The sequence below is a fragment of the Salvelinus fontinalis genome, unplaced genomic scaffold, assembly GCF_029448725.1.
Source record: "Salvelinus fontinalis isolate EN_2023a unplaced genomic scaffold, ASM2944872v1 scaffold_0123, whole genome shotgun sequence".
NCBI classification, from domain to species: Eukaryota; Metazoa; Chordata; class Actinopteri; order Salmoniformes; family Salmonidae; genus Salvelinus; species Salvelinus fontinalis.
In genome coordinates this window covers 306,082-378,170 of record NW_026600332.1, presented here as the reverse complement: position 1 = coordinate 378,170, position 72,089 = coordinate 306,082, and the positions used below count along the sequence as shown (strand labels likewise).

Below are 72,089 nucleotides of genomic sequence, written 5' to 3'. Positions count from 1 at the left end.
CCAGTTAACCAATAGCCTCTCTCTCCTCTCAGATGGAGACATATCCCAGTTAACCAATAGCCTCTCTCTCCTCAGATGGAGACATATCCCAGTTAACCAATAGACTCTCTCACCTCTCTCTCTCTCCTCAGATGGAGACATATCCCAGTTAACCAATAGCCTCTCTCACCTCTCTCTCTCTCCTCAGATGGAGACATACCCCAGTTAACCAATAGCCTCTCTCTCCTCTCAGATGGAGACATATCCCAGTTAACCAATAGCCTCTCACCCCTCAGATGGAGACATATCCCAGTTAACCAATAGCCTCTCTCTCCTCTCAGATGGAGACATATCCCAGTTAACCAATAGCCTCACTCCCCTCAGATGGAGACATATCCCAGTTAACCAATAGCCTCTCTCTCACCTCAGATGGAGACATATCCCAGTTAACCAATAGCCTCTCTCTCCTCTCAGATGGAGACATATCCCAGTTAACCAATAGCCTCTCTCTCCTCTCTCTCTCCCCTCAGATGGAGACATATCCCAGTTAACCAATAGCCTCTCTCTCCTCTCTCTCTCTCCTCAGATGGAGACATACCCCAGTTAACCAATAGCCTCTCTCTCACCTCAGATGGAGACATATCCCAGTTAACCAATAGCCTCACTCCCCTCAGATGGGGACATATCCCTGTTAACCAATAGCCTCTCTCACCTCTCAGATGGAGACATATCCCAGTTAACCAATAGCCTCTCTCTCCTCTCAGATGGAGACATATCCCAGTTAACCAATAGCCTCTCTCTCCCCTCAGATGGAGACATATCCCAGTTAACCAATAGCCTCTCTCTCCTCTCAGATGGAGACATATCCCAGTTAACCAATAGCCTCTCTCTCACCCCTCAGATGGAGACATATCCCAGTTAACCAATAGCGTCTCTCACCTCTCAGATGGAGACATATCCCAGTTAACCAATAGCCTCTCTCTCCTCTCAGATGGAGACATATCCCAGTTAACCAATAGCCTCTCACCTCTCAGATGGAGACATATCCCAGTTAACCAATAGCCTCTCTCTCCCCTCAGATGGAGACATATCCCAGTTAACCAATAGCCTCTCTCACCTCTCTCTCTCTCCTCAGATGGAGACATATCCCAGTTAACCAATAGCCTCTCTCTCCTCTCAGATGGAGACATATCCCAGTTAACCAATAGCCTCTCTCACCTCTCAGATGGAGACATATCCCAGTTAACCAATAGCCTCTCTCTCCTCTCAGATGGAGACATATCCCAGTTAACCAATAGCCTCTCTCTCCTCTCAGATGGAGACATATCCCAGTTAACCAATAGCCTCTCTCACCTCAGATGGAGACATATCCCAGTTAACCAATAGCCTCTCTCTCCCCTCAGATGGAGACATATCCCAGTTAACCAATAGCCTCTCTCTCCTCTCAGATGGAGACATATCCCAGTTAACCAATAGCCTCTCTCTCTTCTCTCTCTCCCCTCAGATGGAGACATATCCCAGTTAACCAATAGCCTCTCTCTCCCCTCAGATGGAGACATATCCCAGTTAACCAAAAGCCTCTCTCTCCTCTCAGATGGAGACATATCCCAGTTAACCAATAGCCTCTCTCTCACCCCTCAGATGGAGACATATCCCAGTTAACCAATAGCGTCTCTCACCTCTCAGATGGAGACATATCCCAGTTAACCAATAGCCTCTCTCCTCTCAGATGGAGACATATCCCAGTTAACCAATAGCCTCTCTCCTCTCAGATGGAGACATGTCCCAGTTAACCAATAGCCTCTCTCTCCTCTCTCTCTCTTCTCAGATGGAGACATATCCCAGTTAACCAATAGCATCTCTCCTCTCAGATGGAGACATATCCCAGTTAACCAATAGCCTCTCTCCTCTCAGATGGAGACATATCCCAGTTAACCAATAGCCTCTCTCTCCTCTCAGATGGAGACATATCCCAGTTAACCAATAGCCTCTCTCACCTCAGATGGAGACATATCCCAGTTAACCAATAGCCTCTCTCTCCCCTCAGATGGAGACATATCCCAGTTAACCAATAGCCTCTCTCTCCTCTCAGATGGAGACATATCCCAGTTAACCAATAGCCTCTCTCTCTTCTCTCTCTCCCCTCAGATGGAGACATATCCCAGTTAACCAATAGCCTCTCTCTCCCCTCAGATGGAGACATATCCCAGTTAACCAAAAGCCTCTCTCTCCTCTCAGATGGAGACATATCCCAGTTAACCAATAGCCTCTCTCTCACCCCTCAGATGGAGACATATCCCAGTTAACCAATAGCGTCTCTCACCTCTCAGATGGAGACATATCCCAGTTAACCAATAGCCTCTCTCCTCTCAGATGGAGACATATCCCAGTTAACCAATAGCCTCTCTCCTCTCAGATGGAGACATGTCCCAGTTAACCAATAGCCTCTCTCTCCTCTCTCTCTCCTCTCAGATGGAGACATATCCCAGTTAACCAATAGCATCTCTCCTCTCAGATGGAGACATATCCCAGTTAACCAATAGCCTCTCTCTCCTCTCAGATGGAGACATATCCCAGTTAACCAATAGCCTCTCTCTCCCCTCAGATGGAGACATATCCCAGTTAACCAATAGCCTCTCACCTCTCAGATGGAGACATATCCCAGTTAACCAATAGCCTCTCTCTCCTCTCTCTCTCCTCTCAGATGGAGACATGTCCCAGTTAACCAATAGCCTCTCTCTCCTCTCTCTCTCCTCTCAGATGGAGACATGTCCCAGTTAACCAATAGCCTCTCTCTCCTCTCTCTCTCCTCTCTCTCTCCTCTCAGATGGAGACATGTCCAAGTTAACCAATAGCCTCTCTCTCCTCTCTCTCTCCTCTCAGATGGAGACATATCCCAGTTAACCAATAGCCTCTCTCTCCCCTCAGATGGAGATATATCCCAGTTAACCAATAGCCTCTCACCTCTCAGATGGAGACATATCCCAGTTAACCAATAGCCTCTCTCTCCCCTCAGATGGAGACATATCCCAGTTAACCAATAGCCTCTCACCTCTCAGATGGAGACATATCCCAGTTAACCAATAGCCGCTCTCTCTCCTCAGATGGAGACATATCCCAGTTAACCAATAGCCTCTCTCCTCTCAGATGGAGACAGATGGAGAATCTCTTCCATCGCCATTAATTATGTCAATACATTTTTTTAAATTCTAGAAGCAATGAATCATGACAATATGACAGCGAAGTTGATCAGAGGCCCACGCCCCAAAAAATAACTCTGACAAGTCTTGACACAGATATAATGTTATTACTGTAATAAAGAATGTGTTCTCCGTGACTTTCCATGTTAAATCAACTTCCTGAATGATGTCACTCTTCACAGGTTCCAGTCTACCTCCCACCAAGATTAGCCTCCTTGTCAACATGTTTGGGGTGAGTGTTGTGAAGGTACACAGGAAATGATGAGGAGATTCATCAGGGTAACACAAAGGACTTGTGTAACAAAGTTGTACTTCCTGTAAACTGAATGAATGACACAGTTGTTGATGTCGCTTTTCTTCCTCCATCCTGAGCAACAATAACCCTCTTCAAAGTTATTGATGTAGGTTTTACATGATGATACCATTCCCATGATCCTCTCTCACTTCTCAGATGGAGACATATCCCAGTTAACCAATAGCCTCTCTCTCCTCTCAGATGGAGACATATCCCAGTTAACCAATAGCCTCTCTCTCCTCTCAGATGGGGACATATCCCAGTTAACCAATAGCCTCTCTCTCCCCTCAGATGGAGACATATCCCAGTTAACCAATAGCCTCTCTCTCCCCTCAGATGGAGACATATCCCAGTTAACCAATAGCCTCTCTCACCTCTCAGATGGAGACATATCCCAGTTAACCAATAGCCTCTCTCACCTCTCTCTCTGCTCTCAGATGGAGACATATCCCAGTTAACCAATAGCCTCTCTCACCTCTCAGATGGAGACATGTCCCAGTTATCCAATAGCCTCTCTCTCCTCTCAGATGGAGATATATCCCAGTTAACCAATAGCCTCTCTCTCCTCTCAGATGGAGACATATCCCAGTTAACCAATAGCCTCTCTCTCCTCTCAGATGGAGACATATCCCAGTTAACCAATAGCCTCTCTCTCACCTCTCAGATGGAGACATATCCCAGTTAACCAATAGCCTCTTTCACCTCTCTTGCCTCTATTATAATAGACCTGGCCTGTATTATAATAGACCTGGCCTGTATTATAATATACCTGCCTGTATTATAATAGACCTGGTCTGTATTATAATAGACCTGGTCTGTATTATAATAGACCTGACCTGTATAATAATAGACCTGGTCTGTATTCAAAGATACATGTTCTTTATTATAATATACCTGGACTGTATTACACTAGACCTGGCCTGTATTATAATAGACCTGGTCTGTATTATAATATACCTGCCTGTATAATACCAGACCTGGCCTGTAGACATGGCCTGTATTATAATAGACCTGGCCTGTATTATAATCGACCTTGTGTGTCTTATACTAGACCTGGCCTGTAGACATAGCCTGTATTATAATAGACCTGGTCTGTACTATACTAGACCCGATCTGTAGACCTAGCCTGTATTATACTAGACCTGGCCTGTATTATAATAGACCTGACCTTTATTATAATATACCTGGTCTGTATTATAATAGACCTGACCTGTATTATAGTAGACCTGGTCTGTAATTTAAAAGACCTGGTCTGTACTATAGTAGACCTGGACTTTAGACCTGTCCTGTATTAAAATAGACCTGGCCTCTATTATAATATACAAGACCTGTAATATAATAGAACTGGCCTGTGTTAAAATAGACCTGTAATGAACTATAATAGACCTGGCCAGTATTCAAATATACATGACCTGTAATTTAATAGAACCGGTCTGCATTAAAATAGACCTGGTCTGTATTATAATAGACCTGGCCTGTATTATAATTGACCTGGCCTGTATTATAATAGATCTTGTCTGTATTATAATAGACCTGGTCTGTATTATAGACCTGGCCTATATAATAATAGACCTGGTCTGTATTATAGACCTGGCCTGTATTATAATAGACCTGGCCTGTATTATAATTGACCTGGCCTGTATTATAATAGATCTTGTCTGTATTATAATAGACCTGGTCTGTAATATAATAGACCTGGTCTGTATTATAGACCTGGCCTATATAATAATAGACCTGGTCTGTATTATAGACCTGGCCTGTATTATAATAGACCTGGTCTGTATTATAATAGACCTGGCCTGTATTATAATAGATCTTGTCTGTATTATAATAGACCTGGTCTGTATTATAGACCTGGCCTATATAATAATAGACCTGGTCTGTATTATAGACCTGGCCTGTATTATAATAGACCTGGTCTGTATTATAGACCTGGCCTGTATTATAATAGACCTGGTCTGTATTATAATAGACCTGGTCTGTATTATAATAGACCTGACCTGTATAATAATAGACCTGGTCTGTATTCAAAAATACATGTTCTTTATTATAATATACCTGGACTGTATTACACTAGACCTGGCCTGTATTATAATAGACCTGGTCTGTATTATAATATACCTGCCTGTATAATACCAGACCTGGCCTGTAGACATGGCCTGTATTATAATAGACCTGGCCTGTATTATAATCGACCTTGTGTGTCTTATACTAGACCTGGCCTGTAGACATAGCCTGTATTATAATAGACCTGGTCTGTACTATACTAGACCCGATCTGTAGACCTAGCCTGTATTATACTAGACCTGGCCTGTATTATAATAGACCTGACCTTTATTATAATATACCTGGTCTGTATTATAATAGACCTGACCTGTATTATAGTAGACCTGGTCTGTAATTTAAAAGACCTGGTCTGTACTATAGTAGACCTGGACTTTAGACCTGTCCTGTATTAAAATAGACCTGGCCTCTATTATAATATACAAGACCTGTAATATAATAGACCTGGCCTGTGTTAAAATAGACCTGTAATGAACTATAATAGACCTGGCCAGTATTAAAATATACATGACCTGTAATTTAATAGAACCGGTCTGCATTAAAATAGACCTGGCCTGTATTATAATAGACCTGGCCTGTATTATAATTGACCTGGCCTGTATTATAATAGATCTTGTCTGTATTATAATAGACCTGGTCTGTATTATAGACCTGGCCTATATAATAATAGACCTGGTCTGTATTATAGACCTGGCCTGTATTATAATAGACCTGGCCTGTATTATAATTGACCTGGCCTGTATTATAATAGATCTTGTCTGTATTATAATAGACCTGGTCTGTAATATAATAGACCTGGTCTGTATTATAGACCTGGCCTATATAATAATAGACCTGGTCTGTATTATAGACCTGGCCTGTATTATAATAGACCTGGTCTGTATTATAATAGACCTGGCCTGTATTATAATAGATCTTGTCTGTATTATAATAGACCTGGTCTGTATTATAGACCTGGCCTATATAATAATAGACCTGGTCTGTATTATAGACCTGGCCTGTATTATAATAGACCTGGTCTGTATTATAGACCTGGCCTGTATTATAATAGACCTGGTCTGTATTATAATAGACCTGGCCTGATGACCTGGCCTGTATTATACTAGACCTGACCTGTATTATAATATACCTGGTCTGTAGACTTGTCCTGTACTGAAATAGACCTGGTCTGTATTATAATAGACCTGGCCTGTAGAAATGGCCTGTATTTTACTAGACCTGGCCTGTAGACCTGGCCTTTATTATAATAGACCTGGTTTGAATTATAATAGACCTGGTCTGTATTATAATAGACCTGGCCTGTATTATAATTGTAACGGTGGTCCTCCTCCTCTTCAACCGAAAAGGAGGAGTAGTGATGGAACCAATGCGCAGCGGATTGTGAAGACATGATATTTATTAAAGAAAAGACGGAAAACACGAAAACGAAATACACTTGACTAATTAACAAAATAACAAAACGGAGTAGACAAACCTGGACATACGAACTTACAATAAAACACGAGAACGCACGAACAGGGAAAATAGCCTACACATAAATGACGATGAACAAACAAACCGAACAGTCCCGTATGGTGCGACAAACACTGACACAGGAGACAACCACCCACAACGAACACTGTGAAACAACCTACCTAAATATGACTCTCAATTAGAGGAATGCCAAACACCTGCCTCTAATTAAGAGCCATACCAGGCAACCCTAAACCAACATAGAAACAGAAAAAATAGAATGCCCACCCAAACTCACGTCCTGACCAACTAACACATACAACAAACTAACATAAATAGGTCAGGAACGTGACATAACCCCCCCCATAAGGTGCGAACTCCGGGCGCACCAGCACAAAGTCTAGGGGAGGGTCTGGGTGGGCATCTGACCACGGTGGTGGCTCAGGCTCCGGGCGAGGTCCCCACCCCACCATAGTCAATCCCAGCTTCCATTTCCCCTATGAATGCCCACCCTCATCTTACCCCCACTAAATCCTTTTGGTAACATCGACACCAGGGGCAGCACCGGGACAGAGGGATAGCTCAGGACAGAGGGATAGCTCAGGACAGAGGGATAGATCAGGATTGTAAGGTAACTCAGGATAGAGAGGTAGCTCAGGATAGAGGGATAGCTCAGGACAGAGGGATAGCTCAGGATAGCGAGGTAGCTCAGGATAGAGGGGCAACTCCGGACTGAAAGGCAGCTCCGGACAGAGAGACAGCTCTGGACTGAGGGGCAGTTCTGAATAAATAGCCGCTCTGGGTTGAGGGACAGCTCATGACTGGCTGACGGCTCTGGACGCTCATGGCTGGCTGACGGCTCTGGACGCTCATGGCTGGCTGACGGCTCTGGACGCTCATGGCTGGCTGACGGCTCTGGACGCTCATGGCTGGCTGACGGCTCTGGACGCTCATGGCTGGCTGACGGCTCTGGACGCTCATGGCTCGCTGACGGCTCTGGCAGATCCTGTCTGGTTGGCGGCTCTGGCAGATCCTGTCTGGTTGGCGGCTCTGGCAGATCCTGTCTGGTTGGCGGCTCTGGCAGATCCTGTCTGGTTGGCGGCTCTGGCAGATCCTGACTGACGACTGGCTCTAGCGGCTCCTGACTGACTATCGGCTCTGACGGCTCGGGACAGACGGGCGGCTCTAATGGCTCGGGACAGACGGATGGCTCAGACGGCGCTGGGGAGACGGATGGCTCAGACGGCGCTGGGGAGACGGATGGCTCAGATGGCGCTGCGGAGACGGATGGCTCAGATGGCGCGGCGGAGACGGATGGCACAGACTGCTCCTGTCTGGCAGAAGGCTTTGGCTGCTCCTGTCTGGCGGAAGGCTCTGTAGGCTCATGGCAGACGGGCAGCTTTGCAGGCTCATGGCAGACAGGCAGTTCATGCGCCGTTGGGCAGACGGCAGACTCTGGCCGGCTGAGACGCACTGTAGGCTTGGTGCGTGGTGCCGGAACTGGAGGCACCTGACTGAGGACACGCACTTCAAGCCTAGTGCGGGGAGCAGGGACAGGGCACACTGGACTCTCAAACGTGCTATATTCCTGGTGCGTGGTACCGGCACTGGTGGCACCGGGCTGAGTGCATGCACATCAGGACGAGTACGGGGAGAAGGAACAGTGTGTACAGGGCTCTGGAGACGCACAGGTGGCTTAGTGCGTGGTGCCGGAACTGGAGGCACTGGGCTGGAGACACGCACCATAGAGAGAGTGTGTGGAGGAGGAACAGGGCTCTGGAAACGCACTGGAAGCCTGGTGCGTGGTGTAGGCACTGGTGGTACTGGGCTGGGGCGGGGAGGTAGTGCCGGAAATACCGGACCGTGCAGGCGTACTGGCTCCCTTGAGCACCGAGCCTGCCCAACCTTACCTGGTTGAATGCTCCCCGTCGCCCGACCAGTGCGGGGAGGTGGAATAACCCGCACCGGGCTATGTAGGCGAACCGGGGACACCATGCGTAAGGCTGGTGCCATGTAAGCGGCCCGAGGAGACGCACTGGAGACCAGACGCGTTGAGCCGGCCTCATGACACCTGGCTCAATGCCCAATCTACCCCTACCAGTGCGGGGAGGTGGAATAACCCGCACTGGGCTATGCACCCGTACAGGAGACACCGTGCGCTCTACTGCGTAACACGGCGTCTGCCCGTACTCCCGCTCTCCACGGTAAGCCTGAGAAGTGGGCGCAGGTCTCCTACCTGCCCTCGGCCCACTACCTCTTAGCCCCCCCCCAAGAAATTTTTGGGGTCTCCTCTCGGGCTTCCAGCCACGTCTCCTTGCTGCCTCCTCATATCACCGCTCTTGGGCTCTCGCTGCCTCCATCTCCTCACGAGCGCGGCGATATTCCCCAATGTGAGCCCAGTGTCCTTTACCCTCCAATACTTCCTCCCAAGTTCATGATTCCTGTGTAGCAGGCCACTGCTCAACTTCACGCCGCTTGGTTCTGGATCGGTGGGTGGTTCTGTAACGGTGGTCCTCCTCCTCTTCAACCGAAAAGGAGGAGTAGTGATGGAACCAATGCGCAGCGGATTGTGAAGACATGATATTTATTAAAGAAAAGACGGAAAACACGAAAACGAAATACACTTGACTAATTAACAAAATAACAAAACGGAGTAGACAAACCTGGACATACGAACTTACAATAAAACACGAGAACGCACGAACAGGGAAAATAGCCTACACATAAATGACGATGAACAAACAAACCGAACAGTCCCGTATGGTGCGACAAACACTGACACAGGAGACAACCACCCACAATGAACACTGTGAAACAACCTACCTATATATGACTCTCAATTAGAGGAACGCCAAACACCTGCCTCTAATTAAGAGCCATACCAGGCAACCCATAAACCAACATAGAAACAGAAAACATAGAATGCCCACCCAAACTCACGTCCTGACCAACTAACACATACAACAAACTAACATAAATAGGTCAGGAACGTGACAATAATAGACCTGGCCTGTATTATAATAGACCTGGCCTGTATTATAATAGACCTGGTCTTTATTATAATAGACCTGGCCTGTATTATAATAGACCTGGTCTGTATAATAATAGACCTGGTCTTTATTATAATAGACCAGGCCTGTATTATAATAGACCAGGCCTGTATACCTGTTCTTTATTATAATAGACCTGGCCTGTACTATAATAGACCTGGCCTGTATTATAATAGACCTGGTCTGTATAATAATAGACCTGGTCTTTATTATAATAGACCTGGCCTGTATTATAATAGACCAGGCCTGTATACCTGTTCTTTATTATAATAGACCTGGCCTGTACTATAATAGACCTGGCCTGTATTATATTAGACCTGACCTGTAGACATTTTCTGGTTTACAATAGACCTGGTCAGTATTATAATATACCTGCCTGTATAATAATATTCCTGACCTGTAGACCTGGCCTGTATTATAATAGACCTGGCCTGTATGTTAATATACCTTGCCAGTAATAAAAAAGACCTGGCCTGTATTATAATAGACCTGGCCTGTATTATAATAGACATTTAACTAGGCGAGTCAGTTAAGCTAGGGGGTGCTGTTGTCACTATTTATGGAAATCGTGTAATTTTTGAAACGGCTTCCTACAAAGTTATTGATCGTACAATATGCATATTATTATTATTATTATTGGATAGAAAACAGTCTATAGTTTCTATAGGCGTTGAAATTTTGTCTCTAAGTGGAACAGAACTCATTCTACAGCAATTTCCCTGACATGGAGTCAGATTTCACACATTTTGGCCCCTGTTCTGGAGTCAGTTTTAAGGCCACTGTTATTCCTATGAGTATACGGACACTGCTTATGTCTTCCCCTGGATGCCTTTACGTAATGACGCTTTGAATGGTATCGATTGCCCAATCACAGCCACTATAAATGAAAAAACCCTGTAGGTAGGAACTCTTTTCTTGGTGCGTCATGCACGCGGAGGATATCGACCTACTGTTTTTCCAAGCATTAGTGTAGCCAGTTATATTTCTCCGGTCATATTTTTACTCGTTATAGGAGTTAAAAACACCATAAGGTAGTTAATTTAAAGCGTTTTATAGCAATTTATATCCGTTTAGTGCGATTATGGGACATTTATTTCTGAGCCACTGTGAATCTCTGGGCACCGTTCCAGTTCATGCCGAAAGCAATGTGCATTTCTACATGGCAAGAGGACAGCTTTCGACCAAAAGACGATTAGACCCAAGAAAGGATTCTTTGACCAAGATTCTGATGGAAGAACAGCTCAAAGTAGGAACAATTTATTATGATAAATCGTGTTTCTGTCGAAAAATGTTAGTGGCTTAGGACGCCATTTTTTTTGACTTAGCTTCGCTTGGCGCAAACTGTATTGAAGAGTAAGGATAATTTAAAAAATGTAATTCCGCGATTGTATTAAGAATTAAATTGTCTATCAATCGCTGTCCACCCTATATTTTTTAGTCACGTTTATGAGTATTTATGTATTAGACTAGATCACTGTCTAATATGGCGCAGGATATTTTCTGACCAGCAGGGCTACTTTTCTCATTGTCTAACCATGATTTTGGTGGCTAAATATGCACATTTTCGAACAAACTCTATATGTATGTTGTAATGTGATGTTACAGGAGTGTCATCTGAAGAATTCTGAGAAGGTTAGTGAAAAAATTAATATATTTTGGCGATGTTTACGTTATCGCTCTCTTTGGCTAGAATCAATGCTGGGGTAATGTTTGCACATGTGCTATGCTAATATAACGATTTATTGTGTTTTCGCTGTAAGACACTTAGAAAATCTGAAATATTGTCTGTATTCACAGGATCTGTGTCTTTCGATTAGTGTATGCTGTGTATTTTTACGAAATGTTTGATGATTAGTAGTTAGGTAAACACATTGCTCTATGTATTTATTCTAGTCCATTTGTGACGGTGGGTGCAATTGTAAACTATGACACCTACCTGAAATATGCAAATCTTTCTAACAAAACCTATCCTATACCATAAATATGTTATCAGACTGTCATCTGAGGAGGTTTTTTCTTGGTTGGTGGCTATCAATATCTTAGTTTAGCCGAATTGGTAATAGCTACTGGTGTTGGTGGACAAAGAAAAAATGGTGGATTATGCAAATGTGTTTAGCTAATAGATTTACATCTTTACATATTGTGTCTTCCCTGTAAAACATTTTAAAAATCGGACATATTGGCTGGATTCATAAGATCTGTGTCTTTCATTAGCTGTATTGGACTTTAATGTGTGAAAGTTAAATATTAAAAAAAAAAAAAAAAAATGAATTTCACGGCTCTGCCTTTTCAGTGGGGGTGGGGGTGGGGGGTGCCGCTAGACAGGTTAAGAACAAATTCTTATTTACAATGACAGCCTAGGAACACTGTCTCTATAGGTCTGGTCTCTATTGGTCTGGTCTCTATAGGTCTCTATAGGTCTGGTCTCTATAGGTCTCTATAGGTCTGGTCTCTATAGGTCTCTATAGGTCTGGTCTCTATAGGTCTCTATAGGTCTGGTCTCTATAGGTCTCTATAGGTCTGGTCTCTATAGGTCTCTATAGGTCTGGTCTCTATAGGTCTGGTCTCTATAGGTCTGGTCTCTATAGGTCTGGTCTCTATAGGTCTGGTCTCTATAGGTCTGGTCTCTATAGGTCTGGTCTCTATAGGTCTGGTCTCTGTAGGTCTGGTCTCTGTAGGTCTGGTCTCTGTAGGTCTGGTCTCTGTCGTTCTGGTCTCTGTAGGTCTGGTCTATATAGGTCTCTATAGGTCTGGTCTCTATAGGTCTCTATAGGTCTGGTCTCTATAGGTCTGTTCTCTATAGGTCTGTTCTCTATAGGTCTGGTCTCTATAGGTCTGGTCTCTATAGGTCTGGTCTCTATAGGTCTGGTCTCTATAGGTCTCTATAGGTCTGGTCTCTATAGGTCTGGTCTCTATAGGTCTGGTCTCTATAGGTCTGGTCTCTATAGGTCTGGTCTCTATAGGTCTGGTCTCTATAGGTCTCTATAGGTCTGGTCTCTATAGGTCTCTATAGGTCTGGTCTCTATAGGTCTGGTCTCTATAGGTCTGGTCTCTATAGGTCTGGTCTCTATAGGTCTCTATAGGTCTGGTCTCTATAGGTCTCTATCGGTCTGGTCTCTATAGGTCTGGTCTCTATAGGTCTGGTCTCTATAGGTCTGGTCTCTATAGGTGTAGTGGCTTCCTTTCCTCTTTACCATAGCCACTGCCCAAGCCTGAAGCAGGGTTGTCTCTATAGGTCTGGTCTCTATCGGTCTGGTCTCTATAGGTCTGGTCTCTATAGGTCTGGTCTCTATAGGTGTAGTGGCTTCCTTTCCTCTTGACCGTAGCCACTGCCCAAGCCTGAAGCGGGGTTGTTTCGTACGCATACAGTCCACACTCAACGTTTCCAAACGGCCAAACATTCAATGACTTCCGAGGATATGGTGCTACAAAAATGTTTATTCTTCTTATATCTAACAAGGAAATTATTCTCCAATCAACTTAAAGCATAGATTACTTGATATGGAAAATACATAATATGACCTGTCTGTGTCTGTCTGTCTGTCTGTCTGGTCAAACAACTATACCGCTCTCATGTCTAGCAAGGACTCCTCCCCCCGAAGGCCCAACTTCCTGCCTTTATACTCCTACGGGCCATTCTGGTTCACTGTACAGCAACAGGAGATGGACTCCTGCCCAATGGGCCGTTCTGGTTCGCTGTACAGCAACAGGAGATGGACTCCTGCCCTATGGGCCGTTCTGGTTCACTGTACAGAAACAGGAGATGGACTCCTGCCCTATGGGCCGTCTGGTTCACTCTACAGAAACAGGAGATGGACTCCTGCCCTATGGGTCGTCTGGTTCACTCTACAGAAACAGGAGATGGACTCCTGCCCTATGGGCCGTTCTGGTTCACTGTACAGAAACAGGAGATGGACTCCTGCCCTATGGGCCGTCCTGGTTCACTCTACAGAAACAGGAGATGGACTCCTGCCCTATGGGCCGTTCTGGTTCACTGGACAGAAACAGGAGATGGACTCCTGCCCTACGGGCCGTTCTGGTTCACTCTACAGAAACAGTAGATGGACTCCTGCCCTATGGGCCGTTCTGGTTCACTCTACAGAAACAGGAGATGGACTCCTGCCCTATGGGCCGTTCTGGTTCACTCTACAGAAACAGGAGATGGACTCCTGCCCTATGGGCCGTTCTGGTTCACTGTACAGAAACAGGAGATGGACTCCTGCCCTACGGGCCGTTCTGCTTCACTCTACAGAAACAGTAGATGGACTCCTGCCCTATGGGCCGTTCTGGTTCACTGTACAGAAACAGTAGATGGACTCCTGCCTTATGGGCCGTTCTGGTTCACTGTACAGAAACAGGAGATGGACTCCTGCCCTATGGGCCGTTCTGGTTCACTCTACAGAAACAGGAGATGGACTCCTGCCCTATGGGCAGTTCTGGTTCACTCTACAGAAACAGGAGATGGACTCCTGCCCTATGGGCCGTTCTGGTTCACTCTACAGAAACAGGAGATGGACTCCTGCCCTATGGGCCGTTCTGGTTCACTGTACAGAAACAGGAGATGGACTCCTGCCCTACGGGCCGTTCTGGTTCACTGTACAGAAACAGGAGATGGACTCCTGCCCTATGGGCCGTTCTGGTTCACTGTACAGAAACAGGAGATGGACTCCTGCCCTATGGGCCGTTCTGCTTCACTGTACAGAAACAGGAGATGGACTCCTGCCCTATGGGCCGTCCTGGTTCACTCTACAGAAACAGGAGATGGACTCCTGCCCTATGGGCCGTTCTGGTTCACTGGACAGAAACAGGAGATGGACTCCTGCCCTACGGGCCGTTCTGGTTCACTCTACAGAAACAGTAGATGGACTCCTGCCCTATGGGCCGTTCTGGTTCACTCTACAGAAACAGGAGATGGACTCCTGCCCTATGGGCCGTTCTGGTTCACTCTACAGAAACAGGAGATGGACTCCTGCCCTATGGGCCGTTCTGGTTCACTGTACAGAAACAGGAGATGGACTCCTGCCCTACGGGCCGTTCTGGTTCACTGTACAGAAACAGGAGATGGACTCCTGCCCTATGGGCCGTTCTGGTTCACTGTACAGAAACAGGAGATGGACTCCAGTCCAACCCAGCCCGACCCAAAGACTCTGAGCTCCAACAGTATTGGGACAGTGACACATGCTGTGTTATTCTGGCCCGGTACTCCAGCATTTTGAATGTACGGTTCTAAACACTTCTACCTGGATGTAACCATGACTACATATAGTCCTGAATGAATAGTGAATAATGATGAGGGGGAAAGTTAGATGCACACATCATAACCGGAAAACATGCTAACCTCTCACCATTACAATAACAGGGGAGGTTATCATTTTATATCCCCAAGACATGCTAACCTCTCACCATTACAATAACAGGGGAGGTTAGCATTTTATATCCCCAAGACATGCTAACCTCTCACCATTACAATAACAGGGGAGGTTAGCATTTTATATCCCTAAGACATGCTAACCTCTCACCATTACAATAACATGGGAGATTAGCATTTTATATCCCTAAGTCATGATAACCTCTCACCATTACAATAACAGGGGATGTTAGCATTTTATATCCCCAAGACATGCTAACCTCTCACCATTACAATAACAGGGGAGGATAGCATTTTATATCATATCCACAAGACATGCTAACCTCTCACCAATACAATAACAGGGGAGTTTAGTATTTCATATCCCCAAGACATGCTAACTTCACAGCATTAAAACAACAGGGGAGGTTAGCATTTTATATCCCCAACACATGCTAACCTCTCACCATTACAATAACAGGGGAGGTTAGCATTTTATATCCCCAAGACATGCCAACCTCTCACCAGTACAATAACAGGAGAGGTTAGCATTTTATATCCCCAAGACATGCTAATCTCTCACCATTACAATAACAGGGGAGGTTAGCATTTTATATCCCCAAGACATGCTAACCTCTCACCATTACAATAACAGGGGAGATTAGCATTTTATATCATATCCCCAAGACATGCTAACCTCTCACCTATACAATAACAGGGGAGGTTAGCATTTCATATCCCCAAGACATGCTAACCTCTCACCATTACAATAACAGGGGAGGTTAGCATTTCATATCCCCAAGACATGCTAATCTCTCACCATTACAATAACAGGGGAGGTTAGCATTTTATATCCCTAAGTTATGCTAATCTCTCACCATTACAATGACAGGGGAGGTTAGCATTTTATATCCCTAAGTTATGCTAACCTCTCACCATTACAATAACCGGGGAGGTTAGCATTTTAAATCCCCAAGACATGCTAACCTCTCACCATTACAATAACAGGGGAGGTTAGCATTTTATATCCCTAAGACATGCTAACCTCTCACCATTACAATAACAGGGGAGGTTAGCATTTTATATCCCCAAGACATGCTAACCTCTCACCATTACAATAACAGGGGAGGATAGCATTTTATATTATATCCACAAGACATGCTAACCTCTCACCAATACAATAACAGGGGAGTTTAGTATTTCATATCCCCAAGACATGCTAACTTCACAGCATTAAAACAACAGGGGAGGTTAGCATTTCATATCCCCAAGACATGCTAATCTCTCACAAGTACAATAACAGGGGAGGTTAGCATTTTATATCCCCAACACATGCTAATCTCTCACCATAACAATAACAGGGGAGGTTAGCATTTTATATCCCCAAGACATGCTAATCTCTCACCATAACAATAACAGGGGAGGTTAGCATTTTATATCCCCAAGACATGCTAACCTCTCACCATTACAATAACAGGGGAGGTTAGCATTGTATATCCCCAAGACATGCTAACCTCTCACCATTACAATAACAGGGGAGGTTAGCATTTCATATCCCCAAGACATGCTAATCTCTCACCATTACAATAACAGGGGAGGTTAGCATTTTATATCCCTAAGACATGCTAACCTCTCACCATTACAATAACAGGGGAGGTTAGCATTTTATATCCCTAAGTCATGCTAACCTCTCACCATTACAATAACAGGGGAGGTTAGCATTTTATATCCCCAAGACATGCTAACCTCTCACCATTACAATAACAGGGGAGATTAGCATTTTATATCATATCCCCAAGACATGCTAACCTCTCACCTATACAATAACAGGGGAGGTTAGCATTTCATATCCCCAAGACATGCTAACCTCTCACCATTACAATAACAGGGGAGGTTAGCATTTCATATCCCCAAGACATGCTAATCTCTCACCATTACAATAACAGGGGAGGTTAGCATTTTATATCCCTAAGACATGCTAACCTCTCACCATTACAATAACCGGGGAGGTTAGCATTTTAAATCCCCAAGACATGCTAACCTCTCACCATTACAATAACAGGGGAGGTTAGCATTTTATATCCCTAAGACATGCTAACCTCTCACCATTACAATAACAGGGGAGGTTAGCATTTTATATCCCTAAGTCATGCTAACCTCTCACCATTACAATAACAGGGGAGGTTAGCATTTTATATCCCCAAGACATGCTAACCTCTCACCATTACAATAACAGGGGAGATTAGCATTTTATATCATATCCCCAAGACATGCTAACCTCTCACCTATACAATAACAGGGGAGGTTAGCATTTCATATCCCCAAGACATGCTAACCTCTCACCATTACAATAACAGGGGAGGTTAGCATTTCATATCCCCAAGACATGCTAATCTCTCACCATTACAATAACAGGGGAGGTTAGCATTTTATATCCCTAAGACATGCTAACCTCTCACCATTACAATAACCGGGGAGGTTAGCATTTTAAATCCCCAAGACATGCTAACCTCTCACCATTACAATAACAGGGGAGGTTAGCATTTTATATCCCTAAGACATGCTAACCTCTCACCATTACAATAACAGGGGAGGTTAGCATTTTATATCCCCAAGACATGCTAATCTCTCACCATTACAATAACAGGGGAAGTTAGCATTTTATATCCCCAAGACATGCTAACCCTCTCACCATTACAATAACAGGGGATGTTAGCATTTTATATCCCCAAGACATGCTAACCTCTCACCATTACAATAACAGGGGAGGTTAGCATTTTATATCCCTAAGTCATGCTAACCTCTCACCATTACAATAACAGGGGAGGTTAGCATTTTAAATCCCCAAGACATGCTAACCTCTCACCATTACAATAACAGGGGAGGTTAGCATTTTAAATCCCTAAGACATGCTAACCTCTCACCATTACAATAACAGGGGAGGTTAGCATTTTATATCCCCAAGACATGCTAATCTCTCACCATTACAATAACAGGGGAGGTTAGCATTTTATATCCCCAAGACATGCTAACCCTCTCACCATTACAATAACAGGGGATGTTAGCATTTTATATCCCCAAGACATGCTAACCTCTCACCATTACAATAACAGGGGAGGTTAGCATTTTATATCCCTAAGTCATGCTAACCTCTCACCATTACAATAACAGGGGAGGTTATCATTGTATATCCCCAAGACATGCTAACCTCTCACCATTACAATAACAGGGGAGGTTAGCATTTTATATCAATTCCCCAAGACATGCTAACCTCTCACCAATACAATAACAGGGGAGGTTAGCATTTCATATCCCCAAGACATGCTAACCTCACACCATTAAAATAACAGGGGAGGTTAGCATTTGAAATCCCCAAGACATGCTAACCTCTCACCATTACAATAACAGGGGAGGTTGGCATTTTATATCCCTAAGACATGCTAACCTCTCACCATTACAATAACAGGGGAGATTAGCATTTTATATCCCTAAGTCATGATAACCTCTCACCATTACAATAACAGGGGAGGTTAGCATTTTATATCCCCAAGACATGCTAACCTCTCACCATTACAATAACAGGGGAGGATAGCATTTTATATCATATCCACAAGACATGCTAACCTCTCACCAATACAATAACAGGGGAGTTTAGTATTTCATATCCCCAAGACATGCTAACTTCACAGCATTAAAACAACAGGGGAGGTTAGCATTTCATATCCCCAAGACATGCTAATCTCTCACCAGTACAATAACAGGGGAGGTTAGCATTTTATATCCCCAACACATGCTAATCTCTCACCATTACAATAACAGGGGAGGTTAGCATTTTATATCCCCAAGACATGCTAATCTCTCACCATAACAATAACAGGGGAGGTTAGCATTTTATATCCCCAAGACATGCTAATCTCTCACCATAACAATAACAGGGGAGGTTAGCATTTTATATCCCCAAGACATGCTAACCTCTCACCATTACAATAACAGGGGAGGTTAGCATTTTATATCCCCAAGACATGCTAATCTCTCACCATAACAATAACAGGGGAGGTTAGCATTTTATATCCCTAAGTCATGCTAACCTCTCACCATTACAATAACCGGGGAGGTTTGCATTTTAAATCCCCAAGACATGCTAACCTCTCACCATTACAATAACAGGGGAGGTTAGCATTTTATATCCCTAAGACATGCTAACCTCTCACCATTACAATAACAGGGGAGGTTAGCATTTTATATCCCCAAGACATGCTAATCTCTCACCATTACAATAACAGGGGAGGTTAGCATTTTATATCCCTAAGACATGCTAACCTCTCACCATTACAATAACAGGGGAGTTTAGCATTTTATATCCCTAAGTCATGCTAACCTCTCACCATTACAATAACAGGGGAGGTTAGCATTTTATATCCCCAAGACATGCTAACCTCTCACCATTACAATAACAGGGGAGATTGGCATTTTATATCATATCCCCAAGACATGCTAACCTCTCACCTATACAATAACAGGGGAGATTGGCATTTTATATCATATCCCCAAGACATGCTAACCTCTCACCTATACAATAACAGGGGAGGTTAGCATTTCATATCCCCAAGACATGCTAACCTCTCACCATTACAATAACAGGGGAGGTTAGCATTTTATATCCCTAAGTCATGCTAACCTCTCACCATTACAATAACAGGGGAGGTTAGCATTTTATATCCCCAAGACATGCTAACCCCTCACCATTACAATAACAGGGGAGGTTAGCATTTTATATCATATCCCCAAGACATGCTAACCTCTCACCAATACAATAACAGGGGAGGTTAGCATTTCATATCCCCAAGACATGCTAATCTCTCACCATTACAATAACAGGGGAGGTTAGCATTTTATATCCCCAAGACATGCTAACCTCTCACCATTACAATAACAGGGGAGGTTAGCATTTTATATCCCCAAGACATGCTAATCTCTCACCATTACAATAACAGGGGAGGTTAGCATTTTATATCCCCAAGACATGCTAATCTCTCACCATAACAATAACAGGGGAGGTTAGCATTTTATATCCCCAAGACATGCTAATCTCTCACCATAACAATAACAGGGGAGGTTAGCATTTTATATCCCCAAGACATGCTAACCTCTCACCATTACAATAACAGGGGAGGTTAGCATTTTATATCCCCAAGACATGCTAATCTCTCACCATAACAATAACAGGGGAGGTTAGCATTTTATATCCCCAAGACATGCTAACCTCTCACCATTACAATAACAGGGGAGGTTAGCATGTCATATCCCCAAGACATGCTAACCTCTCACCATTACAATAACAGGGGAGGTTAGCATTTTATATCCCCAAGACATGCCAACCTCTCACCATTACAATAACAGGAGAGGTTAGCATTTTATATCCCCAAGACATGCTAACCTCTCACCATTACAATAACAGGGGAGGTTAGCATTTCATATCCCCAAGACATGCTAATCTCTCACCATTACAATAACAGGGGAGGTTAGCATTTTATATCCCTAAGACATGCTAACCTCTCACCATTACAATAACAGGGGAGATTAGCATTTTATATCCCTAAGTCATGATAACCTCTCACCATTACAATAACAGGGGAGGTTAGCATTTTATATCCCCAAGACATGCTAACCTCTCACCATAACAATAACAGGGGAGGTTAGCATGTCATATCCCCAAGACATGCTAACCTCTCACCATTACAATAACAGGGGAGGTTAGCATTTTATATCCCCAAGACATGCCAACCTCTCACCATTACAATAACAGGAGAGGTTAGCATTTTATATCATATCCCCAAGACATGCTAACCTCTCACCAATACAATAACAGGGGAGGTTAGCATTTCATATCCCCAAGACATGCTAATCTCTCACCATTACAATAACAGGGGAGGTTAGCATTTTATATCCCCAAGACATGCTAACCTCTCACCATTACAATAACAGGGGAGGTTAGCATTTTATATCCCCAAGACATGCTAATCTCTCACCATAACAATAACAGGGGAGGTTAGCATTTTATATCCCCAAGACATGCTAACCTCTCACCATTACAATAACAGGGGAGGTTAGCATTTTATATCCCCAAGACATGCCAACCTCTCACCATTACAATAACAGGGGAGGTTAGCATTTTATATCCCCAAGACATGCTAACCTCTCACCATTACAATAACAGGGGAGGTTAGCATTTCATATCCCCAAGACATGCTAATCTCTCACCATTACAATAACAGGGGAGGTTAGCATTTTATATCCCTAAGACATGCTAACCTCTCACCATTACAATAACAGGGGAGGTTAGCATTTTATATCCCCAAGACATGCTAATCTCTCACCATTACAATAACAGGGGAGGTTAGCATTTTATATCCCCAAGACATGCTAACCCTCTCACCATTACAATAACAGGGGATGTTAGCATTTTATATCCCCAAGACATGCTAACCTCTCACCATTACAATAACAGGGGAGGTTGGCATTTTATATCCCTAAGTCATGCTAACCTCTCACCATTACAATAACAGGGGAGGTTAGCATTGTATATCCCCAAGACATGCTAACCTCTCACCATTACAATAACAGGGGAGGTTAGCATTTTATATCAATTCCCCAAGACATGCTAACCTCTCACCAATACAATAACAGGGGAGGTTAGCATTTCATATCCCCAAGACATGCTAACCTCACACCATTAAAATAACAGGGGAGGTTAGCATTTGAAATCCCCAAGACATGCTAACCTCTCACCATTACAATAACAGGGGAGGTTGGCATTTTATATCCCTAAGACATGCTAACCTCTCACCATTACAATAACAGGGGAGATTAGCATTTTATATCCCTAAGTCATGATAACCTCTCACCATTACAATAACAGGGGAGGTTAGCATTTTATATCCCCAAGACATGCTAACCTCTCACCATTACAATAACAGGGGAGGATAGCATTTTATATCATATCCACAAGACATGCTAACCTCTCACCAATACAATAACAGTGGAGTTTAGTATTTCATATCCCCAAGACATGCTAACTTCACAGCATTAAAACAACAGGGGAGGTTAGCATTTCATTTCCCCAAGACATGCTAATCTCTCACCAGTACAATAACAGGGGAGGTTAGCATTTTATATCCCCAAGACATGCTAATCTCTCACCATTACAATAACAGGGGAGGTTAGCATTTTATATCCCCAAGACATGCTAATCTCTCACCATAACAATAACAGGGGAGGTTAGCATTTTATATCCCCAAGACATGCTAATCTCTCACCATAACAATAACAGGGGAGGTTAGCATTTTATATCCCCAAGACATGCTAATCTCTCACCATTACAATAACAGGGGAGGTTAGCATTTTATATCCCCAAGACATGCTAATCTCTCACCATAACAATAACAGGGGAGGTTAGCATTTGAAATCCCCAAGACATGCTAACCTCTCACCATTACAATAACAGGGGAGGTTGGCATTTTATATCCCTAAGACATGCTAACCTCTCACCATTACAATAACAGGGGAGATTAGCATTTTATATCCCTAAGTCATGATAACCTCTCACCATTACAATAACAGGGGAGGTTAGCATTTTATATCCCCAAGACATGCTAACCTCTCACCATAACAATAACAGGGGAGGTTAGCATGTCATATCCCCAAGACATGCTAACCTCTCACCATTACAATAACAGGGGAGGTTAGCATTTTATATCCCCAAGACATGCCAACCTCTCACCATTACAATAACAGGAGAGGTTAGCATTTTATATCCCCAAGACATGCTAACCTCTCACCATTACAATAACAGGGGAGATTGGCATTTTATATCATATCCCCAAGACATGCTAACCTCTCACCTATACAATAACAGGGGAGGTTAGCATTTCATATCCCCAAGACATGCTAACCTCTCACCATTACAATAACAGGGGAGGTTAGCATTTTATATCCCTAAGTCATGCTAACCTCTCACCATTACAATAACAGGGGAGGTTAGCATTTTATATCCCCAAGACATGCTAACCCCTCACCATTACAATAACAGGGGAGGTTAGCATTTTATATCATATCCCCAAGACATGCTAACCTCTCACCAATACAATAACAGGGGAGGTTAGCATTTCATATCCCCAAGACATGCTAATCTCTCACCATTACAATAACAGGGGAGGTTAGCATTTTATATCCCCAAGACATGCTAACCTCTCACCATTACAATAACAGGGGAGGTTAGCATTTTATATCCCCAAGACATGCTAATCTCTCACCATAACAATAACAGGGGAGGTTAGCATTTTATATCCCCAAGACATGCTAACCTCTCACCATTACAATAACAGGGGAGGTTAGCATTTTATATCCCCAAGACATGCCAACCTCTCACCATTACAATAACAGGGGAGGTTAGCATTTTATATCCCCAAGACATGCTAACCTCTCACCATTACAATAACAGGGGAGGTTAGCATTTCATATCCCCAAGACATGCTAATCTCTCACCATTACAATAACAGGGGAGGTTAGCATTTTATATCCCTAAGACATGCTAACCTCTCACCATTACAATAACAGGGGAGGTTAGCATTTTATATCCCTAAGTCATGCTAACCTCTCACCATTACAATTACAGGGGAGGTTAGCATTTTAAATCCCAAGACATGCTTACCTCTCACCATTACAATAACAGGGGAGGTTAGCATTTTTTTATCCCTAAGACATGCTAACCTCTCACCAATACAATAACAGGGGAGGATAGCATTTTATATCCCCAAGACATGCTAACCTCTCACCATTACAATTACAAGGGAGATTAGCATTTTATATCATATCCCCAAGACATGCTAACCTCTCACCTATACAATAACAGGGGAGGTTAGCATTTCATATCCCCAAGACATGCTAACCTCACACCATTAAAATAACAGGGGAGGTTAGCATTTTAAATCCCCAAGACATGCTAACCTCTCACCATTACAATAACAGGGGAGGTTAGCATTTTATATCCCTAAGACATGCTAACCTCTCACCATTACAATAACAGGGGAGATTAGCATTTTATATCCCTAAGTCATGCTAACCTCTCACCATTACAATAACAGGGGAGGTTAGCATTTTATATCCCAAAGACATGCTAACCTCTCACCATTACAATAACAGGGGAGGATAGCATTTTATATCCCCAAGACATGCTAACCTCTCACCAATACAATAACAGGGGAGGTTAGCATTTTATATCCCCAAGACATGCTAACTTCACACCATTAAAACAACAGGGGAGGTTAGCATTTCATATCACCAAGACATGCTAATCTCTCACCAGTACAATAACATGGGAGGTTAGCATTTTATATCCCCAAGACATGCTAACCTTTCACCATTACAATAACAGGGGAGGTTAGAATTTTAAATCCCCAAGACATGCTAACCTCTCACCATTACAATAACAGGGGAGGTTAGCATTTTATATCCCCAAGACATGCTAATCTCTCACCGTTTCAATAACAGGGGAGGTTAGCATTTTATATCCCCAAGACATGCTAACCTCTCACCATTACAATAACAGGGGAGATTGGCATTTTATATCATATCCCCAAGACATGCTAACCTCTCACCTATACAATAACAGGGGAGGTTAGCATTTCATATCCCCAAGACATGCTAACCTCACACCATTAAAATAACAGGGGAGATAGCATTTTAAATCCCCAAGACATGCTAACCTCTCACCATTACAATAACAGGGGAGGTTAGCATTTCATATCCCCAAGACATGCTAACCTCTCACCATTACAATAACAGGGGAGGTTAGCATTTTATATCCCTAAGACATGCTAACCTCTCACCATTACAATAACAGGGGAGGTTAGCATTTTATATCCCTAAGTCATGCTAACCTCTCACCATTACAATAACAGGGGAGGTTAGCATTTTATATCCCCAAGACATGCTAACCTCTCACCATTACAATAACAGGGGAGGTTAGCATTTTATATCATATCCCCAAGACATGCTAACCTCTCACCTATACAATAACAGGGGAGGTTAGCATTTCATATCCCCAAGACATGCTAACCTCACACCATTAAAATAACAGGGGAGGTTAGCATTTTAAATCCCCAAGACATGCTAACCTCTCACCATTACAATAACAGGGGAGGTTAGCATTTCATATCCCCAAGACATGCTAACCTCTCACCATTACAATAACAGGGGAGGTTAGCATTTTATATCCCTAAGTCATGCTAACCTCTCACCATTACAATAACAGGGGAGGTTAGCATTTTATATCCCCAAGACATGCTAACCTCTCACCATTACAATAACAGGGGAGATTAGCATTTTATATCATATCCACAAGACATGCTAACCTCTCACCTATACAATAACAGGGGAGGTTAGCATTTTATATCCCCAAGACATGCTAACCTCTCACCATTACAATAACCGGGGAGGTTAGCATTTTATATCATATCCCCAAGACATGCTAACCTCTCACCAATACAATAACAGGGGAGGTTAGCATTTCATATCCCCAAGACATGCTAATCTCTCACCATTACAATAACAGGGGAGGTTAGCATTTTATATCCCTAAGACATGCTAACCTCTCACCATTACAATAACAGGGGAGGTTAGCATTTTATATCCCCAAGGAATGCTAATCTCTCACCATTACAACAACAGGGGAGGTTAGCATTTTATATCCCCAAGAAATGCTAATCTCTCACCATTACAATAACAGGGGAGGTTATCATTTTATATCATATCCCCAAGACATGCTAACCTCTCACCATTACAATAACAGGGGAGATTAGCATTTTTGGAGAGTATGATGTTTATGCCTGTAAATTTCTCACTCATCTTTAATCAAGATTAATTCAGGATTATCCGAAATGATGATAACACCAACATTAATGTAGAAGTGTTTGAAGACATAGTCGATTCTAATCCTTCATTATTTAACGTTTCTACACAAAATAATCTGAAACACAACCAAAACAATCAACAAATGCAAATCCAACAAGTTAGTAGAGTCACAAGCTTGATATCGTCAATGCGTGCTATGAACATGGGACCGAATACTAAACGTTTGATACATAGAAGTGAATTTGTCCCAGTACTTTTGGTCTCCTAAAATGAAGGGACTATGTACAAAAAGTGATGTAATTTTTAAACCGTTCATCCGATATGGAAGAAAATACCCTTAAATCAAAGCAGACAGTCTTCCTTTCATCCTCAAAGTCATTGCATCATTTAAAATCCAAAGTGCTGGACTACAGAGCCAAAACAACAAAACGTGTCACTGTACCAATACTGTTGGAGCTCACTGTATAAATTCACAAGTAAGAAAAAGTGAAATAGTGGCGGCACAGCAGTAAGTCATCAAGGTGACCACAGCAGTAAGTCATCAAGGTGACCACAGCAGTAAGTCATCAAGGTGACCACAGCAGTAAGTCATCAAGGTGACCACAGCAGTAAGTCATCAAGGTGACCACAGCAGTAAGTCATCAAGGTGACCACAGCAGTAAGTCATCAAGGTGACCACAGCAGTAAGTCATCAAGGTGACCACAGCAGTAAGTCATCAAGGTGACCACAGCAGTAAGTCATCAAGGTGACCACAGCAGTAAGTCATCAAGGTGACCACAGCAGTAAGTCATCAAGGTGACCACAGCAGTAAGTCATCAAGGTGAACACAGCAGTAAGTCATCAAGGTGACCACAGCAGTAAGTCATCAAGGTGACCACAGCAGTAAGTCATCAAGGTGACCACAGCAGTAAGTCATCAAGGTGACCACAGCAGTAAGTCATCAAGGTGACCACAGCAGTAAGTCATCAAGGTGACCACAGCAGTAAGTCATCAAGGTGAACACAGCATCATTAGGATCCTCTAAGTAGCAGACAGTAATACAGTAATGCGATCGGTATGGATATGGTTGGAGTTGTGGTGTAAGGCTTATCATAGCTAGGTGGAGAAGTGACTGAACTGGTCTGATCCACTGGCCATCACTGTAGCATGGAAACGTCTGGGGCGGTCTGGGTCCTGCAGAGAGAGAGAGAGAAACCCAGCGGTCACGTATTCATGGAGTCTGATCTCTGCAAAAGCACTGGAATTGAGTTTCCATCTCTTTCCAAAGGCATAATAAGGGAACAGGCCTCCAATTAGACAGATAACCTTCAGTAAAGAGAGGTCACCACAGTTGGCACCCATCCAGGCTCTGTACTTCCTTGATTGTTCTCACTTTAATAGTTCTCACCTGTATAGGGTAGATACAGGTAGAGACATATCTACAGTAGTTCTCACCTGTATAGGGTAGACACAGGTAGAGACATATCTACAGTAGTTCTCACCTGTATAGGGTAGATACAGGTAGAGACATATCTACAGTAGTTCTCACCTGTATAGGGTAGATACAGGTAGAGACATATCTACAGTAGTTCTCACCTGTATAGGGTAGACACAGGTAGAGACATATCTACAGTAGTTCTCACCTGTATAGGGTAGATACAGGTAGAGATATCTACAGTAGCTCTCACCTGTATAGGGTAGGCACAGGTAGGGACGTATCTACAGTAGTTCTCACCTGTATAGGGTAGATACAGGTAGAGACATATCTACAGTAGTTCTCACCTGTATAGGGTAGATACAGGTGGAGACATATCTACAGTAGTTCTCACCTGTATAGGGTAGATACAGGTAGAGACATATCTACAGTAGTTCTCACCTGTATAGGGTAGGCACAGGTAGATACAGGTAGAGACATATCTACAGTAGTTCTCACCTGTATAGGGTAGATACAGGTAGAGACATATCTACAGTAGTTCTCACCTGTATAGGGTAGATACAGGTAGAGATATCTACAGTAGCTCTCACCTGTATAGGGTAGATACAGGTAGAGACATATCTACAGTAGTTCTCACCTGTATAGGGTAGATACAGGTAGAGACATATCTACAGTAGTTCTCACCTGTATAGGGTAGATACAGGTAGAGACATATCTACAGTAGTTCTCACCTGTATAGGGTAGATACAGGTAGAGACATATCTACAGTAGTTCTCACCTGTATAGGGTAGATACAGGTAGAGACATATCTACAGTAGTTCTCACCTGTATAGGGTAGATACAGGTAGAGACATATCTACAGTAGTTCTCACCTGTATAGGGTAGATACAGGTAGAGACATATCTACAGTAGTTCTCACCTGTATAGGGTAGACACAGGTAGAGACATATCTACAGTAGTTCTCACCTGTATAGGGTAGATACAGGTAGAGACATATCTACAGTAGTTCTCACCTGTATAGGGTAGACATAGGTAGAGACATATCTACAGTAGTTCTCACCTGTATAGGGTAGATACAGGTAGAGACATATCTACAGTAGTTCTCACCTGTATAGGGTAGATACAGGTAGAGACATATCTACAGTAGTTCTCACCTGTATAGGGTAGATACAGGTAGAGACATATCTACAGTAGTTCTCACCTGTATAGGGTAGATACAGGTAGAGACATATCTACAGTAGCTCTCACCTGTATAGAGTAGACACAGGTAGAGACATATCTGCAGTAGTTCTCACCTGTATTGGGTAGATACAGGTAGAGACATATCTACAGTAGTTCTCACCTGTATAGGGTAGATACAGGTAGAGACATATCTACAGTAGTTCTCACCTGTATAGGTTAGATACAGGTAGAGACATATCTACAGTAGTTCTCACCTGTATAGGGTAGATACAGGTGGAGACATATCTACAGTAGTTCTCACCTGTATAGGTTAGATACAGGTAGAGACATATCTACAGTAGTTCTCACCTGTATAGGGTAGATACAGGTAGAGACATATCTACAGTAGTTCTCACCTGTTTTTAAGGTAGATACAGGTAGAGACATATCTACAGTAGTTCTCACCTGTATAGGGTAGATACAGGTAGAGACATATCTACAGTAGTTCTCACCTGTATAGGGAAGGAGCAGGTAGAGACATCTCTACAGTAGTTCTCACCTGTATAGGGTAGATACAGGTAGAGACATATCTACAGTAGTTCTCACCTGTATAGGGTAGATACAGGTAGATACAGGTAGAGACATATCTACAGTAGTTCTCACCTGTATAGGGTAGGCACAGGTAGAGACATATCTACAGTAGTTCTCACCTGTATAGGGTAGATACAGGTAGAGACATATCTACAGTAGTTCTCACCTGTATAGGGTAGGCACAGGTAGGGACGTATCGGATCACGAAGCCACAGCGTCTCTTCTGGGATGTGTTGGGGTCACTGGCGTGGACCAGGAACCCATCATGGATCTCATTTGGTTAACATCAACATCAAGTCACAATCCCAAATGGAAACTTAATTCTTATTATTTGTGCAGCACTATTAGTGAGAAACATAATATAGTTGTAGAAGAATAGAGAATGCCCAGTGTATTTTCCTGTAATACTTCATGTCCAGTAGGACTTGGGATGGGAAGCTCCCTGTAATACAGAATGTCCAGTAGGACTTGGGATGGGAAGCTCCCTGTAATACAGAATGTCCAGTAGGACTTGGGATGGGGAGCTCCCTGTAATACAGACTGTCCAGTAGGACTTGGGATGGGGAGCTCCCTGTAATACAGACTGTCCAGTAGGACTTGGGATGGGGAGCTCCCTGTAATACAGAATGTCCAGTAGGACTTGGGACGGGGAGCTCCCTGTAATACAGAATGTCCAGTAGGACTTGGGATGGGAAGCTCCCTGTAATACAGAATGCCCAGTAGGACTTGGGATGGGGAGCTCCCTGTAATACAGAATGTCCAAAAGGACTTGGGATGGGGAGCTCCCTGTAATACAGAATGTCCAGTAGGACTTGGGATGGGGAGCTCCCTGTAATACAGAATGTCCAGTAGGACTTGGGATGGGGAGCTCCTTGTAATACAGAATGTCCAGTAGGACTTGGGATGGGGAGCTCCCTGTAATACAGAATGTCCAGTAGGACTTGGGACGGGAAGCTCCCTGTAATACAGAATGTCCAGTAGGACTTGGGACGGGAAGCTCCCTGTAATACAGAATGTCCAGTAGGACTTGGGATGGGAAGCTCCCTGTAATACAGAATGTCCAGTAGGACTTGGGATGGGGAGCTCCCTGTAATACAGAACGTCCAGTAGGACTTGGGATGGGAAGCTCCCTGTAATACAGAATGTCCAGTAGGACTTGGGATGGGGAGCTCCCTGTAATACAGAATGTCCAGTAGGACTTGGGATGGGGAGCTCCCTGTAATACAGAATGTCCAGTAGGACTTGGGATGGGGAGCTCCCTGTAATACAGAATGTCCAGTAGGACTTGGGATGGGGAGCTCCCTGTAATACAGACTGTCCAGTAGGACTTGGGATGGGGAGCTCCCTGTAATACAGAATGTCCAGTAGGACTTGGGATGGGGAGCTCCCTGTAATACAGAATGTCCAGTAGGACTTGGGATGGGGAGCTCCCTGTAATACAGAATGTCCAGTAGGACTTGGGATGGGGAGCTCCCTGTAATACAGAATGTCCAGTAGGACTTGGGATGGGGAGCTCCCTGTAATACAGAATGTCCAGTAGGACTTGGGATGGGGAGCTCCCTGTAATACAGACTGTCCAGTAGGACTTGGGATGGGGAGCTCCCTGTAATACAGACTGTCCAGTAGGACTTGGGACGGGAAGCTCCCTGTAATACAGAATGTCCAGTAGGACTTGGGACGGGAAGCTCCCTGTAATACAGAATGTCCAGTAGGACTTGGGATGGGAAGCTCCCTGTAATACAGAATGTCCAGTAGGACTTGGGATGGGGAGCTCCCTGTAATACAGAATGTCCAGTAGGACTTGGGACGGGAAGCTCCCTGTAATACAGAATGTCCAGTAGGACTTGGGATGGGGAGCTCCCTGTAATACAGAATGTCCAGTAGGACTTGGGATGGGGAGCTCCCTGTAATACAGAACGTCCAGTAGGACTTGGGATGGGAAGCTCCCTGTAATACAGAATGTCCAGTAGGACTTGGGATGGGGAGCTCCCTGTAATACAGAATGTCCAGTAGGACTTGGGATGGGGAGCTCCCTGTAATACAGAATGTCCAGTAGGACTTGGGATGGGGAGCTCCCTGTAATACAGAATGTCCAGTAGGACTTGGGACGGGAAGCTCCCTGTAATACAGAATGTCCAGTAGGACTTGGGATGGGGAGCTCCCTGTAATACAGAATGTCCAGTAGGACTTGGGATGGGGAGCTCCCTGTAATACAGAATGTCCAGTAGGACTTGGGATGGGGAGCTCCCTGTAATACAGAATGTCCAGTAGGACTTGGGATGGGAAGCTCCCTGTAATACTTCATGTCCAGTAGGACTTGGGATGGGGAGCTCCCTGTAATACAGAATGTCCAGTAGGACTTGGGATGGGGAGCTCCCTGTAATAAAGAATGTCCAGTAGGACTTGGGACGGGAAGCTCCCTGTAATACAGAATGTCCAGTAGGACTTGGGATGGGGAGCTCCCTGTAATACAGAATGTCCAGTAGGACTTGGGATGGGGAGCTCCCTGTAATACAAAATGTCCAGTAGGACTTGGGACGGGAAGCTCCCTTTAATACAGAATGTCCAGTAGGACTTGGGATGGGGAGCTCCGGGTAATACAGAATGTCCAGTAGGACTTGGGATGGGGAGCTCCCTGTAATACAAAATGTCCAGTAGGACTTGGGACGGGAAGCTCCCTTTAATACAGAATGTCCAGTAGGACTTGGGATGGGGAGATCCCTGTAATACAGACTGTCCAGTAGGACTTGGGATGGGGAGCTCCCTGTAATACAGAATGTCCAGTAGGACTTGGGATGGGGAGCTCCCTGTAATACAGAATGTCCAGTAGGACTTGGGATGGGGAGCTCCCTGTAATACAGACTGTCCAGTAGGACTTGGGATGGGGAGCTCCCTGTAATACAGAATGTCCAGTAGGACTTGGGATGGGGAGCTCCCTGTAATACAGAATGTCCAGTAGGACTTGGGATGGGAAGCTCCCTGTCATACAGAATGTCCAGTAGGACTTGGGATGGGGAGCTCCCTGTAATACAGACTGTCCAGTAGGACTTGGGATGGGGAGCTCCCTGTATTACAGAATGTCCAGTAGGACTTGGGATGGGAAGCTCCCTGTAATACAGACTGTCCAGTAGGACTTGGGATGGGGAGCTCCCTGTAATACAGAATGTCCAGTAAGACTTTGGATGGGAACTCCCTGTAATACAGACTGTCCAATAGGACTTGGGACGGGGAGCTCCCTGTAATACAGAATGTCCAGTAGGACTTGGGATGGGAAGCTCCCTGTAATACAGACTGTCCAGTAGGACTTGGGATGGGGAGCTCCCTGTAATACAGACTGTCCAGTAGGACTTGGGATGGGGAGCTCCCTGTAATACAGAATGCCCAGTAGGACTTGGGATGGGGAGCTCCCTGTAATACAGAATGTCCAGTAGGACTTGGGATGGGGAGCTCCCTGAAATACAGAATGTCCAGTAGGACTTGGGATGGGGAGCTCCCTGTAATACAGACTGTCCAGTAGGACTTGGGATGGGGAGCTCCCTGTAATACAGAATGTCCAGTAGGACTTGGGATGGGGAGCTCCCTGTAATACAGAATGTCCAGTAGGACTTGGGATGGGGAGCTCCCTGTAATACAGAATGTCCAGTAGGACTTGGGACGGGGAGCTCCCTGTAATACAGAATGTCCAGTAGGACTTGGGACGGGAAGCTCCCTGTAATACAGAATGTCCAGTAGGACTTGGGATGGGGAGCTCCCTGTAATACAGAATGTCCAGTAGGACTTGGGATGGGGAGCTCCCTGTAATACAGAACGTCCAGTAGGACTTGGGATGGGGAGCTCCCTGTAATACAGAATGTCCAGTAGGACTTGGGATGGGGAGCTCCCTGTAATACAGAATGTCCAGTAGGACTTGGGATGGGGAGCTCCCTGTAATACAGAATGTCCAGTAGGATTTGGGATGGGGAGCTCCCTGTAATACAGAATGTCCAGTAGGACTTGGGACGGGAAGCTCCCTGTAATACAGAATGTCCAGTAGGACTTGGGATGGGGAGCTCCCTGTAATACAGAATGTCCAGTAGGACTTGGGACGGGAAGCTCCCTGTAATACAGAATGTCCAGTAGGACTTGGGACGGGAAGCTCCCTTTAATACAGAATGTCCAGTAGGACTTGGGATGGGGAGATCCCTGTAATACAGACTGTCCAGTAGGACTTGGGATGGGGAGCTCCCTGTAATACAGAATGTCCAGTAGGACTTGGGATGGGGAGCTCCCTGTAATACAGAATGTCCAGTAGGACTTGGGATGGGGAGCTCCCTGTAATACAGACTGTCCAGTAGGACTTGGGATGGGGAGCTCCCTGTAATACAGAATGTCCAGTAGGACTTGGGATGGGGAGCTCCCTGTAATACAGAATGTCCAGTAGGACTTGGGATGGGAAGCTCCCTGTAATACAGAATGTCCAGTAGGACTTGGGATGGGGAGCTCCCTGTAATACAGACTGTCCAGTAGGACTTGGGATGGGGAGCTCCCTGTATTACAGAATGTCCAGTAGGACTTGGGATGGGAAGCTCCCTGTAATACAGACTGTCCAGTAGGACTTGGGATGGGGAGCTCCCTGTAATACAGAATGTCCAGTAGGACTTTGGATGGGAACTCCCTGTAATACAGACTGTCCAATAGGACTTGGGACGGGGAGCTCCCTGTAATACAGAATGTCCAGTAGGACTTGGGATGGGAAGCTCCCTGTAATACAGACTGTCCAGTAGGACTTGGGATGGGGAGCTCCCTGTAATACAGACTGTCCAGTAGGACTTGGGATGGGGAGCTCCCTGTAATACAGAATGCCCAGTAGGACTTGGGATGGGGAGCTCCCTGTAATACAGAATGTCCAGTAGGACTTGGGATGGGGAGCTCCCTGTAATACAGAATGTCCAGTAGGACTTGGGATGGGGAGCTCCCTGTAATACAGACTGTCCAGTAGGACTTGGGATGGGGAGCTCCCTGTAATACAGAATGTCCAGTAGGACTTGGGATGGGGAGCTCCCTGTAATACAGAATGTCCAGTAGGACTTGGGATGGGGAGCTCCCTGTAATACAGAATGTCCAGTAGGACTTGGGATGGGGAGCTCCCTGTAATACAGAACGTCCAGTAGGACTTGGGATGGGGAGCTCCCTGTAATACAGAATGTCCAGTAGGACTTGGGACGGGAAGCTCCCTGTAATACAGAATGTCCAGTAGGACTTGGGATGGGGAGCTCCCTGTAATACAGAATGTCCAGTAGGACTTGGGATGGGGAGCTCCCTGTAATACAGACTGTCCAGTAGGACTTGGGATGGGGAGCTCCCTGTAATACAGAATGTCCAGTAGGACTTGGGATGGGGAGCTCCCTGTAATACAGAATGTCCAGTAGGACTTGGGATGGGAAGCTCCCTGTAATACAGAATGTCCAGTAGGACTTGGGATGGGGAGCTCCCTGTAATACAGACTGTCCAGTAGGACTTGGGATGGGGAGCTCCCTGTATTACAGAATGTCCAGTAGGACTTGGGATGGGAAGCTCCCTGTAATACAGACTGTCCAGTAGGACTTGGGATGGGGAGCTCCCTGTAATACAGAATGTCCAGTAGGACTTTGGATGGGAACTCCCTGTAATACAGACTGTCCAATAGGACTTGGGACGGGGAGCTCCCTGTAATACAGAATGTCCAGTAGGACTTGGGATGGGAAGCTCCCTGTAATACAGACTGTCCAGTAGGACTTGGGATGGGGAGCTCCCTGTAATACAGACTGTCCAGTAGGACTTGGGATGGGGAGCTCCCTGTAATACAGAATGCCCAGTAGGACTTGGGATGGGGAGCTCCCTGTAATACAGAATGTCCAGTAGGACTTGGGATGGGGAGCTCCCTGTAATACAGAATGTCCAGTAGGACTTGGGATGGGGAGCTCCCTGTAATACAGACTGTCCAGTAGGACTTGGGATGGGGAGCTCCCTGTAATACACAATGTCCAGTAGGACTTGGGATGGGGAGCTCCCTGTAATACAGAATGTCCAGTAGGACTTGGGATGGGGAGCTCCCTGTAATACAGAATGTCCAGTAGGACTTGGGATGGGGAGCTCCCTGTAATACAGAATGTCCAGTAGGACTTGGGACGGGAAGCTCCCTGTAATACAGAATGTCCAGTAGGACTTGGGACGGGGAGCTCCCTGTAATACAGAATGTCCAGTAGGACTTGGGATGGGGAGCTCCCTGTAATACAGAACGTCCAGTAGGACTTGGGATGGGAAGCTCCCTGTAATACAGAATGTCCAGTAGGACTTGGGATGGGGAGCTCCCTGTAATACAGAATGTCCAGTAGGACTTGGGATGGGGAGCTCCCTGTAATACAGAATGTCCAGTAGGACTTGGGATGGGGAGCTCCCTGTAATACAGAATGTCCAGTAGGACTTGGGATGGGGAGCTCCCTGTAATACAGAATGTCCAGTAGGACTTGGGATGGGGAGCTCCCTGTAATACAGAATGTCCAGTAGGACTTGGGATGGGGAGCTCCCTGTAATACAGAATGTCCAGTAGGACTTGGGATGGGGAGCTCCCTGTAATACAGAATGTCCAGTAGGACTTGGGATGGGGAGCTCCCTGTAATACAGAATGTCCAGTAGGACTTGGGATGGGGAGCTCCCTGTAATAAAGAATGTCCAGTAGGACTTGGGATGGGGAGCTCCCTGTAATACAGACTGTCCAGTAGGACTTGGGATGGGGAGCTCCCTGTAATACAGACTGTCCAGTAGGACTTGGGATGGGGAGCTCCCTGTAATACAGAATGTCCAGTAGGACTTGGGATGGGGAGCTCCCTGTAATACAGAATGTCCAGTAGGACTTGGGATGGGGAGCTCCCTGTAATACAGAATGTCCAGTAGGACTTGGGATGGGAAGCTCCCTGTAATACAGAATGTCCAGTAGGACTTGGGATGGGGAGCTCCCTGTAATACAGACTGTCCAGTAGGACTTGGGATGGGGAGCTCCCTGTATTACAGAATGTCCAGTAGGACTTGGGATGGGAAGCTCCCTGTAATACAGACTGTCCAGTAGGACTTGGGATGGGGAGCTCCCTGTAATACAGACTGTCCAGTAGGACTTGGGATGGGGAGCTCCCTGTAATACAGAATGCCCAGTAGGACTTGGGATGGGGAGCTCCCTGTAATACAGAATGTCCAGTAGGACTTGGGATGGGGAGCTCCCTGTAATACAGAATGTCCAGTAGGACTTGGGATGGGGAGCTCCCTGTAATACAGACTGTCCAGTAGGACTTGGGATGGGGAGCTCCCTGTAATACAGAATGTCCAGTAGGACTTGGGATGGGGAGCTCCCTGTAATACAGAATGTCCAGTAGGACTTGGGATGGGGAGCTCCCTGTAATACAGAATGTCCAGTAGGACTTGGGATGGGGAGCTCCCTGTAATACAGAATGTCCAGTAGGACTTGGGACGGGAAGCTCCCTGTAATACAGAATGTCCAGTAGGACTTGGGACGGGGAGCTCCCTGTAATACAGAATGTCCAGTAGGACTTGGGATGGGGAGCTCCCTGTAATACAGAACGTCCAGTAGGACTTGGGATGGGAAGCTCCCTGTAATACAGAATGTCCAGTAGGACTTGGGATGGGGAGCTCCCTGTAATACAGAATGTCCAGTAGGACTTGGGATGGGGAGCTCCCTGTAATACAGAATGTCCAGTAGGACTTGGGATGGGGAGCTCCCTGTAATACAGAATGTCCAGTAGGACTTGGGATGGGGAGCTCCCTGTAATACAGAATGTCCAGTAGGACTTGGGATGGGGAGCTCCCTGTAATACAGAATGTCCAGTAGGACTTGGGATGGGGAGCTCCCTGTAATACAGAATGTCCAGTAGGACTTGGGATGGGGAGCTCCCTGTAATACAGAATGTCCAGTAGGACTTGGGATGGGGAGCTCCCTGTAATACAGAATGTCCAGTAGGACTTGGGATGGGGAGCTCCCTGTAATAAAGAATGTCCAGTAGGACTTGGGATGGGGAGCTCCCTGTAATACAGACTGTCCAGTAGGACTTGGGATGGGGAGCTCCCTGTAATACAGACTGTCCAGTAGGACTTGGGATGGGGAGCTCCCTGTAATACAGAATGTCCAGTAGGACTTGGGATGGGGAGCTCCCTGTAATACAGAATGTCCAGTAGGACTTGGGATGGGGAGCTCCCTGTAATACAGAATGTCCAGTAGGACTTGGGATGGGGAGCTCCCTGTAATACAGAATGTCCAGTAGGACTTGGGACGGGAAGCTCCCTGTAATACAGAATGTCCAGTAGGACTTGGGATGGGGAGCTCCCTGTAATACAGAATGTCCAGTAGGACTTGGGATGGGGAGCTCCCTGTAATACAGAACGTCCAGTAGGACTTGGGATGGGAAGCTCCCTGTAATACAGAATGTCCAGTAGGACTTGGGATGGGGAGCTCCCTGTAATACAGAATGTCCAGTAGGACTTGGGATGGGGAGCTCCCTGTAATACAGAATGTCCAGTAGGACTTGGGATGGGGAGCTCCCTGTAATGCAGAATGTCCAGTAGGACTTGGGACGGGAAGCTCCCTGTAATACAGAATGTCCAGTAGGACTTGGGATGGGGAGCTCCCTGTAATACAGAATGTCCAGTAGGACTTGGGATGGGGAGCTCCCTGTAATACAGAATGTCCAGTAGGACTTGGGATGGGGAGCTCCCTGTAATACAGAATGTCCAGTAGGACTTGGGATGGGAAGCTCCCTGTAATACAGAATGTCCAGTAGGACTTGGGATGGGGAGCTCCCTGTAATACAGAATGTCCAGTAGGACTTGGGATGGGGAGCTCCCTGTAATAAAGAATGTCCAGTAGGATTTGGGACGGGAAGCTCCCTGTAATACAGAATGTCCAGTAGGACTTGGGACGGGGAGCTCCCTTTAATACAGAATGTCCAGTAGGACTTGGGATGGGGAGATCCCTGTAATACAGACTGTCCAGTAGGACTTGGGATGGGGAGCTCCCTGTAATACAGAATGTCCAGTAGGACTTGGGATGGGGAGCTCCCTGTAATACAGAATGTCCAGTAGGACTTGGGATGGGGAGCTCCCTGTAATACAGACTGTCCAGTAGGACTTGGGATGGGGAGCTCCCTGTAATACAGAATGTCCAGTAGGACTTGGGATGGGGAGCTCCCTGTAATACAGAATGTCCAGTAGGACTTGGGATGGGAAGCTCCCTGTAATACAGAATGTCCAGTAGGACTTGGGATGGGGAGCTCCCTGTAATACAGACTGTCCAGTAGGACTTGGGATGGGGAGCTCCCTGTATTACAGAATGTCCAGTAGGACTTGGGATGGGAAGCTCCCTGTAATACAGACTGTCCAGTAGGACTTGGGATGGGGAGCTCCCTGTAATACAGAATGTCCAGTAGGACTTGGGATGGGGAGCTCCCTGTAATACAGAATGTCCAGTAGGACTTTGGATGGGAACTCCCTGTAATACAGACTGTCCAATAGGACTTGGGACGGGGAGCTCCCTGTAATACAGAATGTCCAGTAGGACTTGGGATGGGAAGCTCCCTGTAATACAGACTGTCCAGTAGGACTTGGGATGGGGAGCTCCCTGTAAAACAGAATGTCCAGTAGGACTTGGGATGGGGAGCTCCCTGTAATACAGAATGTCCAGTAGGACTTGGGATGGGGAGCTCCCTGTAATACAGAATGTCCAGTAGGACTTGGGATGGGGAGCTCCCTGTAATACAGAATGTCCAGTAGGACTTGGGATGGGGAGCTCCCTGTAATACAGAATGTCCAGTAGGACTTGGGATGGGGAGCTCCCTGTAATACAGAATGTCCAGTAGGACTTGGGATGGGGGGCTCCCTGTAATAAAGACTGTCCAGTAGGACTTGGGATGGGGAACTCCCTGTAATACAGACTGTCCAGTAGGACTTGGGATGGGGAACTCCCTGTAATACAGACTGTCCAGTAGGATGCTGACATTTGTTGTTCTTAAAAATAAAAATGTGATGACAAAAAAAAAAAACAGTAGTGGGACGGAGTGACTTACAGACATCTGCCCAGCCAGCAGGGGGCAGAGTAGAGCGCTGTCTGTTTGCACCAGCTCCTCAGGGATCTCCTGGTTGACTGACAGCATGTTTCCGGGGCGGGTGGCGAGTTGGTGGGGCAGCATGCCCGAGCAGTGGCTTCCTGGAGGAGGAGGGGGGGAGGAGGAGAGGAGGAGGGAGGAGAGGAGAGGAGAGTGAACACTTTACTAACCACACAGACTGTAGTCGTCTGTATGTCTATTAAAGAACAGCTTATTACAGTCATTTACTGCAGTCATTTCATGCTAAAATGACAGAGAGGTTTTCAGAACATTAACTGAACCTGGATAAATGCAGCTACATATTTTGAGGAGACATTTAAGTATTTATTTATCTAGCTGTGGCACTGTCACGATAATTATGTTCTCAGTGTTCATAAACCCAATTGAATTGATTACTCAGCCTGATACCCAGAATTTGTAGGAAACTGGTTGAAATGAATCAGGCGGAGGCCCAGCTACAATTGTCAGAAATGGTTATTTAGAGAGCTCTGCTTATCATTTCCGGTGCATTGGTCTATATACCTCACATTTCGTCATAAACGTCCCTCCTCCTCTCAGAAACAATGGCAACATAGTTCACAAGTCTTCTCCTATGCATACATTGCTTATCACATTCTGCAACACAATCTACTACAAGCCCAAGGTCTCCCCCCTCCCTGGGTGGGGAGACTTCCATCCCTGTTATACAATCTACTACAAGCCCAAGGTATCTCCTCCCTGGGTGGGGAGACTTCCATCCCTGTTATACAATCTACTACAAGCCCAAGGTCTCTCCTCCCTGGGTGGGGAGACTTCCATCCCTGCTATACAATCTACTACAAGCCCAAGGTATCTCCTCCCTGGGTGGGGAGACTTCCTTCCCTGTTATACAATCTACTACAAGCCCAAGGTATCTCTCCTCCCTGGGTGGGGAGACTTCCATCCCTGATATCAGTTCCACAGTGGTCACAAGTTGTCTGCCACAGTTCCTTGCCTACCAACAGTCCCTCTTTCTTATGGACAAGCATTCTTCATCAGACAGGATATAATTCTGTTAGTTATATTTCTACGTTAAATGTATACCACATTTAGTCATTATTCATAAAAATCCCATAACAGGCACCAATTAGAACTGAACTGTGCGTTTCTGGAAACTAAATGATTTGGTGAGTTTTAGGTTGTCAGGGGAGCTGCAGTACCTGGGATGACCTTCAAGGCTCCGTTTTCTGCCAGTGAGTCGTCTAGAGCCAGCCACACAGACAGGACTGGACCCCCAGCTATTCCCCAGTACCTGGAGGAATCAGACAGCTGCTGAGTAAATACTAGTTATTACTCTCAGAGAGAGAGAGAGAGAGAGAGAGAGAAATACAGAGATAGAGAGAGGGGGGGAGAGAGAAAACGAGAGAGAGAGAGAGAGAGAGAGAGAGATAGGGATAGAGAGTGGGATATGAAGAGAGAGGGGGGAGAGAGAGAGATATAGAGAGAGGGGGGAGAGAGAGAGAGAGAGAGAGATAGAGAGAGGTTAAAGCCCATAAAAGCATACCAAAGTCTTAAATAATTATTTGCTCTTCTCCATACCTCTGTCTGCTTCTGCTGGAGTCCCAGAGGTCTCCGTCTGTCTGGACGGTGGTCTGATGTGTGGATGATGGTCACAGCAGAGGCTCTGTAGGTCAGTATGAAACTGTGGTAGCATGGAAGTCTTGGTGATGTGGAGTCCTCAACCTGTGTGATCTCTTATATACGGTCATGTGACATACTTAAGATACTTAAGACATCAGGTGACAGTCATGTGACATTCTAGAGTCATGTAGCACCTCTCACTTCTCATCCTCACAAACGTTTCTGACAGCTGTATAGTCTCCTGCCATGCAGTCTCCTTTACTGGATGACACCTTTCCAACAAATCAGTTTGTCAAATTTCTGCCCTGCTTGAGCTGCCCCGGTTAACTGTCAGTGCTGTTGTTGTGCATTGGAAACATCTAGGAGCAACAACGGCTCAGCGGCGAAGTGGTAGGCCACACAAGCTCACAGAACGGGACCGCCAAGTGCTGAAGCGCATAGTGCATAAAAATCGTCTGTCCTCGATACCTCACTACCGAGTTCCAAACTGCCTCTGGAAGCAATGTCAGCACAACAACTGTTCGTCGGGAGCTTCATGAAATGGGTTTCCATGGCCGAGCAGCCGCATACAAACCTAAGATCACCATGCGCAATACCAAGCGTCGGCTAGAGTGGTGTAAAGCTCGCCGCCAGTGGAATCTGTAGCAGTGGAAACACGTTCTCTGGAGTGATGAATCACGCTTCATCATATGGTAGACGAACCTGGGTTTGGCAGATGCCAGGAGAACGCTACTTGCATAGTGCCAACTGTAAAGTTTGATGGAAGAGGAATAATGGTCTGGGGCTCTTGTTCAGGCTTTTTCCAGTGAAGGGAAATCTTAACGCTACACATTGTTACGTTCCCCAGTTTCTTTGTTCTGTTTTGTATTTGAGTGTGCCCCCTCGTCCCCTCGTCAAGAAGCAGCTGACTCTAATTACCATTGCCACCTGAAGATAAAAGCCAGTGTTCTGCCCAGAAGAGGAGAGATGAGGAGAGAGATGAGATAAGGAGTAGAGATTTGGAGATTGAGAGAGAGAAAAATTAGATTGTGATATAGTGTGGGTTGTGTATCAGAAAGTGTGGTATGTACTGTTGTTGTTGGTAGCAGTTTTTCTATGTCCTGTGTTTGTGAGTGTTTGTGAAATCATTAATAATTACTCTGTTTCATTTGTTCCCAGGGGGGAAGGAGAAGGCACTTAGGGAGTGCTTAGGCAAGAGGCCCGAGGGCATACATATACCCGTAGTATATTTACTGTCTAGGCACACTAGGTAAGACCTGGGCGGACCACCCCCTGTATTTTGGTTAGGGCACCAAGTGGTGCTAAGTTAGGTAAGTTAAGTGGGTAGGCAGGTTAGATAGGAGAGGGGGAACTTTGATATTTACTTTCTTTGCTTTGGTTCCGTCCAGCCCCTTTTCCCCATATTACCGTATAAGAAAATAAATTCTAGTAAACGGTAAATTCTGCTTTTGTGTCATCCTTACTTGCACCTACAGTCCATACCTCTTGCACTTCAGAGAGTTGAGTTGTAGCAGGGAGTTGCGTTCCCTCTTCTCAGAGGCGTGCGTAACACACATTCTGTGTTTCTAACTTTGTGGCAAAAGATTGGGGAAGCGCCTTTTCTATTTCAGCATGACAGTGTCCCTGTCCACAAAGCGAGGTCCATACAGAAATGGTTTAACGAGATCCATGTGGAAGAACTTGACTGGCAACATAGTCTTAAGCTTCACGGTTGTTTTTGTATTGTTTATTGATTTGGTCGGCGTCATCCTAAATAAAAAAGGAATATGTACGCTCACCACGCTGTGCTTTGGTCCAGTTCTTTTAACGGCCGTGACAGAACTTCCCACCAAAGGACCAAGCAGCGTGGTGAAAGGGACTCCTGGACATGGGAGGACATCCTGGACGGAAAAGGATCCTGGACATGGGAGGAGATCCTGGCCAGAGGGGATCACCTTCCATGGGAGCAGGTGGAAGCATTGAGGAAGGCGGAGGCAGCGAGTAAAGAGTCCCAGCATTACGAGGGAACACGGCTAGCAAGGAAGCCCGAGAGGCAGCAAATGTTTTGGGGGGGCACACAAGGAGATTGGCTGAGTCAGGTTGGAGACCTGAGCCATCTCCTCGTGCTTACCGTGGGGAAAAGCGTGGTAATGGTCAGGCACCGTGTTATACGGTGGAGCGCACGGTGTCTCCAGTGCGCGTTCACAGCCCGGTGCGCTACATCCCAGCTCCCTGCATCTGCCGGGCTAGGGTGAGCATCCAGCCAGGACGGGTTGCTCTAAGCTCGAGACCTCCAGTGCGCCTCCACGGCCCAGTGTATCCGGTGCCTCTGCCAAGGACAAATGTCTCTCCAGCCTGGTGAGTCCTGTGCCTGTCCACAGAACCAGGCCTCCTGTATGTCTCCCCAGCCTGGTGAGCCTTGTGGCAGCTCCACGTACCAGACTGTCCATACGTCTCCTCACTCCAATGATGATCCATGGCATGAAGCCTCCCGTGATGATCCATGGCACAAAGCCTCCAGTGGTGATCCATGGCACGAAGCCTCCAGTGGTGATCCATGGCACGAAGCCTCCTGTGATGATCCATGGCAAGAAGCCTCCAGTGATGATCCATGGCACGAAGCCTCCAGTGAGGAGTCATGGCACGAAGCCTCCAGTGATGATCCATGGCACGAAGCCTCCTGTGAGGAGTCATGGCACGAAGCCTCCTGTGATGATCCATGGCACGAAGCCTCCAGTGAGGAGTCATGGCACGAAGCCTCCGGTGATGATCCATGACACGAAGCCTCCAGTGGTGATCCATGGCACGAAGCCTCCAGTGGTGATCCATGGCACGAAGCCTCCAGTGATGATCCATGGCACGAAGCCTCCAGTGATGATCCATAGCACGAAGCCTCCAGTGATGATCCATGGCACGAAGCCCCCAGTGATGATCCATAGCACGAAGCCTCCAGTGACGATCCATGACACGAAGTCTCCAGTGACGATCCCCTGTCCGGAGGCTCCGGCGACATTCCCCAGCCCGGGGCCTCCGGCGACGGTCCCCAGTCCAGGGCCTCCGGCGATGATCCACGGTCCGGATCTACAAAGGCGGAGGGATCAGTGTAAAGAGGGGGAGCGGTGTCCAGAACCAGAGCCGCTACCGAGGGTAGATGCCCACCCGGACCCTCCCCTATAAGTTCAGGTTTGCGGTAGAGGTGCGGGAGTCCGCACCTTTGGGGGGAGGGGGGGGGTTACTGTCACGCCCTGACCTCAGCTATCTCTGTTTTCTTTATTATTTTGGTTAGGTCAGGGTGTGACAGGGTGGGTATGCTAGTTTTTGTATTGTCTAGGGTGTTTGTAAGTCTAGGGTTTTTTGTAGTTCTAGGTATTTGGAAGTCTATGGTGGCCTGATTATGGTTCCCAATCAGAGCTGTTTATCGTTGTCTCTGATTTGGGACCATATTTAGGTAGCCATTTTCCCTTGGGAATTTGTGGGTTCTTGTCTGTGTAGTTGCCTGTCAGCACTCATTTGTATAGCTTCACGGTTCGTTTTGTTATTTTGTTAGTTTGGGTTCAGTGTTCATTCTTATATTAAAGAAGAATGTACGCATACCACGCTTCACCTTGGTTTCCTCCTTTTGACGGCCGTGACAATTATTACATACAAAACACAATACTATAGCTATTAATAAAGATTAAACACAAAACTAATGGTACTAGACTAAACACAATGCTATAGCTATTATTAAAAACAAAACACAATACTATAGCTATTATTACAGATTAAACACAATACCTACTAGACTAAACACAAAACTAGAGCCATTATTGCAGCCAAAACACAATACAATACTATTGATATTACACAAAACACAATCACAATACTATTGATATTACACAAAACACAATACAATACTATTGATATTACACAAAACACAATACAATACTATTGATATTACACAAAACACAATACTATTGATATTACACAAAACACAATACAATACTATTGATATTACACAAAACACAATACAATACTATTGATATTACACAAAACACAATACAATACTATTGATATTACACAAAACACAATACAATACTATTGATATTACACAAAACACAATACAATACTATTGATATTACACAAAACACAATACAATACTATTGATATTACACAACACAATACAATACTATTGATATTACACAAAACACAATACAATACTATTGATATTACACAAAACACAATACAATACTATTGATATTACACAAAACACAATCACAATACTATTGATATTACACAAAACACAATCACAATACTATTGATATTACACAAAACACAATCACAATACTATTGATATTACACAAAACACAATCACAATACTATTGATATTACACAAAACACAATACAATACTATTGATATTACACAAAACACAATACAATACTATTGATATTACACAAAACACAATACAATACTATTGATATTACACAAAACACAATACAATACTATTGATATTACACAAAACACAATACAATACTATTGATATTACACAAAACACAATCACAATACTATTGATATTACACAAAACACAATACAATACTATTGATATTACACAAAACACAATCACAATACTATTGATATTACACAAAACACAATCACAATACTATTGATATTACACAAAACACAATCACAATACTATTGATATTACACAAAACACAATACAATACTATTGATATTACACAAAACACAATACAATACTATTGATATTACACAAAACACAATACAATACTATTGATATTACACAAAACACAATACAATACTATTGATATTACACAAAACACAATACAATACTATTGATATTACACAAAACACAATACAATACTATTGATATTACACAAAACACAATACAATACTATTGATATTACACAAAACACAATACAAAACTATTGATATTACACAAAACACAATCACAATACTATTGATATTTCTCAAAACACAATCACAATACTATTGATATTACACAAAACACAATCACAATACTATTGATATTACACAAAACACAATCACAATACTATTGATATTACACAAAACACAATACAATACTATTGATATTACACAAAACACAATACAATACTATTGATATTACACAAAACACAATACAATACTATTGATATTACACAAAACACAATACAATACTATTGATATTACACAAAACACAATACAATACTATTGATATTACACAAAACACAATCACAATACTATTGATATTTCTCAAAACACAATCACAATACTTTTGATATTACACAAAACACAATCACAATACTATTGATATTACACAAAACACAATACAATACTATTGATATTACACAAAACACAATACAATACTATTGATATTACACAAAACACAATACAATACTATTGATATTACACAAAACACAATACAATACTATTGATATTACACAAAACACAATAATATTGATATTACACAAAACACAATACAATACTATTGATATTACACAAAACACAATACAATACTATTGATATTACACAAAACACAATCACAATACTATTGATATTACACAAAACACAATACAATACTATTGATATTACACAAAACACAATACAATACTATTGATATTACACAAAACACAATACAATACTATTGATATTACACAAAACACAATACAATACTATTGATATTACACAAAACACAATACAATACTATTGATATTACACAAAACACAATCAAATACTATTGATATTACACAAAACACAATCACAATAGTATTGATATTACACAAAACACAATCACAATACTATTGATATTACACAAAACACAATCACAATACTATTGATATTACACAAAACACAATCACAATACTATTGATATTACACAAAACACAATCACAATACTATTGATATTACACAAAACACAATACAATACTATTGATATTACACAAAACACAATCACAATACTATTGATATTACACAAAACACAATCACAATACTATTGATATTACACAAAACACAATCACAATACTATTGATATTACACAAAACACAATACAATACTATTGATATTACACAAAACACAATCACAATACTATTGATATTACACAAAACACAATCACAATACTATTGATATTACACAAAACACAATCACAATACTATTGATATTACACAAAACACAATACAATACTATTGATATTACACAAAACACAATACAATACTATTGATATTACACAAAACACAATACAATACTATTGATATTACACAAAACACAATACAATACTATTGATATTACACAAAACACAATACAATACTATTGATATTACACAAAACACAATACAATACTATTGATATTACACAAAACACAATACAAAACTATTGATATTACACAAAACACAATACAAAACTATTGATATTACACAAAACACAATCACAATACTATTGATATTTCTCAAAACACAATCACAATACTATTGATATTACACAAAACACAATCACAATACTATTGATATTACACAAAACACAATACTATTGATATTACACAAAACACAATACAATACTATTGATATTACACAAAACACAATACAATACTATTGATATTACACAAAACACAATACAATACTATTGATATTACACAAAACACAATACAATACTATTGATATTACACAAAACACAATCACAATACTATTGATATTTCTCAAAACACAATCACAATACTTTTGATATTACACAAAACACAATCACAATACTATTGATATTACACAAAACACAATCACAATACTATTGATATTACACAAAACACAATACAATACTATTGATATTACACAAAACACAATACAATACTATTGATATTACACAAAACACAATACAATACTATTGATATTACACAAAACACAATACAATACTATTGATATTACACAAAACACAATCACAATACTATTGATATTACACAAAACACAATCACAATACTATTGATATTACACAAAACACAATCACAATACTATTGATATTACACAAAACACAATCACAATACTATTGATATTACACAAAACACAATCACAATACTATTGATATTACACAAAACACAATACAATACTATTGATATTACACAAAACACAATACAATACTATTGATATTACACAAAACACAATACAATACTATTGATATTACACAAAACACAATACAAAACTATTGATATTACACAAAACACAATCACAATACTATTGATATTTCTCAAAACACAATCACAATACTATTGATATTACACAAAACACAATCACAATACTATTGATATTACACAAAACACAATACAATACTATTGATATTACACAAAACACAATACAATACTATTGATATTACACAAAACACAATACAATACTATTGATATTACACAAAACACAATACAATACTATTGATATTACACAAAACACAATACAATACTATTGATATTACACAAAACACAATACAATACTATTGATATTACACAAAACACAATCACAATACTATTGATATTTCTCAAAACACAATCACAATACTTTTGATATTACACAAAACACAATCACAATACTATTGATATTACACAAAACACAATACAATACTATTGATATTACACAAAACACAATACAATACTATTGATATTACACAAAACACAATACAATACTATTGATATTACACAAAACACAATACAATACTATTGATATTACACAAAACACAATACTATTGATATTACACAAAACACAATACAATACTATTGATATTACACAAAACACAATACAATACTATTGATATTACACAAAACACAATACAATACTATTGATATTACACAAAACACAATACAATACTATTGATATTACACAAAACACAATACAATACTATTGATATTACACGAAACACAATACAATACTATTGATATTACACAAAACACAATACAATACTATTGATATTACACAAAACACAATACAATACTATTGATATTACACAAAACACAATACAATACTATTGATATTACACAAAACACAATCACAATACTATTGATATTACACAAAACACAATCACAATACTATTGATATTACACAAAACACAATCACAATACTATTGATATTACACAAAACACAATCACAATACTATTGATATTACACAAAACACAATCACAATACTATTGATATTACACAAAACACAATACAATACTATTGATATTACACAAAACACAATACAATACTATTGATATTACACAAAACACAATACAATACTATTGATATTACACAAAACACAATACAATACTATTGATATTACACAAAACACAATCACAATACTATTGATATTACACAAAACACAATCACAATACTATTGATATTACACAAAACACAATACAATACTATTGATATTACACAAAACACAATCACAATACTATTGATATTACACAAAACACAATCACAATACTATTGATATTACACAAAACACAATCACAATACTATTGATATTACACAAAACACAATCACAATACTATTGATATTACACAAAACACAATACAATACTATTGATATTACACAAAACACAATACAATACTATTGATATTACACAAAACACAATACAATACTATTGATATTACACAAAACACAATACAATACTATTGATATTACACAAAACACAATACAATACTATTGATATTACACAAAACACAATACAATACTATTGATATTACACAAAACACAATACAAAACTATTGATATTACACAAAACACAATACAAAACTATTGATATTACACAAAACACAATCACAATACTATTGATATTTCTCAAAACACAATCACAATACTATTGATATTACACAAAACACAATCACAATACTATTGATATTACACAAAACACAATACAATAATATTGATATTACACAAAACACAATACAATACTATTGATATTACACAAAACACAATACAATACTATTGATATTACACAAAACACAATACAATACTATTGATATTACACAAAACACAATACAATACTATTGATATTACACAAAACACAATACAATACTATTGATATTACACAAAACACAATCACAATACTATTGATATTTCTCAAAACACAATCACAATACTTTTGATATTACACAAAACACAATCACAATACTATTGATATTACACAAAACACAATACAATACTATTGATATTACACAAAACACAATACAATACTATTGATATTACACAAAACACAATACAATACTATTGATATTACACAAAACACGATACAATACTATTGATATTACACAAAACACAATCACAATACTATTGATATTACACAAAACACAATCACAATACTATTGATATTACACAAAACACAATCACAATACTATTGATATTACACAAAACACAATCACAATACTATTGATATTACACAAAACACAATCACAATACTATTGATATTACACAAAACACAATACAATACTATTGATATTACACAAAACACAATACAATACTATTGATATTACACAAAACACAATACAATACTATTGATATTACACAAAACACAATACAATACTATTGATATTACACAAAACACAATCACAATACTATTGATATTACACAAAACACAATCACAATACTATTGATATTACACAAAACACAATACAATACTATTGATATTACACAAAACACAATCACAATACTATTGATATTACACAAAACACAATCACAATACTATTGATATTACACAAAACACAATCACAATACTATTGATATTACACAAAACACAATACAATACTATTGATATTACACAAAACACAATACAATACTATTGATATTACACAAAACACAATACAATACTATTGATATTACACAAAACACAATACAATACTATTGATATTACACAAAACACAATACAATACTATTGATATTACACAAAACACAATACAATACTATTGATATTACACAAAACACAATACAATACTATTGATATTACACAAAACACAATCACAATACTATTGATATTACACAAAACACAATCACAATACTATTGATATTACACAAAACACAATCACAATACTATTGATAGTACACAAAACACAATCACAATACTATTGATAGTACACAAAACACAATACAATACTATTGATAGTACACAAAACACAGTACAATACTATTGATATTACACAAAACACAATACAATACTATTGATATTACACAAAACACAATACAATACTATTGATATTACACAAAACACAATCACAATACTATTGATATTACACAAAACACAATCACAATACTATTGATATTACACAAAACACAATCACAATACTATTGATATTACACAAAACACAATCACAATACTATTGATATTACACAAAACACAATCACAATACTATTGATATTACACAAAACACAATCACAATACTATTGATATTACACAAAACACAATACAATACTATTGATATTACACAAAACACAATACAATACTATTGATATTACACAAAACACAATACAATACTATTGATATTACACAAAACACAATACAATACTATTGATATTACACAAAACACAATCACAATACTATTGATATTACACAAAACACAATCACAATACTATTGATATTACACAAAACACAATCACAATACTATTGATATTACACAAAACACAATACAATACCATTGATATTACACAAAACACAATCACAATACTATTGATATTACACAAAACACAATCACAATACTATTGATATTACACAAAACACAATCACAATACTATTGATATTACACAAAACACAATCACAATACTATTGATATTACACAAAACACAATACAATACTATTGATATTACACAAAACACAATACAATACTATTGATATTACACAAAACACAATACAATACTATTGATATTACACAAAACACAATACAATACTATTGATATTACACAAAACACAATACAAAACTATTGATATTACACAAAACACAATACAATACTATTGATATTACACAAAACACAATACAATACTATTGATATTACACAAAACACAATACAATACTATTGATATTACACAAAACACAATCACAATACTATTGATATTACACAAAACACAATCACAATACTATTGATATTACACAAAACACAATACAATACTATTGATATTACACAAAACACAATACAATACCATTGATATTACACAAAACACAATCACAATACCATTGATATTACACAAAACACAATCACAATACTATTGATATTACACAAAACACAATCACAATACTATTGATATTACACAAAACACAATACAATACTATTGATATTACACAAAACACAATACAATACTATTGATATTACACAAAACACAATACAATACTATTGATATTACACAAAACACAATACAATACTATTGATATTACACAAAACACAATACAATACTATTGATATTACACAAAACACAATACAATACTATTGATATTACACAAAACACAATACAATACTATTGATATTACACAAAACACAATACAATACTATTGATATTACACAAAACACAATACAAAACTATTGATATTACACAAAACACAATACAATACTATTGATATTACACAAAACACAATACAATACTATTGATATTACACAAAACACAATACAATACTATTGATATTACACAAAACACAATCACAATACTATTGATATTACACAAAACACAATACAATACTATTGATATTACACAAAACACAATACAATACTATTGATATTACACAAAACACAATACAATACTATTGATATTACACAAAACACAATACAATACTATTGATATTACACAAAACACAATCACAATACTATTGATATTACACGAAACACAATCACAATACTATTGATATTACACAAAACACAATAACAATACTATTGATATTACACAAAACACAATACAATACCATTGATATTACACAAAACACAATCACAATACTATTGATATTACACAAAACACAATCACAATACTATTGATATTACACAAAACACAATCACAATACTATTGATATTACACAAAACACAATACAATACTATTGATATTACACAAAACACAATACAATACTATTGATATTACACAAAACACAATACAATACTATTGATATTACACAAAACACAATACAATACTATTGATATTACACAAAACACAATACAATACTATTGATATTACACAAAACACAATACAATACTATTGATATTACACAAAACACAATACAATACTATTGATATTACACAAAACACAATACAAAACTATTGATATTACACAAAACACAATCACAATACTATTGATATTTCTCAAAACACAATCACAATACTATTGATATTACACAAAACACAATCACAATACTATTGATATTACACAAAACACAATACAATACTATTGATATTACACAAAACACAATACAATACTATTGATATTACACAAAACACAATACAATACTATTGATATTACACAAAACACAATACAATACTATTGATATTACACAAAACACAATACAATACTATTGATATTACACAAAACACAATACAATACTATTGATATTTCTCAAAACACAATCACAATACTTTTGATATTACACAAAACACAATCACAATACTATTGATATTACACAAAACACAATACAATACTATTGATATTACACAAAACACAATACAATACTATTGATATTACACAAAACACAATACAATACTATTGATATTACACAAAACACAATACAATACTATTGATATTACACAAAACACAATCACAATACTATTGATATTACACAAAACACAATCACAATACTATTGATATTAAACAAAACACAATCACAATACTATTGATATTACACAAAACACAATCACAATACTATTGATATTACACAAAACACAATCACAATACTATTGATATTACACAAAACACAATCACATACTATTGATATTACACAAAACACAATACAATACTATTGATATTACACAAAACACAAATCAATACTATTGATATTACACAAAACACAATACAATACTATTGATATTACACAAAACACAATACAATACTATTGATATTACACAAAACACAATACAATACTATTGATATTACACAAAACACAATACAATACTATTGATATTACACAAAACACAATCACAATACTATTGATATTACACAAAACACAATCACAATACTATTGATATTACACAAAACACAATACAATACTATTGATATTACACAAAACACAATCACAATACTATTGATATTACACAAAACACAATCACAATACTATTGATATTACACAAAACACAATCACAATACTATTGATATTACACAAAACACAATACAATACTATTGATATTACACAAAACACAATACAATACTATTGATATTACACAAAACACAATACAATACTATTGATATTTCTCAAAACACAATCACAATACTATTGATATTTCTCAAAACACAATCACAATACTATTGATATTACACAAAACACAATCACAATACTATTGATATTACACAAAACACAATACAATACTATTGATATTACACAAAACACAATACAATACTATTGATATTACACAAAACACAATACAATACTATTGATATTACACAAAACACAACCACAATACTATTGATATTACACAAAACACAATAATACAGCTGTTACTACAGACAAAACACAATACTATAGATATTTCAACAGACAAAACACAATACTATAGATATTTCAACAGACAAAACACAATACTATAGATATTTCAACAGACAAAACACAATACTATAGATATTTCAACAGACAAAACACAATACTATAGATATTTCAACAGACAAAACAATACTACACATATTACTACAGACAAAACACAATACTATAGATATTTCAACAGACAAAACACAATACTATAGATATTTCAACAGACAAAACACAATACTATAGATATTTCAACAGACAAAACACAATACTACACATATTTCAACAGAAAAAACACAATACTATAGATATTTCAACAGACAAAACACAATACTATAGATATTTCAACAGACAAAACACAATACTATAGATATTTCAACAGACAAAACACAATACTATAGATATTTCAACAGACAAAACACAATACTACTGTCACGATCGTGTGGCGGATTGACGGACCAAAATGCAGCAGTTGGAAAATAAGCCATCTTCTTTATTAACACCACGAAGATGAACACGACACAAAACTCTATACAAACTAACAAAAACAACAAAACGACCGTGAAGCTACAAACGTTGTGCACATACATACAGGCTACAAACGTTCTACATAGACAATTACCCACAACCAATGAGAGCCTATGGCTACCCTAAATAAGGCTCCCAATCAGAGACAACCGAAATCAGCTGTCTCTAATTGGGAACTCATTCAGGTAACCATAGACTCTCCTAGACAACTAAACATACATAGACAACACTAGAAACATGTACTCCACACAAACCCATATACTATACACAACCCCTTTACCATAAACAACACCCAAAACCAACAAAACATAAACATTCCCCATGTCACCCCCTGACCTAACTAAAATAATAAAGAAAACAAAGAATATTAAGGCCAGGGCGTGACAACTACACATATTACTACAGACAAAACACAATACTATAGATATTTCAACAGACAAAACGCAATACTATAGATATCTCAACAGACGAAACACAATACTATAGATATTTCAACAGACAAAACACAATACTATAGCAATTATTACATACAATTCATAATACTTTACTATTAGTACAGAAAAAACACAATGCTATAGCTAATATTACAGACAAACTCGTGGTTTTGTCTGTAATATTAGCTATAGCATTGTGTTTTTCTTTTAATATATATTTTTACAGTCTAAACACCATGCTATAGCAATTACTACAGACAAAATCCAATTATATAGCTATTATTAGAAACAATACACAATACTATAGCTATTATTGCAGAGAAAACACAATTCTATAGCTTCTAGACTATACTCAAAACTATAGCTATATTTGCAGACAAAACACAATAGTACAGCTATTATTACAGTGATGATACATTACTATAGCTATAATTACAGACAAAACACACTACTAAAACTATTATTACAGTGATGATACATTACTATAGCTATAATAACAGACAAAACACACTACTAAAACTATTATTACAGTGATGATACATTACTATAGCTATTATTACAGACAAAACACACTACTAAAACTATTATTACAGTGATGATACATTACTATAGCTATAATAACAGACAAAACACACTACTAAAACTATTATTACAGTGATGATACATTACTATAGCTATAATAACAGACAAAACACACTACTAAAACTATTACTACAGTGATGATACACTACTATAGCTAAAATAACAGACAAAACACAATACTAAAACTATAATAACAGAAAAAACACACTACTAAAACTAGTATTACAGTGATGAGACATTACTATAGCTAAAATAACAGACAAAACACACTACTAAAACTATAATAACAGACAAAACACACTACTAAAACTATTATTACAGTGATGATACATTACTATAGCTATAATAACAGACAAAACACACTACTAAAACTATTATTACAGTGATGATACATTACTATAGCTATAATAACAGACAAAACACACTACTAAAACTATTATTACATTGATGATACATTACTATAGCTATAATAACAGACAAAACACACTACTAAAACTATTACTACAGACAAAACACACTACTAAAACTATTACTACAGTGATGGTACATTACTCTAGCTATAATAACAGACAAAATACACTACTAAAACTATTATTACAGTGATGATACATTACTATAGCTATAATAACAGACAAAACACACTACTAAAACTATTATTACAGTGATGATACATTACTATAGCTATAATAACAGACAAAACACACTACTATAGCTATAATAACAGACAAAACACACTACTAAACTATAATTACAGTGATGATACATTAATATAGCTATAATAACAGACAAAACACACTACTAAAACTATTATTACAGTGATGATACATTACTATAGCTATAATAACAGACAAAACACACTACTAAAACTATTATTACAGTGATGATACATTACTATAGCTATAATAACAGACAAAACACACTACTAAAACTATTACTACAGTGATGATACACTACTATAGCTAAAATAACAGACAAAACACAATACTAAAACTATAATAACAGAAAAAACACACTACTAAAACTAGTATTACAGTGATGAGACATTACTATAGCTGAAATAACAGACAAAACACACTACTAAAACTATAATAACAGACAAAACACACTACTAAAACTATTATTACAGTGATGATACATTACTATAGCTATAATAACAGACAAAACACACTACTAAAACTATTATTACAGTGATGATACATTACTATAGCTATAATAACAGACAAAACACACTACTAAAACTATTATTACATTGATGATACATTACTATAGCTATAATAACAGACAAAACACACTACTAAAACTATTACTACAGACAAAACACACTACTAAAACTATTACTACAGTGATGGTACATTACTCTAGCTATAATAACAGACAAAATACACTACTAAAACTATTATTACAGTGATGATACATTACTATAGCTATAATAACAGACAAAACACACTACTAAAACTATTATTACAGTGATGATACATTACTATAGCTATAATAACAGACAAAACACACTACTATAGCTATAATAACAGACAAAACACACTACTAAACTATAATTACAGTGATGATACATTAATATAGCTATAATAACAGACAAAACACACTACTAAAACTATTATTACAGTGATGATACATTACTATAGCTATAATAACAGACAAAACACACTACTAAAACTATTATTACAGTGATGATACATTACTATAGCTATAATAACAGACAAAACACACTACTAAAACTATTATTACATTGATGATACATTACTATAGCTATAATAACAGACAAAACACACTACTAAAACTATTACTACAGACAAAACACACTACTAAAACTCTTACTACAGTGATGATACATTACTATAGCTATAATAACAGACAAAACACACTACTAAAACTATTATTACAGTGATGATACATTACTATAGCTATAATAACAGACAAAACACACTACTAAAACTATTATTACAGTGATGATACATTACTATAGCTATAATAACAGACAAAACACACTACTATAGCTATAATAACAGACAAAACACACTACTAAAACTATTATTACAGTGATGATACATTACTATAGCTATAATAACAGACAAAACACACTACTAAAACTATTATTACAGTGATGATACATTACTATAGCTATAATAACAGACAAAACACACTACTAAAACTATTATTACAGTGATGATACATTACTATAGCTATAATAACAGACAAAACACACTACTAAAACTATTATTACAGTGATGATACATTACTATAGCTATAATAACAGACAAAACACACTACTAAAACTATTATTACAGTGATGATACATTACTATAGCTATAATAACAGACAAAACACACTACTAAAACTATTACTACAGTGATGATACATTACTATAGCTATAATAACAGACAAAACACACTACTAAAACTATTATTACAGACAAAACACACTACTATAGCTATAATAACAGACAAAACACACTACTAAAACTATTATTACAGTGATGATACATTACTATAGCTATAATAACAGACAAAACACACTACTAAAACTATAATAACAGACAAAACACACTACTAAAACTATTATTACAGTGATGATACATTACTATAGCTATAATAACAGACAAAACACACTACTAAAACTATTATTACAGTGATGATACATTACTATAGCTATAATAACAGACAAAACACACTACTAAAACTATTATTACAGTGATGATGCATTACTATAGCTATAATAACAGACAAAACACACTACTAAAACTATTACTACAGTGATGATACATTACTATAGCTATTATTACAGTGATGATACATTACTATAGCTATAATAACAGACAAAACACACTACTAAAACTATAATAACAGACAAAACACACTACTAAAACTTATTACAGTGATGATACATTACTATAGCTATAATAACAGACAAAACACACTACTAAAACTATTATTACAGACAAAACACACTACTAAAACTATTATTACAGTGATGATACATTACTATAGCTATTAAAACAGACAAAACACACTACTAAAACTATTATTACAGACAAAACACACTACTATAGCTATTATTACAGTGATGATACATTACTATAGCTATTAAAACAGACAAAACACACTACTAAAACTATTATTACAGTGATGACACATTACTATAGCTATTAAAACAGACAAAACACACTACTAAAACTATTATTACAGACAAAACACACTACTATAGCTATTATTACAGTGATGATACATTACTATAGCTATAATAACAGACAAAACACACTACTAAAACTATTATTACAGTGATGATACATTACTATAGCTATAATTACAGACAAAACACACTACTAAAACTATTACTACAGTGATGATACATTACTATAGCTATAATAACAGACAAAACACACTACTAAAACTATTATTACATTGATGATACATTACTATAGCTATAATAACAGACAAAACACACTACTAAAACTATTATTACAGTGATGATACATTACTATAGCTAAAATAACAGACAAAACACACTACTAAAACTATTACTACAGTGATGATACATTACTATAGCTATAATAACAGACAAAACACACTACTAAAACTATTACTACAGTGATGATACATTACTATAGCTATAATAACAGACAAAACACACTACTAAAACTATTACTACAGTGATGATACATTACTATAGCTATAATAACAGACAAAACACACTACTAAAACTATTATTACAGTGATGATACATTACTATAGCTATAATAACAGACAAAACACACTACTAAAACTATTACTACAGACAAAACACACTACTAAAACTATTATTACAGTGATGATACATTACTATAGCTATAATAACAGACAAAACACACTACTAAAACTATTATTACAGTGATGATACATTACTATAGCTATAATAACAGACAAAACACACTACTAAAACTATTATTACAGTGATGATACATTACTATAGCTATAATAACAGACAAAACACACTACTAAAACTATTATTACAGTGATGATACATTACTATAGCTATAATAACAGACAAAACACACTACTAAAACTATTATTACAGACAAAACACACTACTAAAACTATTATTACAGACAAAACACACTACTAAAACTATAATAACAGACAAAACACACTACTAAAACTATTACTACAGTGATGATACATTACTATAGCTATAATAACAGACAAAACACACTACTAAAACTATTATTACAGTGATGATACATTACTATAGCTATAATAACAGACAAAACACACTACTAAAACTATTATTACAGTGATGATACATTACTATAGCTATAATAACAGACAAAACACACTACTAAAACTATTACTACAGTGATGATACATTACTATAGCTATAATAACAGACAAAACGCACTACTAAAACTATTATTACAGACAAAACACACTACTATAGCTATAATAACAGACAAAACACACTACTAAAACTATTATTACAGTGATGATACATTACTATAGCTATAATAACAGACAAAACACACTACTAAAACTATAATAACAGACAAAACACACTACTAAAACTATTATTACAGTGATGATACATTACTATAGCTATAATAACAGACAAAACACACTACTAAAACTATTATTACAGTGATGATACATTACTATAGCTATAATAACAGACAAAACACACTACTAAAACTATTATTACAGTGATGATGCATTACTATAGCTATAATAACAGACAAAACACACTACTAAAACTATTACTACAGTGATGATACATTACTATAGCTATTATTACAGTGATGATACATTACTATAGCTATAATAACAGACAAAACACACTACTAAAACTATAATAACAGACAAAACACACTACTAAAACTTATTACAGTGATGATACATTACTATAGCTATAATAACAGACAAAACACACTACTAAAACTATTATTACAGACAAAACACACTACTAAAACTATTATTACAGTGATGATACATTACTATAGCTATTAAAACAGACAAAACACACTACTAAAACTATTATTACAGACAAAACACACTACTATAGCTATTATTACAGTGATGATACATTACTATAGCTATTAAAACAGACAAAACACACTACTAAAACTATTATTACAGTGATGACACATTACTATAGCTATTAAAACAGACAAAACACACTACTAAAACTATTATTACAGACAAAACACACTACTATAGCTATTATTACAGTGATGATACATTACTATAGCTATAATAACAGACAAAACACACTACTAAAACTATTATTACAGTGATGATACATTACTATAGCTATAATTACAGACAAAACACACTACTAAAACTATTACTACAGTGATGATACATTACTATAGCTATAATAACAGACAAAACACACTACTAAAACTATTATTACATTGATGATACATTACTATAGCTATAATAACAGACAAAACACACTACTAAAACTATTATTACAGTGATGATACATTACTATAGCTAAAATAACAGACAAAACACACTACTAAAACTATTACTACAGTGATGATACATTACTATAGCTATAATAACAGACAAAACACACTACTAAAACTATTACTACAGTGATGATACATTACTATAGCTATAATAACAGACAAAACACACTACTAAAACTATTACTACAGTGATGATACATTACTATAGCTATAATAACAGACAAAACACACTACTAAAACTATTATTACAGTGATGATACATTACTATAGCTATAATAACAGACAAAACACACTACTAAAACTATTACTACAGACAAAACACACTACTAAAACTATTATTACAGTGATGATACATTACTATAGCTATAATAACAGACAAAACACACTACTAAAACTATTATTACAGTGATGATACATTACTATAGCTATAATAACAGACAAAACACACTACTAAAACTATTATTACAGTGATGATACATTACTATAGCTATAATAACAGACAAAACACACTACTAAAACTATTATTACAGTGATGATACATTACTATAGCTATAATAACAGACAAAACACACTACTAAAACTATTATTACAGACAAAACACACTACTAAAACTATTATTACAGACAAAACACACTACTAAAACTATAATAACAGACAAAACACACTACTAAAACTATTACTACAGTGATGATACATTACTATAGCTATAATAACAGACAAAACACACTACTAAAACTATTACTACAGTGATGATACATTACTATAGCTATAATAACAGACAAAACACACTACTAAAACTATTATTACAGTGATGATACATTACTATAGCTATAATAACAGACAAAACACACTACTAAAACTATTATTACAGTGATGATACATTACTATAGCTATAATAACAGACAAAACACACTACTAAAACTATTACTACAGACAAAACACACTACTAAAACTATTATTACAGTGATGATACATTACTATAGCTATAATAACAGACAAAACACACTACTAAAACTATTATTACAGTGATGATACATTACTATAGCTATAATAACAGACAAAACACACTACTAAAACTATTATTACAGTGATGATACATTACTATAGCTATAATAACAGACAAAACACACTACTAAAACTATTATTACAGTGATGATACATTACTATAGCTATAATAACAGACAAAACACACTACTAAAACTATTATCACAGACAAAACACACTACTAAAACTATTATTACAGACAAAACACACTACTAAAACTATAATAACAGACAAAACACAATAGTACAGCTATTATTACAGTGATGATACATTACTATAGCTATAATAACAGACAAAACACACTACTAAAACTATTATTACAGTGATGATACATTACTATAGCTATAATAACAGACAAAACACACTACTAAAACTATTATTACAGTGATGATACATTACTATAGCTATAATAACAGACAAAACACACTACTAAAACTATTATTACAGTGATGATACATTACTATAGCTATAATAACAGACAAAACACACTACTAAAACTATTATTACAGTGATGATACATTACTATAGCTATAATAACAGACAAAACACACTACTAAAACTATTATTACAGTGATGATACATTACTATAGCTATAATAACAGACAAAACACACTACTAAAACTATTACTACAGTGATGATACATTACTATAGCTATAATAACAGACAAAACACACTACTAAAACTATTATTACAGACAAAACACACTACTATAGCTATAATAACAGACAAAACACACTACTAAAACTATTATTACAGTGATGATACATTACTATAGCTATAATAACAGACAAAACACACTACTATAGCTATAATACAGACAAAACACACTACTAAAACTATTATTACAGTGATGATACATTACTATAGCTATAATAACAGACAAAACACACTACTATAGCTATAATAACAGACAAAACACACTACTAAAACTATTATTACAGTGATGATACATTACTATAGCTATAATAACAGACAAAACACACTACTAAAACTATTATTACAGTGATGATACATTACTATAGCTATAATAACAGACAAAACACACTACTAAAACTATTATTACAGTGATGATACATTACTATAGCTATAATAACAGACAAAACACACTACTAAAACTATTATTACATTGATGATACATTACTATAGCTATAATAACAGACAAAACACACTACTAAAACTATTACTACAGACAAAACACACTACTAAAACTATTATTACAGACAAAACACACTACTATAGCTATAATAACAGACAAAACACACTACTAAAACTATTATTACAGTGATGATACATTACTATAGCTATAATAACAGACAAAACACACTACTAAAACTATAATAACAGACAAAACACACTACTAAAACTATTATTACAGTGATGATACATTACTATAGCTATAATAACAGACAAAACACACTACTAAAACTATTATTACAGTGATGATACATTACTATAGCTATAATAACAGACAAAACACACTACTAAAACTATTATTACAGTGATGATACATTACTATAGCTATAATAACAGACAAAACACACTACTAAAACTATTACTACAGTGATGATACATTACTATAGCTATTATTACAGTGATGATACATTACTATAGCTATAATAACAGACAAAACACACTACTAAAACTATAATAACAGACAAAACACACTACTAAAACTTATTACAGTGATGATACATTACTATAGCTATAATAACAGACAAAACACACTACTAAAACTATTATTACAGACAAAACACACTACTAAAACTATTATTACAGTGATGATACATTACTATAGCTATAATAACAGACAAAACACACTACTAAAACTATTATTACAGACAAAACACACTACTATAGCTATTATTACAGTGATGATACATTACTATAGCTATAATAACAGACAAAACACACTACTAAAACTATTATTACAGTGATGATACATTACTATAGCTATAATAACAGACAAAACACACTACTAAAACTATTATTACAGACAAAACACACTACTATAGCTATTATTACAGTGATGATACATTACTATAGCTATAATAACAGACAAAACACACTACTAAAACTATTATTACAGTGATGATACATTACTATAGCTATAATAACAGACAAAACACACTACTAAAACTATTACTACAGTGATGATACATTACTATAGCTATAATAACAGACAAAACACACTACTAAAACTATTATTACAGTGATGATACATTACTATAGCTATAATAACAGACAAAACACACTACTAAAACTATTATTACAGTGATGATACATTACTATAGCTATAATAACAGACAAAACACACTACTAAAACTATTACTACAGTGATGATACATTACTATAGCTATAATAACAGACAAAACACACTACTAAAACTATTACTACAGTGATGATACATTACTATAGCTATAATAACAGACAAAACACACTACTAAAACTATTATTACAGTGATGATACATTACTATAGCTATAATAACAGACAAAACACACTACTAAAACTATTATTACAGTGATGATACATTACTATAGCTATAATAACAGACAAAACACACTACTAAAACTATTATTACAGTGATGATACATTACTATAGCTATAATAACAGACAAAACACACTACTAAAACTATTATTACAGTGATGATACATTACTATAGCTATAATAACAGACAAAACACACTACTAAAACTATTACTACAGACAAAACACACTACTAAAACTATTATTACAGTGATGATACATTACTATAGCTATAATAACAGACAAAACACACTACTAAAACTATTATTACAGTGATGATACATTACTATAGCTATAATAACAGACAAAACACACTACTACAGCTATTATTACAGTGATGATACATTACTATAGCTATAATAACAGACAAAACACACTACTAAAACTATTATTACAGACAAAACACACTACTATAGCTATAATAACAGACAAAACACACTACTAAAACTATTATTACAGTGATGATACATTACTATAGCTATAATAACAGACAAAACACACTACTAAAACTATAATAACAGACAAAACACACTACTAAAACTATTATTACAGTGATGATACATTACTATAGCTATAATAACAGACAAAACACACTACTAAAACTATTATTACAGTGATGATACATTACTATAGCTATAATAACAGACAAAACACACTACTAAAACTATTATTACAGTGATGATACATTACTATAGCTATAATAACAGACAAAACACACTACTAAAACTATTACTACAGTGATGATACATTACTATAGCTATTATACAGTGATGATACATTACTATAGCTATAATAACAGACAAAACACACTACTAAAACTATAATAACAGACAAAACACACTACTAAAACTATTATTACAGTGATGATACATTACTATAGCTATAATAACAGACAAAACACACTACTAAAACTATTATTACAGACAAAACACACTACTAAAACTATTATTACAGTGATGATACATTACTATAGCTATAATAACAGACAAAACACACTACTAAAACTATTATTACAGACAAAACACACTACTATAGCTATTATTACAGTGATGATACATTACTATAGCTATAATAACAGACAAAACACACTACTAAAACTATTATTACAGTGATGATACATTACTATAGCTATAATAACAGACAAAACACACTACTAAAACTATTATTACAGACAAAACACACTACTAAAACTATTATTACAGTGATGATACATTACTATAGCTATAATAACAGACAAAACACACTACTAAAACTATTATTACAGTGATGATACATTACTATAGCTATAATAACAGACAAAACACACTACTAAAACTATTATTACAGTGATGATACATTACTATAGCTATAATAACAGACAAAACACACTACTAAAACTATTATTACAGTGATGATACATTACTATAGCTATAATAACAGACAAAACACACTACTAAAACTATTATTACAGTGATGATACATTACTATAGCTATAATAACAGACAAAACACACTACTAAAACTATTACTACAGTGATGATACATTACTATAGCTATAATAACAGACAAAACACACTACTAAAACTATTACTACAGTGATGATACATTACTATAGCTATAATAACAGACAAAACACACTACTAAAACTATTACTACAGTGATGATACATTACTATAGCTATAATAACAGACAAAACACACTACTAAAACTATTATTACAGTGATGATACATTACTATAGCTATAATAACAGACAAAACACACTACTAAAACTATTACTACAGACAAAACACACTACTAAAACTATTATTACAGTGATGATACATTACTATAGCTATAATAACAGACAAAACACACTACTAAAACTATTATTACAGTGATGATACATTACTATAGCTATAATAACAGACAAAACACACTACTAAAACTATTATTACAGTGATGATACATTACTATAGCTATAATAACAGACAAAACACACTACTAAAACTATTATTACAGTGATGATACATTACTATAGCTATAATAACAGACAAAACACACTACTAAAACTATTATTACAGACAAAACACACTACTAAAACTATTATTACAGACAAAACACACTACTAAAACTATAATAACAGACAAAACACAATACTACAGCTATTATTACAGTGATGATACATTACTATAGCTATAATAACAGACAAAACACACTACTAAAACTATTATTACAGTGATGATACATTACTATAGCTATAATAACAGACAAAACACACTACTAAAACTATTATTACAGTGATGATACATTACTATAGCTATAATAACAGACAAAACACACTACTAAAACTATTATTACAGTGATGATACATTACTATAGCTATAATAACAGACAAAACACACTACTAAAACTATTATTACAGTGATGATACATTACTATAGCTATAATAACAGACAAAACACACTACTAAAACTATTATTACAGTGATGATACATTACTATAGCTATAATAACAGACAAAACACACTACTAAAACTATTATTACAGTGATGATACATTACTATAGCTATAATAACAGACAAAACACACTACTAAAACTATTATTACAGTGATGATACATTACTATAGCTATAATAACAGACAAAACACACTACTAAAACTATTATTACAGTGATGATACATTACTATAGCTATAATAACAGACAAAACACACTACTATAGCTATAATAACAGACAAAACACACTACTAAAACTATTATTACAGTGATGATACATTACTATAGCTATAATAACAGACAAAACACACTACTAAAACTATAATAACAGACAAAACACACTACTAAAACTATTATTACAGTGATGATACATTACTATAGCTATAATAACAGACAAAACACACTACTAAAACTATTATTACAGTGATGATACATTACTATAGCTATAATAACAGACAAAACACACTACTAAAACTATTATTACAGTGATGATACATTACTATAGCTATAATAACAGACAAAACACACTACTAAAACTATTATTACATTGATGATACATTACTATAGCTATAATAACAGACAAAACACACTACTAAAACTATTACTACAGACAAAACACACTACTAAAACTATTATTACAGACAAAACACACTACTATAGCTATAATAACAGACAAAACACACTACTAAAACTATTATTACAGTGATGATACATTACTATAGCTATAATAACAGACAAAACACACTACTAAAACTATAATAACAGACAAAACACACTACTAAAACTATTATTACAGTGATGATACATTACTATAGCTATAATAACAGACAAAACACACTACTAAAACTATTATTACAGTGATGATACATTACTATAGCTATAATAACAGACAAAACACACTACTAAAACTATTATTACAGTGATGATGCATTACTATAGCTATAATAACAGACAAAACACACTACTAAAACTATTACTACAGTGATGATACATTACTATAGCTATTATTACAGTGATGATACATTACTATAGCTATAATAACAGACAAAACACACTACTAAAACTATAATAACAGACAAAACACACTACTAAAACTTATTACAGTGATGATACATTACTATAGCTATAATAACAGACAAAACACACTACTAAAACTATTATTACAGACAAAACACACTACTAAAACTATTATTACAGTGATGATACATTACTATAGCTATTAAAACAGACAAAACACACTACTAAAACTATTATTACAGACAAAACACACTACTATAGCTATTATTACAGTGATGATACATTACTATAGCTATTAAAACAGACAAAACACACTACTAAAACTATTATTACAGTGATGACACATTACTATAGCTATTAAAACAGACAAAACACACTACTAAAACTATTATTACAGACAAAACACACTACTATAGCTATTATTACAGTGATGATACATTACTATAGCTATAATAACAGACAAAACACACTACTAAAACTATTATTACAGTGATGATACATTACTATAGCTATAATAACAGACAAAACACACTACTAAAACTATTACTACAGTGATGATACATTACTATAGCTATAATAACAGACAAAACACACTACTAAAACTATTATTACAGTGATGATACATTACTATAGCTATAATAACAGACAAAACACACTACTAAAACTATTATTACAGTGATGATACATTACTATAGCTATAATAACAGACAAAACACACTACTAAAACTATTACTACAGTGATGATACATTACTATAGCTATAATAACAGACAAAACACACTACTAAAACTATTACTACAGTGATGATACATTACTATAGCTATAATAACAGACAAAACACACTACTAAAACTATTATTACAGTGATGATACATTACTATAGCTATAATAACAGACAAAACACACTACTAAAACTATTATTACAGTGATGATACATTACTATAGCTATAATAACAGACAAAACACACTACTAAAACTATTATTACAGTGATGATACATTACTATAGCTATAATAACAGACAAAACACACTACTAAAACTATTATTACAGTGATGATACATTACTATAGCTATAATAACAGACAAAACACACTACTAAAACTATTATTACAGTGATGATACATTACTATAGCTATAATAACAGACAAAACACACTACTAAAACTATTATTACAGTGATGATACATTACTATAGCTATAATAACAGACAAAACACACTACTAAAACTATTACTACAGACAAAACACACTACTAAAACTATTATTACAGTGATGATACATTACTATAGCTATAATAACAGACAAAACACACTACTAAAACTATTATTACAGTGATGATACATTACTATAGCTATAATAACAGACAAAACACACTACTAAAACTATTATTACAGTGATGATACATTACTATAGCTATAATAACAGACAAAACACACTACTAAAACTATTATTACAGACAAAACACACTACTAAAACTATTATTACAGACAAAACACACTACTAAAACTATAATAACAGACAAAACACAATAGTACAGCTATTATTACAGTGATGATACATTACTATAGCTATAATAACAGACAAAACACACTACTAAAACTATTATTACAGTGATGATACATTACTATAGCTATAATAACAGACAAAACACACTACTAAAACTATTATTACAGTGATGATACATTACTATAGCTATAATAACAGACAAAACACACTACTAAAACTATTATTACAGTGATGATACATTACTATAGCTATAATAACAGACAAAACACACTACTAAAACTATTATTACAGTGATGATACATTACTATAGCTATAATAACAGACAAAACACACTACTAAAACTATTATTACAGTGATGATACATTACTATAGCTATAATAACAGACAAAACACACTACTAAAACTATTATTACAGTGATGATACATTACTATAGCTATAATAACAGACAAAACACACTACTAAAACTATTATTACAGTGATGATACATTACTATAGCTATAATAACAGACAAAACACACTACTAAAACTATTATTACAGTGATGATACATTACTATAGCTATAATAACAGACAAAACACACTACTAAAACTATAATAACAGACAAAACACACTACTAAAACTATTATTACAGTGATGATACATTACTATAGCTATAATAACAGACAAAACACACTACTAAAGCTATAATAACAGACAAAACACACTACTAAAACTATTATTACAGTGATGATACATTACTATAGCTATAATAACAGACAAAACACACTACTAAAACTATTATTACAGTGATGATACATTACTATAGCTATAATAACAGACAAAACACACTACTAAAACTATTATTACAGTGATGATACATTACTATAGCTATAATAACAGACAAAACACACTACTAAAACTATTATTACAGTGATGATACATTACTATAGCTATAATAACAGACAAAACACACTACTAAAACTATTACTACAGACAAAACACACTACTAAAACTATTATTACAGTGATGATACATTACTATAGCTATAATAACAGACAAAACACACTACTAAAACTATTATTACAGTGATGATACATTACTATAGCTATAATAACAGACAAAACACACTACTAAAACTATTATTACAGTGATGATACATTACTATAGCTATAATAACAGACAAAACACACTACTATAGCTATAATAACAGACAAAACACACTACTAAAACTATTATTACAGTGATGATACATTACTATAGCTATAATAACAGACAAAACACACTACTAAAACTATTATTACAGTGATGATACATTACTATAGCTATAATAACAGACAAAACACACTACTAAAACTATTATTACAGTGATGATACATTACTATAGCTATAATAACAGACAAAACACACTACTAAAACTATTATTACAGTGATGATACATTACTATAGCTATAATAACAGACAAAACACACTACTAAAACTATTATTACAGTGATGATACATTACTATAGCTATAATAACAGACAAAACACACTACTAAAACTATTACTACAGTGATGATACATTACTATAGCTATAATAACAGACAAAACACACTACTAAAACTATTATTACAGTGATGATACATTACTATAGCTATAATAACAGACAAAACACACTACTAAAACTATTATTACAGTGATGATACATTACTATAGCTATAATAACAGACAAAACACACTACTAAAACTATTATAACAGACAAAACACACTACTAAAACTATTAT

At 38.1% G+C, this 72,089-nt stretch overlaps 1 protein-coding gene across 1 annotated transcript; it reads right to left on the bottom strand.

The window, feature by feature from the left end:
* Nucleotides 1-26,800: 26,800 nt before the first annotated feature.
* On the bottom strand, nucleotides 26,801-41,436 carry LOC129843349 (phytanoyl-CoA dioxygenase domain-containing protein 1-like). Its single transcript, XM_055911995.1, has 5 exons — nucleotides 41,390-41,436; nucleotides 40,768-40,859; nucleotides 39,551-39,690; nucleotides 29,632-29,736; nucleotides 26,801-27,472 (listed from the first exon to the last, which is right to left on the bottom strand). Exons 1-5 carry the CDS (start codon nucleotides 41,434-41,436, stop codon nucleotides 27,395-27,397), a joined length of 462 nt encoding a protein of 153 aa, XP_055767970.1. The 3' UTR covers nucleotides 26,801-27,394.
* Between the last annotated feature and the right edge of the window lie 30,653 nt (nucleotides 41,437-72,089).

Bases quoted from the DNA above. Each gene is read 5' to 3' on its own strand.
- LOC129843349 (XM_055911995.1), bottom strand. From the start codon at position 41,436: ATGGCAGGAGACTATACAGCTGTCAGAAACGTTTGTGAGGATGAGAA. The intron at 40,860-41,389 runs GTGAGAGGTGCT...TGATTCCTCCAG, and splicing joins AACGTTTGTGAGGATGAGAA to GTACTGGGGAATAGCTGGGG. The intron at 27,473-29,631 runs GTGAGAACTACT...CTCTCTCTGCAG, and splicing joins CCTGTGCCTACCCTATACAG to GACCCAGACCGCCCCAGACG.